The 65,220-nt window shown below is 49.8% G+C and overlaps 8 protein-coding genes across 12 annotated transcripts; 4 read left to right on the top strand and 4 right to left on the bottom strand.

Annotated features, from left to right (window-relative positions):
• Positions 1–676: 676 nt before the first annotated feature.
• LOC111160160 (tetraspanin 31) lies at positions 677–3,586 on the top strand. 2 transcript variants are annotated; one of them, XM_022523039.1, is made up of 6 exons: positions 677–900; positions 1,378–1,545; positions 1,800–1,880; positions 2,223–2,354; positions 2,669–2,782; positions 2,882–3,586. In XM_022523039.1, the coding sequence occupies exons 1-6, from the start codon at positions 838–840 to the stop codon at positions 2,954–2,956; spliced, it is 633 nt and encodes a 210-aa protein (XP_022378747.1). In that variant the 5' UTR covers positions 677–837; the 3' UTR covers positions 2,957–3,586. The 2 variants fall into 2 exon arrangements, with proteins under 2 accessions (XP_022378747.1, XP_022378748.1); XM_022523040.1 differs by lacking the exons at positions 1,378–1,545; positions 1,800–1,880 and having other exon boundaries at positions 722–900.
• A 52-nt stretch (positions 3,587–3,638) lies between these two features.
• Positions 3,639–6,612, bottom strand: LOC111160230 (cyclin dependent kinase 4). The gene is made up of 8 exons (XM_022523140.1): positions 6,379–6,612; positions 5,696–5,932; positions 5,410–5,545; positions 5,126–5,293; positions 4,882–4,991; positions 4,578–4,628; positions 4,307–4,442; positions 3,639–4,055 (listed from the first exon to the last, which is right to left on the bottom strand). Exons 2-8 carry the CDS (start codon positions 5,911–5,913, stop codon positions 3,963–3,965), a joined length of 912 nt encoding a protein of 303 aa, XP_022378848.1. The 5' UTR covers positions 5,914–5,932; positions 6,379–6,612; the 3' UTR covers positions 3,639–3,962.
• A 3,252-nt stretch (positions 6,613–9,864) lies between these two features.
• Positions 9,865–13,866, top strand: LOC111160179 (membrane associated ring-CH-type finger 9). Its single transcript, XM_022523078.1, has 4 exons — positions 9,865–10,257; positions 11,287–11,442; positions 12,326–12,518; positions 12,781–13,866. The coding sequence occupies exons 1-4, from the start codon at positions 9,901–9,903 to the stop codon at positions 13,113–13,115; spliced, it is 1,041 nt and encodes a 346-aa protein (XP_022378786.1). The 5' UTR covers positions 9,865–9,900; the 3' UTR covers positions 13,116–13,866.
• A 2,669-nt stretch (positions 13,867–16,535) lies between these two features.
• On the bottom strand, positions 16,536–21,328 carry LOC111160181 (25-hydroxyvitamin D-1 alpha hydroxylase, mitochondrial). The gene is made up of 9 exons (XM_022523080.1): positions 20,966–21,328; positions 20,128–20,318; positions 19,408–19,610; positions 19,128–19,328; positions 18,869–19,041; positions 18,490–18,662; positions 18,210–18,288; positions 17,739–17,936; positions 16,536–17,421 (listed from the first exon to the last, which is right to left on the bottom strand). Exons 1-9 carry the CDS (start codon positions 21,158–21,160, stop codon positions 17,308–17,310), a joined length of 1,527 nt encoding a protein of 508 aa, XP_022378788.1. The 5' UTR covers positions 21,161–21,328; the 3' UTR covers positions 16,536–17,307.
• A 1,010-nt stretch (positions 21,329–22,338) lies between these two features.
• Positions 22,339–26,027, bottom strand: LOC111160182 (methyltransferase like 1). Of its 4 annotated transcripts, XM_022523082.1 has the most exons (7): positions 25,484–25,497; positions 24,988–25,117; positions 24,600–24,763; positions 23,465–23,649; positions 23,261–23,374; positions 22,988–23,089; positions 22,339–22,826 (listed from the first exon to the last, which is right to left on the bottom strand). In XM_022523082.1, the coding sequence occupies exons 2-7, from the start codon at positions 24,993–24,995 to the stop codon at positions 22,671–22,673; spliced, it is 729 nt and encodes a 242-aa protein (XP_022378790.1). In that variant the 5' UTR covers positions 24,996–25,117; positions 25,484–25,497; the 3' UTR covers positions 22,339–22,670. The 4 variants fall into 4 exon arrangements, with proteins under 4 accessions (XP_022378790.1, XP_022378791.1, XP_022378789.1 ...); XM_022523083.1 differs by lacking the exons at positions 24,988–25,117; positions 25,484–25,497 and adding an exon at positions 25,962–26,027; XM_022523081.1 differs by lacking the exon at positions 24,988–25,117 and having other exon boundaries at positions 25,484–25,780.
• A 98-nt stretch (positions 26,028–26,125) lies between these two features.
• Positions 26,126–32,354, top strand: LOC111160178 (EEF1A lysine methyltransferase 3). Its single transcript, XM_022523076.1, has 3 exons — positions 26,126–26,385; positions 26,509–26,620; positions 31,648–32,354. Exons 1-3 carry the CDS (start codon positions 26,209–26,211, stop codon positions 32,037–32,039), a joined length of 681 nt encoding a protein of 226 aa, XP_022378784.1. The 5' UTR covers positions 26,126–26,208; the 3' UTR covers positions 32,040–32,354.
• A 1,425-nt stretch (positions 32,355–33,779) lies between these two features.
• On the top strand, positions 33,780–45,260 carry LOC111160177 (Ts translation elongation factor, mitochondrial). The gene is made up of 6 exons (XM_022523075.1): positions 33,780–33,881; positions 34,172–34,345; positions 34,969–35,097; positions 36,226–36,348; positions 42,572–42,659; positions 44,685–45,260. The coding sequence occupies exons 1-6, from the start codon at positions 33,825–33,827 to the stop codon at positions 45,089–45,091; spliced, it is 978 nt and encodes a 325-aa protein (XP_022378783.1). The 5' UTR covers positions 33,780–33,824; the 3' UTR covers positions 45,092–45,260.
• A 902-nt stretch (positions 45,261–46,162) lies between these two features.
• Positions 46,163–62,526, bottom strand: LOC111160176 (advillin). Its single transcript, XM_022523074.1, has 19 exons — positions 62,461–62,526; positions 61,051–61,125; positions 60,160–60,356; positions 58,660–58,768; positions 58,460–58,570; positions 57,956–58,158; positions 57,270–57,348; positions 57,065–57,163; positions 56,234–56,387; positions 56,024–56,124; positions 55,380–55,517; positions 55,116–55,274; positions 53,919–54,098; positions 52,146–52,291; positions 51,773–51,917; positions 50,200–50,388; positions 49,506–49,574; positions 47,916–48,032; positions 46,163–46,556 (listed from the first exon to the last, which is right to left on the bottom strand). Exons 1-19 carry the CDS (start codon positions 62,524–62,526, stop codon positions 46,443–46,445), a joined length of 2,451 nt encoding a protein of 816 aa, XP_022378782.1. The 3' UTR covers positions 46,163–46,442.
• Between the last annotated feature and the right edge of the window lie 2,694 nt (positions 62,527–65,220).

Below are 65,220 nucleotides of genomic sequence, written 5' to 3'. Positions count from 1 at the left end.
TTTTTTTTTTTTTGCAAGCCCAGGATCAGGCACGGGCTCTGAAGATAACCGAGCACACTCAGGTCTGCGTTTGTGGCTTTGTCACATACAGGAATGCCCTGGCTCAAGGCAGCTGTTTTTCACACTTAACTTCTAGCATATTCACACCCAGTTAGGAGGGGATATGAAAAACGGATGTGTGTACTAGTGGACACACCTGCAAATGGGTGACGATTTGTTGGACGTTACTGTGCCCAACCCGGGGCCTCCGTGGCCGGGCTAAGAAGCTCGATGTTTTGCTCCTCGGGGTTCCCGAGTGTGATGCAATACCAACAAACAATGGCATCATCATGAGATCACTGCAGGACAAGGGGAAAGGGGCGGGGAAGGGCGCTCCCTCGAGGGGAGGAGCCCTTTCACCCTGCCCTGGAAGCGGCACCTTCTCCTCTTCCACTAGGGATCTCCTGAGCCTCCTCCCTCGGATCAGCCACCTCCCAGCGGCGACCACTGAAAGCTCCGCTTTCAATCCGGGGTTTTGAAGTTTAGGCTCAGGTCCCTATAAGAAATCTATGGAAGCCCTACCCCCAGTTTTAAGTTTCAGCCAATAAAGAATCTTAAGGAGGGGCCAGCAGGCGAGTCAGTGACGCAATGCAGACTGATTGGCATTCAGGCCACCGACGTCCTGGATTAGCCCCGAGTTTCGCCAATCCAGAGGCAGGGGTGGGACGGTGCAGGCGCAGAGGATTGGGTTTGGCTGGACTCGATTTAAAGAGACAGAAGCTGTCGGGATCCAAGAAGGCAGTCCCCAAGACCCTCCCCCAAGGCCTTGGGACCACTTAGGTCCCCAAAGCTGGGGAGATGGTTTGCGGTGGCTTTGCCTGCTCCAAGAATGCGCTGTGCGCTCTCAACGTGGTCTACATGGTGAGGTTTTGGAGGTGGGGAAGGTTCGGGGCGGAAAGAGGAGTGGGGAGAATCTCTAGGGGACTTCCGGTGGGAAGAGGGGTGTACTGGGGGTGCCGGGAAGATTCCCGAGAACTTCCGGCGAAGAGGGAATTCCAGGGGACTTCCGTGGGAAGAGGGGAGACTTCCGGTGACCACAGGGTTTGTCTGGGGGTGGGGGGAATGAACTGAGGGCTGAGGGAATAAAGCCCCATTCCGCCCTCCTCTGAATTTATTTCTCCAGTATAGAAGTGATGCATGAAGCTAAAGGTTCCTTTTTTATGCTCACAGACTCTACTATCCCTGTTGCCCCCACTCCCATCCCAGCCATTCTGACCTCTGGCGGGCGCAAACACCTCCTCTCCTTCACACACTCAGTTCTTTTTTGTCCAAACTCCCTCTATGGCTTTTGGCTGTGCTAGAGTTCTTTAGAGAAGTAACCTACTCTGTTTCTTGTAGCTGGTAGGCTTGTTGCTCATTGGAGTGGCTGCTTGGGGTAAGGGTCTGGGTCTGGTGTCCAGCATCCACATCATCGGAGGAGTCATTGCCGTGGGAGTCTTCCTTCTTCTCATCGCTGTGGCCGGACTGGTGGGTGCTGTCAACCACCACCAAGTACTGCTATTCTTTGTATCCTGACCTTAAGTGGGGCTCTTGGGAGGGCTGAACTGGCTAGGAATGTTCGAGAGGTAGACTTGGAGGATCTTGGGGACATGTCTCCTGGCCCTGCCCTTTACCATACTTCATGAAACAAGAGCTGATGGTTTTGTTTTCAACTAACATGGCTTTGTAAGTTCTATGAACAGATGACATCAGATGGTTATTATAGGTGCAACATAAGGGAATCTAGGACTTTTTTTTTTTTTCCCATAACTTCCTCTCAGTACATGATCATCCTTGGTTTGGTCTTCATCTTCCAGTTTGGAATCTCTTGCTCATGTCTGGCTATTAACCGAAGCAAACAGGTAAGTGCACGCCCTCTCAAGTACTTGTTTTCCCCTCTATCCTCTTAATTGCCCCCCCTTCCCCGCCCCCCATCCAGTTTGGACCTCTTAGTAGGCCCGCTGCTTCCAGACTCTTCAGTTGTTTTCTTCCTCTGGGAAGCCTGGGCAATTTCCCATGAGTATTTTCCAGAAGAACCCAAGGTAGATTCTTACAATTTTCTGTATAATACACCTTTGTTTCTGAGGGATGTTGACTGACTTTGCTGGAATACGGAGATTGAGGCACTTGAACTAAGAGCAAGATGTAAGACCATTCTTAAGGTCAGCAGCATCCAATGACTTCCCTCTGCCTATATTCTCCAGACAGATGTTATCAATGCTTCTTGGTGGGTCATGAGCAACAAGACCCGGGATGAACTGGAAAGAAGTTTTGATTGTTGTGGCTTATTCAACCTTACAACCCTGTATCAACAGGATTACGCTTTCTGCACTGCAGTGAGTTGGTGCAGAGATTGGGGGGTGGGGGGAGGTGCAGGAAAGCTGATTGAGGACAATGCCCAAATGGGCAGATTTAAGAGTTTGAATGTGATTGTCTCTCTTTAGCAGCTCTCTTGCCCTGAGGCCATGTGCTGGTAGCGGGAGGGAGGTATGGATACAAATGTTAAGAGAATTTGTCGAGTGGGATTTCAGTCTGTAGGATACTGATCACAAATAATAAATAATTTCTGGGACCCTTCACCACAGGTGTTGGGACAGGGAAGCCTAGCAACTCTGCATCCTCTAAACACACATACGTGTTTTATCTTCAGATCTGTAAGAGCCAGAGCTCCATGTGCCAGATGTGTGGAGAAAAGTTTCTTAAGCATTCAGATGAAGCCCTGAAAATACTGGGAGGTGTTGGACTCTTCTTTAGCTTTACAGAGGTAACATTCTTCAGTTCTCTCATATATACCCTTTCTCTGTCTGGTTTTGCTCCAGAGATTCGGAATTGCTGATAATCTCTTTTCCTTTGCTTTTTACAGATTCTTGGTGTTTGGCTAGCAATGAGATTTCGGAATCAGAAGGATCCTCGAGCTAACCCCAGTGCCTTTCTATAAGACTCTAGATCCTTTTGACATCTCTCCTGCTCTCTATTCTCCCTAAGCTTTTCTTCCTCCCTTAGGGAAAACCTAGGGTCTGTAGCCCTTTTTGTTTGAGAAAAAGGAAAGATCCTTTGCCACATCCCCCAAAGATGACCGAACAGCCAGGCTGTATGCCTTGACGTGTTTAGCTGGAACAAGATCATAAAGAATAAAGAACAACTTCCTCCCTCTCTCCCTAAGAGAATATGGGAAGCTCCTGGAATGCATGAAATGGGATGGGGGCTGGAGTCATTCCTAGCTCTGTTTCCCCGCTTTTCCCTTCAATATGCCAGACCACCTCAACACATCTTGGCCTGGCTTCAAGGGTAAATCAGGGATGGAACCAGGGGAAAAAACCACCAAGAACTCTTTCTTACAATACACAGGACCCGGTATGGGGAAGTTCAGTGAATATAAAAATAAAAGCCATTTAAACTCCATATTCAAAGAAACAACTTAAGTGCCTTTTCTTCTCTTGCCAGTTGAGGGGCTCTCTGCTTGCCTATATAGGCCCTGTGACCTGGGGAGAATCTCTTAAGATTCTATAGGGAAATTCCATCTTCCAAATGGTTTTTCCAAATCCCCAAATGGCAAAACCCATCAGAGAAAGAAATATTTAAAAAAAAAAAAAAAAAAAAAAAAAAAAAAGACCGTATTTCTTTGTTTTGTTTTGTTTTTCCTGTATAAAAAAGATCCCAATATCAAGATAGGAAAGGGGAGAACAAGGGACATACCCCTTGGTGTATGAAAATAAGGGAAGAGGAGAAGGATAAGCCTCAAAAGGCAGGGAAGGAGGGGAATGTCATTAAGGCAGCCAAATATTCAGTAAAAAGTGGGAGGAGTTGTTTCCATAGCCTCAGAGATGAAGGCCAAGATGGCCTTACTCAACTGGAGTGTTCAAGTGTTCCACTCCACTCAAGTGTTCAAAGGAAGGGAAATGACAGCTTCTCTTCTCACAGTCCTGTCGCAGCCACTCCACTGCTCACTCTGGGTTACCTTCTGGCTTTTGTAGGTAAGAGTGCTGCAGGGCTCGGAAGGCAGAGATTCGCTTGTGTGGGTTAAAAGTCAGCATCTCCTGAGAAGGGGAGGCAAAGATCAAAGACCATGAAGACAAAAAAAAAAAAGATAAGACAGACTTGCTCACTCCCAACAATACCCAGGATAGGCTGTTTTCTACATCCCTCTTTGTGGATGGCCTATTCACAGCAACCGTAAAAACTAGCCCATGAACCAACCAAGTCTTAGTTACCGTGACGATCTGGGTCCTTTTTATACTGCTTCATTCCCACCCCAACCTCACCCTGTGCCCATGCCCAGGCCCAGTACCAGCAGCAGCTGTGCTCCAGACTCCTCCAACTCAGGTACCACGGACTGCACCGGACGGGGCCCTCTGGGGGAAAAGGCTCCTCGGGGTAGAGACACATCTCGGGGCCAGTCGTCCTCTGGAGGCAGCCCGATCAGGCTATAGGTAACAGGAGAGCTCTGGTCAAGAGGGTCCTTCTCCAGCCCACAACTCCAGAGGCAGAGCCAATTGCCACCCAGGGCTCAGCAGAAAAAAGATTCAGAATGGTAAGTTTTCCCCATGCTGGTCACTTACTCAAAGATTTTGCCTAACTGGTCGGCTTCAGAGTTTCCACAGAAGAGAGGCCTAAAGTAAGAAAAACACAGGTAGCAGTCATTCTCAAAGATATGGTAGTGGAGTCATTATTGCTAGTGGCTCAAAACCGAGGGTACAGACAGGCGAGGGATGTGAAGTTCCTAGTCCAGGACATTTCAGAGTTTCTGGTTAGGGACAAAATGGTCAGTGATACTTAAATGTAAGAATAGGCAGGGAATGGATGTGGTTTATGATTACGAGATTTAGGAAACTCAAGAGAATTCAGGATACTTGGGTCCCATACTTGCGACGAAACATCTCTGCGAAGATACAGCCAACGCTCCACATGTCCACGGGTGTTGCATATGTAGACTGCAGAAGAACTTCTGGGGCACGGTACCAGAGTGTAACAACCTTACAGGAATCGGAAAAGTACATTAGGACCCTATGGGTTACGATGAACCACAACGGCTTGACTAAAATCACAAAGCCCATGACTTCTCAACTGCTATGGTCAACCACTCTTCTACCCCCATCTTTCTACTGACCACAGGTGTAAGTGCCATCTGGTAGCTGTAGATTCTGGCCAGGCCAAAGTCAGCCAGCTTCACTGTCCCACCACTGGTCACCAGAATGTTCTCTGGCTTCAGGTCTCGGTGAACAATGCAGTTGGCATGAAGGAAATCTAGGCCTCTTAGAAACTGGCGCATGAGATCCTGGTTTGGAAGGGGAAGGAACAGAGGAACTAGAATCTAGGCACCATACCTGAAATCAAAACAGGTTCTACTACAAAGGTCTCAATGTACCTTCTATGTCTACCCACCCTACTCACCTTGATGGTGTCCACTGGCAAGCCTGGGGGGGGTGCCTTATCCAGATACGTCCTCAGGTCTTGGTCCACGTGCTCAAACACCAGGGTCACTTTGGTCTCCCGGTCAGTTCGGGCGGTGGCACAGACATCCATCAGCCTGGCCAGAACAAATGGTCACTCACTTACTTGATCAATTCTTTTGGACCCCCTATTTTCTCAGGATCCCCACTTCTCTCCTGACCACCACTCCCCACCAAAAGTTGTCTTTTCCCCTTTACTACCCACTTCTAACCCTCCACCGTCTCACCGGACAACGTTGGGATGCTCAAAAGCCTCCAGCCGCCTCAGTAAGGCCACCTCACGAACTGTGCTGATGGGAAGGCCCCCTCCAGCACCTCCTCCATTAGGGACTCTCACGCTCTTGAGGGCCACGAAGTGGCCACTGTGGGGATCACGGGCCTTGTATACCGTTCCATAGGCACCAACACCAATCTCAGCCACTGGCTCATATCGAGGAGTAGCCATTCTCAGAACAGAGAAGACCCTACAATCACAAAGACCCCTGCCACCGAAAATCCCTTCCAGAGTTCAGATGGTATGAACCTACAGCAATAAAGTGACTCCCACAAAAGACATCACAAAGACACCCCACCACCATCTCGTCCCTTCTCCAATCTTCCATGAGGCTAGCCCCTCAGGCAACACAATGACAACACAACCCCTCCAGCCACGTAAAACCCTAAAATAAAAAATTCCTTTTCCTTTGGGACGGACCATCGCGCCCCGCACAGGGTTCCATCTCACACGACACACCCCCCGCATCGAAGACCCGACATCCAGGCCCCAAAATGACACCTCCATATGACCACAAAGACACAAATTACACGCTGCCCCACTTCCCGCCGTTGAGCGACCCTTCCATAACTTGTCCGCGTAGGCAGCCGTGGAGAGCGAAAACGGTCTCCATTCCTGGGAAGGGGATATACTTACCTCACTCCGTGCCGGGAGCTGCGGGGGCGGCCCGTTATCGGGGCCGCGGAGCCAGATCCTGCAGCGCCATACACTCGAGCTCTGGACGGGGCAGCAGGACGCTACGGGCCCGACCATAGACACAGGCCGCAAGCTAGAGCGGCCCCCTTACCCCCACCCTCACCATGTGACCAGCTGCCAGAGAGGCGCGCGGAAACTGGCGGGGCGGGGCGAAAGCCGGACGTTCGGGGCACGTGACAAGCCACTCATGCGCAGAGGGGTACCCAGGAGAGGCTATGACCAGGAAGGGGGCGGGGAGGGGAAGGGGGCGGAGTGGGGAGATGGCAGCCACGTGATCTGTTGCTACCACACGTGACCCCTTGACTTAGCTCTGAGGAGCAGAGGTGTGGTTACGCGGCGGCGCACGTGACTGACTGCCAGACCCTGGCGGGGTTGGGGGGGGCGAGCGGCGGAGGAGACGAGAGAGGGTGGAGTCCAATGCGGTGCCATGGCAACCTGGGCCACCCAGATTCCCAACTCAGGGCTGCAGGCCGAGCCTGAGCGCTGCTACAGCCTCACTACATACTACACGTCTCTCATTCTCTATATGCTGGTCAGGGATCGGAAGGATGGGACGGAGAGCCAGAGGTGGTGCTGTCGCCTCTGTGCTTCACTGCCGTGGGAAAACATTCTCATTTGTGTCTTTGTTTCATTCATTCACTCATTCAACAAATTTTTACTGAATGCTTGCTTCCTGTGTGAATGCGGGTGGTTTTTTTTTTTTTTTTTTTTTTTGGTGTCTCACTCACTAGCCCTTTAAAGTAATGATGAGGCTGTCTGTAAAGATGTAGCCAACAGTGTGTGTGGTCGTATAAGAGAGTAGACAATACCCATTTGAGGGCAAAACTAGGATTAAAGGATTGATGGAGGGTAGATTAATGCAGTAATCCAACAGGAAGAGAGTCAAGGTAATGCCCTCCCCTCTTCTAACTTCCACCCCTTCCTGGTAGTGTTAAAATAACGCTTTCTGGCAGAGAAGGTATCAATGAGCAAGAGACAGGAATATTTAGCCTTTCAGGTTCTTTCCAACACTAAGATGCTACGATATATGTGTATCTGTACATGTGTATATATGTGTATTTTACACATTATATATAGATGGATAGATACGGGAGTGAGCATGTGCAAGAAAGTTACTTCCACCACCACCTCAGACCCTGGCATTGCATGAAAATCATTTGTGCTCTTCTACAAACCCTGTCTGGGGTCGTTCTGCTTCTCTCTTTTCCCCATTGCAAGCTTTCTTAGCCTTGCTCCTGCCCAGAACACAGACTTTTCTAAATAGCTTCTGTTCACAGACACTTAGGTAGACAACAGAGAGGTTTCTCTGACTTTCTTTGTCTTACTGGTTACTGGTTCCAGCTTCCTTTCTGATCTCCTAACACTTTATGGGAAGGAGAATAAGGAAGAAAGGGATCAGTATCTCATTTGCAAGAAATTGTCTAAAATCTGAAACCATTTTATAGCTCTATTTACCACTCTTTCCACCTTTAAAAAAAATATTTTATTTATTTGAGAGAGAGAGAGAGAGAGAGAGATCAATGGGGGAGGGGCAGAGGGAGAAGCATAGTCCCTGGGAGCAGGGAGCCTGGCACAGGACTCTATCCCAGGACTCTGGGATCATGACCCCAACCAAAGACAGACATTTTACTGACTGAGCTACCCAGGTTCCGCTGGCCACTTCTTCCACCTTAACTTCTATTCTCCCTAACCATCTAGTGGAGGATATAACAGCTCAGGCTTGAGATGACTATAAACCACGCTCCAGGGCAAAATGGAATACAGGTCAGTACAGCTTCCCCTTCTTTGCATTCTGATAGTTGTAGCTCTGGGCCTTTGTAGGCAAGCGCAGCTGGGACACTGGAAAGAAAAACCTCAAGGTCTAAACTGGCTAAGGGGCTTCTGACCTGAGGTGAATGTTTTATTGGCTCTTTTACTGGGACTGGTTGGTTTATAAACCTTGTGGCAGGCAAAGTGAGTTTCTCAAACTTCTTTTCTACACCAGCAAGGTCTACTTCAGCTTCACTTTCCACAAATTACTGTCTTTAAAATAAAAGTCATCCTCTATGTTGCCTTAGGTTCTAGCCCCCTTTGCGATTCATTCATCCATCCACCCAATACATTTGAATACTTCATTAAAGCATTACTCTCCTTAATCACTTTTATTGAGGAGACTTAGTTTGGCAGTCTGTCCCCGGTTCCATACCCTCCCTTCTCCTGTTAATTACTCTTTTACTAATTAATTTTTTTCCAGTGCATTTGACCCAAAGGGCTCCTCTGGAATCCCTTTTCCCTCAGCCTTGGAGAGAAAGGATATCAGTGTAAGGCAGAAATAATGTGATGAGGGGGAAGAACTGGTTCTTAGGGTCAAGAAAAAGCAAAACCAAAGAGCTGCTTGCGTGTAGGTGTGTGTGTGGAATTCACTTCAGTGTAGGGTGGTGGGGAAGGAGAGTACCAGGAAAGACACTCTCATCCCTTAAGCACTCTTGTTTCCCTTGCTCACTCACCTCCCTCACACATTACAATTACACTCTTCTGTTTTCATACAATCCAATTGCATTCCTTACACACTCATCTATTTTCCGCCGTCGGTCTTCTGTGTAAAAGTGTTTATTGCTTGAGTCCATCTCTGGCTCACCTTCCTCACACCTCAGACACTTGCATAGCTCTTTCTTTGCACACTCCCATCTTGCACAAGCTTCTCCCTCCCTGATGCACCTGTCTTTGACCACTCACCTTCCATCCTCAGCCGCTCCCACCCCTCCCCCCGACCCCCATTAACACACCTATTCTTTACCCGTGTGCACACCCCCCCTCCTTGGCCACTCCCCTCCCTCCACCCTCCCCCCGGGCTCGCACACTCGCCCCCGCCTCTGGGGACACCTGCTCGTGAGGGGCAGGGCGGGGATGCGCAGCCGCGGCCACTTCTCCTCTCCCGCTCCCCGCCCCGCCCCTCCCTCCATCCCTCACCGGCTCCCCGGCTCCCCGGCTCCCGCCCCGCCCGCCCGCCCGCCCGCCGCTCCGGGGGGGTCTCCGCCGCCGCCGCCGCCGGAAGGAGCCGCCATTTGCCACCGCCGAGCGCACGGGCCGAGCCGAGTCGGAGCCGGGAACCGGAGCGGGACTGGAGCCAGCAGGACCGCGATGGGGGGCGGCCCCGCCGCAGGAGGACTGGGGCGCGTAACCCCGGGGGCCCGGCCCGCTCCAGACCCGGACCCGTGGGGCGCGGCACCTTGAGCCCCCCTCCCCGCCCCCTGCTCCGACCATGGCTGCCCGCCCCGCCGCCCCCGGGCCACCAGCCCTCTCGGCCCCGCAAGCCCCGGAACCCCGGCTGTGGCAGCCGTGAACGGCGCTCTCAGGCCCCGAAGACCCCAGCCGGGCTCGGCCCTCCAGCGCGCGCCCCCTTCCCGGCCCTGTCCTCTCCCTTCCCCCCGCCGCCCGAGAGCCCCCCTTGCACGCCGCCTCCCGCCCCCCGGCGCCCGGACGATGCTCAAGTCTCGGCTCCGCATGTTCCTGAACGAGCTGAAGCTGCTGGTGCTGACGGGCGGGGGGCGGCCCCGGGCCGAGCCGCAGCCCCGGGGGGGCGGGGGAGGTGGCTGCGGCTGGGCGCCCTTCGCCGGCTGCTCGACCCGGGACGGCGACGGCGACGAAGAGGAGTACTACGGGTCGGAGCCGCGGGCTCGGGGCCTGGCCGGCGACAAGGAGCCGCGGGCCGGACCCCCGCCGCCGCCCGCGCCGCCGCCGCCGCCCCCGGGAGCGCTGGACGCCCTGTCCCTCAGCAGCAGCCTGGACAGCGGGCTCCGAACCCCCCAGTGCCGAATCTGCTTCCAGGGCCCGGAGCAGGTCAGGCCTGGGTACCGGGCCGGGCGGGGAGGGGTGGGGACGCGCACCTGGGGCGCTCAGGCCGACCAGGAACAGGGGGCGGGGCCTGAGGAGGCTGGGCGGGACCCAGGACCCAGAGTGGGTACCCGTTGCGTCTGGGGTTGGGGGGTGTTGGCTGGAGAGTCGAGGAGCGCACGTTTGGGGTGGAGGGGGTCGGGTTCCCAGGGAAAGGGTGGGGCTTTCTCCTGGAGGGTTCAAAATCCCTCTCACCTACCAACGTGGAGAGCCTTTTTGCCCAACTTCTCTCACCCCGGGGTCCCTGTAGGCTGAGGGGGCCTATTCATTCTGAGGTGGGCAGAGTGCTTCTGTTCCCCCTTTGAAGGGAGGGGCCCTCCTGACGCCCTTGCCTTACTCAGTATTTCTCTCCATGGGGCACTTTTCTTCACTTCCCATACCGTAACTTTCCATCTCATTCCAAAGAGTACTCTTTGTTTAAATGTTATGGACAAAGTTGTCCCGGGATAGTGCTGGGAGTGTACCTACCTCACGAGAAATATTCCTTGATTAAAGGGGGAAATTCTCCGTTCCCACACCCGGAACCCCCCCCCCCTTTTCTGATACTTGGAAACTGAGGACAATAACCCATCCCAGTCTGCACCACATGTGTGAAATACTTTACAGCGATGGGAAGGAGGAGGAAGGCATGGCTCAGAAGCTCTGACCCTCCTGTCTCTTCAGATCCTAAGGAGTAGCTTTCCATTTGGGAAGCCTTAAAGAGCACCCTCCCCAAATTTGAGGAGAGGAGGAGACCCAGTCACTCCCCAACCCCATTTCTTTTTATCCTTCGTCTGTTTGGTCAGGGAAGTTTACCTTGAGCTCTGAGTTGTTTCTTTTTTGCTGTGGTCTTAGCCTCTTGCCCTGTTTTGGGTGAAAGGCTTGAGGTTTTTTTAAACGTTGGAGAATGACTGGCCAGGAGAGATTTCCCTCTCTCGGAGTGGACAGGAGTGGGGTGGTGACAGCTGACGAGGACCCTCCTCACTCTTTCTCCAGGGGGAGCTCCTGAGCCCCTGCCGCTGCGACGGCTCAGTGCGCTGCACGCACCAGCCCTGCCTCATCCGCTGGATCAGTGAGAGGGGCTCCTGGAGCTGTGAGCTCTGCTACTTCAAGTACCAGGTCCTGGCGATCAGCACCAAGAACCCACTGCAGGTGAGGTGCAAGGAGAGAACTTCCAGACGGGGGCAAGGGCCTTTCAGTAGTCAGAATCAGGGACTCTCCAGGGAGCCTATTTATCCGTTTCATCTTTCCCCTACCCACCCTTACCACAATCTCCTGTCTGCCTGTAAATCCTCCCTTCCTTCATTTATTCACATTTATTGAGTGCCACCTGTATTCCAGGCACTGTTCTAGGCACTGAGACAGGAAAAAAAAAAAAAAGCAGCAGCAGAAGAAGATGGGGATGATGATAGCAAACCTGTAGTGTTTTCTATGTGTTACACTCTTGGTGTATAGTATTATCTTCATAATAATCCTGTTAGTTATGTGCCATTATTATCTCCATTTTAAGATTTTATTTATTTATTTGACAGAGAGAAATCACAAGTAGGCAGAGAGGCAGGCAGAGAGAGAGGAGGAAGCAGGCTCCCCGCTGAGCAGAAAGCCCGACGCGGGGCTCGAACCCAGGACCTGGGATCATGACCTGAGCCGAAGGCAGTGGCTTAACCCACTGAGCCACCCAGGCGCCCCATTATCTCCATTTTAAAGATGAGGACATTGATGCTCAAAGAGATTTGAAAGCTTGCCCAAAGTTACTCAGCCAGTAAGTGATGGAGTTAGAATTTGGAATTCAGACCTAGATGGTCTGGGTTCAGAGCACTTGCCTGATCCTGCCTTTCTAAAATAAGATGGGAAATGGTCTCAAACAAAGGGTAAAGTGCTCCGTACTAGGCCTGATCAGGTCAGAGGAGACGGATTGCCAATCCTGCCTGAAGGGGTGTCAGGAAGGCTCTGCAGCATCTTCCTCTTTAGGGCCACTTATCACCTGGCCCTCCTTCTCTTTCTGTGACTTTTTGGAGCCCTTTCTCCCACACAGTGGCAGGCCATCTCCCTGACGGTCATCGAGAAGGTCCAGATTGCAGCCATAGTTCTGGGCTCTCTCTTCCTCGTTGCCAGCATCTCCTGGCTCATCTGGTCCTCACTCAGCCCTTCAGCCAAGTGGCAACGGCAGGATCTGCTCTTTCAGATCTGCTACGGCATGTATGGCTTCATGGATGTCGTCTGCATAGGTGAGGGCACCTCTCTCCCCCTTACCTGCTCAGTGTTTTCCTTCAACTCACATACTTGACTTTCCCTGCCCATTCCTTCAGCTCCACAGCCACATTTTCTACCATTGGGAGCCTTGAGGGCTATCTTGGTGCCCCTCCCTTCCCTGCTTCTTCCGGCCTTTTACAGACCCCATCTCCTCACTCTGGAGAAATACTTGCTTCAGTACCTCTAGCCTAGGTCTGGGCAGCAGGTGACCCTGGATTTCTTATCCCTTTTGCTCAGGCCTCATCGTCCACGAAGGCTCCTCTGTCTACCGCATCTTCAAGCGCTGGCAGGCAGTGAACCAGCAGTGGAAGGTCCTGAATTACGACAAGACCAAGGACATAGGAGGAGATGCAGGGGGAGGGACGGCAGGGAAGCCGGGCCCCAGGACCTCACGGACGGGCCCCCCCTCTGGGGCCACCAGCCGCCCCCAGGCTGCCCAGCGCATGCGGACGCTCTTGCCTCAGCGCTGTGGTTACACAATCCTGCACCTCCTTGGACAGCTACGGCCACCAGATACCCGTTCCAGTTCCCATTCTGGCCGAGAGGTTGTCATGAGAGTCACCACGGTCTGAAACTGAACTCCAGGAGCAGGGATCTTGAGTCGATGCATTGGCCAGAGATGAGCTGTCATGGCTGCTGGAGGTACCTCCTGGACAAGGTGTTTAGGGCACACTGCCCCCACCACTGAGGATCTCTGGGGGCAACCTCAAGCTGGAGACATTGTCTGGCCTGTGCTACCCACTGGGTAGAGACACCTGGATGACATTCCAACCCCCACCGATAGCTCCTCACACTCATCCTGGGGCAGCCAGTGGGCAGGTGGGGAGAGCATCTTTTCTTCCCTAGAGAACCGTCCTTACCTCAGCTCCTAGGGCCTCCAGCCCCCCAGCTCCACCATGGTGACTTGGTGAAGGGGGACCAATGCCAGAAGAAAGGGGTTGTAGACCCCCTATTCCCCACCCTATGGCCACAGGGCAGCTGGCAATAAGACTAGTATACATTGACCTCCCGTTCCCTGCATGAGGGCGGGGGGGGGGGAACCTCGCCCTGCTCCACCCCCCCATTGCATGGGGGGAGGGCATAAAGAATCATTTATATGCACGTGGAGACTCCTTTCTCATCTGGGGCCTTTCTGGAGGGTTGGGAGGTGTGGGGAGGTTTCTCTGCAGAGGTTGCAAATCCTAAATGCAGCAGTGGGTTCTGAATTGGAGGTGTAACCCCCACTTGCTGGCGAATAATTCACAGTGGCTGCTAGGTGGCAGTGCTCAGAGGTGTCTAAGGGGTGGACCTGCCACCTGCAAGTTGTATGATTTAGGAAAAAAAAAATCTCTCCGCCGTGGCTTTCCTGTCTACCTCATAGGGTTGGAATGAGGATAAATGAGGGACAGGTTGAAAGCCATTGCAAAGAAAATTAGTGATGGCGTAAAAAGATTTCTAGACTAGTTGGTTGTCCATTTGTTTCAAATAGTAGCTGGTTAACAAATTCCAGAATGTGTTTTTCACCTGGAGTTTCACAGAGCCTTGGAAATTTGTGTTGAGTGTCATAATACAAATGGAAATATGGGGGGGAAATAGAAACTGCAAATATGAAGGATGGCGGTTATTTGCAAAAAAAAAAAAAAAATAAGAGCTCCCGCAACACCCTAAACACTGGGAGCTGGGGAAGGATGGAGCTATCCTTCTTGCTCTGGGGATCTTGTGGATTCTATCAGTCCTTCCAAGATAATGTGTTCCACCCAGGGAAGTGGTGTGAAATGAATCTGGACTTTTTTGGAGTGAGACAGAATGTCCCAATGTTATGGATCTCCAGCCTTGGTTTAAGCTTCTTCTATGGCAGTTCAGGGTCACAGATCTGACCGTGTGCCCCAGCTAGTGGTATTCACTGGAAGGTGTTGTGCCTGGAGGCAGCAGTGTAGAGGGCTGTTGTTATAGAGAAAGGGTTTGGGAAGGACTGATTAAAATGTGGGTCAGCCTGAGGCCCGCTTCCTTTCTCCTGAGGCCTTGGGGCTGTGTATTATATGAATTATGGTGTCTTTTAAGTGAACTATTCATCAGCAATTAAAATAATTACTTCATACATTGTTAAGTCAGATCCAGACGCCTTTCCTATTATTGGTCCTTTTCTCAGGAAGGTTCTGTTCTGCCTCCTCCCTGGGGATGTTTTGGGGGAAATGCTTCTCTACTAAAGCTCGCACACCCTAGCCTTGGAAATGGTCTTCCCTGTCCTTCCCTAAAAGGGTCTTGGCTGCTGTCCATGGTGCTGGCACCCAGACTTACCTGGGAATGTTCTCATTGAAACTAGACTCAGGTTTGAGTCACCTGGAAGTATTGAGGTGTATCACTTCTAACCTCTGAAGAGATCAGAAAGAGGGGACAGAGGCCAAGTGCCCCATTTTTTTTCTCGTGAGATATTATTTCTGTAGAGAGACAACCTTCCATATTCTCCACCTGGGAAGACGGAAGTGCCAGACTTTCCTGATTTGCTGTTCACAAAATAGCTGGTGGAGGTCAGAAAGGAGAGGGCAAATCAGAGTGACTGCTAGTACCTGTCCTGGCAAATATGACCGGTAGGTATGCCACAGGTGGGGTTTCTTGTGCCAGGCCCAGACTGTCCCTCATGATGGCCCTCCATGGAAGCTTAGATGTACTGAAGAACACACAAACACAAACACACCCTCTCCAATTCCACTCTGTGTCCTAAAACTGGGCCAAGCGAGATAGGATGTTTCCCTCCCTTTCAGTACCATCAGAGGTCTTGCTTGGTATGGGGGTTGGGACCAGCAATAAGTATGGTCCCTTCTCCTTCCCTTTTTCCAACCTAAAGAGATTCTTGTCATGAAGGGGTGATGGGAACGGCTATCCTCCTCAAGTAAATCAGTCATACTTGCCCAATGAGGAATGTGGGTGTACAGAATTCTCATCACTGATTCCAGGGGGAAAGAGTGTGAGAGGAAATTGGGCTTATTCTCCCTCAAAGTTCAGATCTGCTAAAAGTCAGGGCACTCAGGTTCAACTTAAGCTTAGTCATAGGGGAGTGGGGGTGGACAGAATACAGTAGAAGAGTCGAGAGGTGGGGCAGTGAAGGCACAAAAACCTTGGTCTCTGCATAAGGCCTCGGGTAAGCTGTACCCCTCTGTAGATCTTACAAAGATAGATGTCCTCAGAAGGCCCAGTGGCAAACAGTGTCTGTAGTCAGGGAGCCCTGTCTAGGGCAGGGGGCCAAGCTGGTGGAGGAGGAAGAGGAGGAAGTGTCTCCATCTCCATCCAGCTAATTGGAATGGAGAGGAGCAGGAGGCAGGGGGCAAGTCCTGACATGGGGAGGGTAATCTAGGCTAGAGAGGGGTGGCAGGGAGTGTGCTGAGAGATTTATTTGTATGGAAGATGAGTTCATCTGTATACACTGCAAGGGGAAAACTGTGCCCAGCCTCTGGGGGGGGCCAGAGAATGCTGACTCAGGGAAACAGAGGATCCTTCTGCCCTACCTGCTTCTGCCTCAGTGCCCCAGGGCTTCTGGATGCCTCCACACTCAGCTTTCATCCTGTCTGTCTAGCTTCACTTCTGTGCATGTATCCCTGTCTTTCTCTGAAGGAAATTACCTCAGAGCAACTTTTCCAGAGAGGGCAGATACCCTTTGGTCCTAGCAGTCCAGGTTCCAGAAATACTTCCATCAGAGTCAGTTGCCTCTGGCCATCTCTGCAAATCCCTAGCTCCCCAACCCATTTCTACAGGCTAACCCTTGGCATTACTTTTCACCACCACCCCCTTAATCTCTTACAGGGAGCCAGACTCTGGCTCTTCCCAGTACAGACAGAAACGTGTTGGGTTTGTGAGGCGAACCACTCTCCCAGGTGTCTAGACCTCCCATTGTTATGGAGGTCACTCCCAGGACAAGAGAAATCAAAGCAGGGGATTTGGGTGAGGGTCTTGCCTCCTGGACTTGTAGGAAGTAGAAATGGAAGAGAAGTAAGTCAAAACCAAGAATGGAACATTTGATTCTTTTATTTCAAAACTATGAATATTAAAAAATACCAATATATAAAAGGAAGGCTTAGGCAGGTATAGGCCCAAAGGCGTCTCTGCCCAGGAACTAAGTGGTGATACAAGCCAACCTCTAATGGTGACCAGAGAGTCAAGGAGAGTTTTAAAAACATCATAAACCAGGTGAGGGCTGACTCACCTTGCTAGAGACAAGATGAGGAAAAAGGAGAGTAGACAGTTCCTGGTAAGCTGCTTATCCCTTCTGCCACATGGTCCAGATTCAGTCTGAGAACCTGTATGGCACCACCCAATCAGGGGATATAAAGACAGAATAAGGTCTCATTCTTCCTCTCAAAGAGCTCACATGCAAGAAGAAAAGACCAACCAGGTGCAGACCAGATGCATAACTGAGCTCATGTGGTGGCAAGTGCTTACCCAGCAGCTCCTGAACACTGTGGAAGCCCAAAAAGGCAGTGGTGGAATCCCTCCTCAGGCCACCCAACACTATGAGTTCAGATCTGAGCTGGCCTTTGAAGGATGCGTATGATTGAGACCAGGAGAAAAGCTGAGTAGGCAGAGGAACTCTGGTTTTCTCAGGACCCGAAGGGTCAGGCCAAGGCATATTTCACACCTTGGTCAGGGCTGCTTCAAGCAGTTTGCTAGGGTCCTTCCAACCAGTCTAGTCAAATAGACAGGTCTCAGGGGGAATCCATATCTCTTGGTCTTGTGGCTAATAAATCCCTACAATGAGAGAAAGGGTGATGATGATAGCCTCCTTCCACAGGACTATCTATCTACAAACTGTAGGTTGATGCTTCTCTCAGGTACCAGGACAGTCCGGGTCATGGGTCGGATTGGGGCAGCGCCTGGCTCAGGCTTCACCTCAAAGTGGGTCAAGATCTGGAAAGGGAAGAAGAAGGCTCTCACTTTGGGAGGGGTCTATAATGGTGGGTTTGATTGGTAAAGGGTATTATTAGTGTTAGGTTGGTCAATTCTGAAATGACACCCGTGGTCAGTAGGGAATTTCTTAAGGGATTATGGCAGGGCAAAAAAACAGTCCAAATATCCTTGCTTACTCTAGACTTAAAGCAGAATTGCTAAATTTCAGAGGATTAGGTTTACCAAGTCATACATTTTGCTATGCTTGTCAGAAGACCTCATAGCTTTAGAGGGTCAGGGTCTCTCATGTCTGGGGAAGGTATGTTCAGATCACTCACCTGAGCCAAAGCCATCTGCAGCTCCAGCTCTGCCAGGCGTCTCCCCATGCAGCTGCGCTTGCCGAAGCCAAAGGGAAGAGAGGCAAATGGGTGGGGCGCTGGACCTTCCCCCAGCCATCGAGCTGGACGAAAAGAATTTGGTTCTGGAAACTGGGTAGGGTCCCTTGAAGTGGCATAATGACACAATGTGACCAGCGTCTGATGGGGAAGGAACATAAACTTGTCAGTTTGGGCCCACAGAAGCAGGGAGGGACATGGAAAAGAGGATATATGGATTGGAGAAAAGGCAGGCGCTGGTTGGTGATGAGGTAAGTTTTCTGGGGCTACTTTTGGAATGATTGCTCCACATTCCAGAGAGAGGCATTCAGGCCAAAGGGAAGGTGAAGGGCTTATACGGAGTGTTTGAAAACAAGATGTGGCCTATGATTGTGAGGGATGGCTTAACAAAAGGGGCCCATAGCCTCTACTCACGTTTTTGGGGATAATATAGTCACCCACGCGAATGTCTTTGTCTGGGACACGGGAATTTCCAGGTACCACAGGGTACAGTCTGGATTGCAGAACAAGAGGGAAATAGCAAGGTGACGCTGGGGGCTGTAGCCTTCCTCTTGACTCCAAGCCCTCGACGTCCAAAGCCATTCTTGGTCAGGAGTATGCATTTTCCTTGCACTTCCTCCCCACTCCCATTCACCATCTCCTTCCCCAGCCCTTCCCAACATTTTCTTTAGCTTCTCCTCTCCTGTCCCCTCACCTGAGCACTTCCTTGACTACTGCCTTCAGCAGGGGCAGCTGGGATAGAGCAGTAGCTGAGGGGTGGGAATTGGAGCCAGGGCCCAGGGCCACTGTGATCTCTGAGTGGAGAGCTGTCTGGACTTCTGGGTGCCGGGAGAGTTCATACAGAGCCCAGGAGAGTGTGTTGGATACCTGGGGGCAAAGTTGAGAATCTCAGAGGTGTTGAGAGTAGACAGCCAGTAAAGGGGGCAGAATATGAGGCCGTCTGGAGTTCAGGAAATGTTAAGCCAAGCTGGCCGAAAGGGTCACAGTGGATCCCCTGCAGCGGCAAAGTGGCCCCTGAAACTGGAAAGGCTAAGCTCTGGAAGTGGGGCTCCCAACATGGAGAAGAACCTCACTGTGTCCACTCCAGCCAGCAGCAGCTCCGTCACATTGCCCAGGATGGACGGAGCAGGCAACTCTTCCCGGAACAGGAAGTAGGTCAGGTGTGTCCCAGATCCCAAGTCCTCCTCAGGCTTTCCCTTGCTCCTTAAGGCTACCTCAGCCTCCCGCCTCTCCACGTGCTGCTGGGCTGTGTGGGGGAGAGGGTACAGGGATGCCTCACCATCCATAAACAGCTTTATGTTCCCCTATCCCCACTTCATTTCCGGGCCTTACCAAATGCAAACATCTGGTCCCAGTCTCGGCAGAGGCGGTCCCAGGGTCCGGGGACGAGGCGGTGAAGCCAGCTGGGCATCGCCAGGGTCAGTAGCGTGGACACAAACACCGATCTCACCGCGCGGATGAAGGTCTCTGTGTCCGGAGGCACTTCGGCCTCCAGGCAGCCCAGGCGGGAACCCAGGAGCACCGCCGCTATGCCTGGGCGGGAGGGGGCGCTGTCAGGGCACCCGGAGACCAGGCGGGAGCCTCCCACGCTTGCCCCTGTCTTGGGACTCACCTTCTAGTCCAAACTTGTAAAACTCTCCAGCCACGTCCCGAACCAGGGTGGGCGGCCCAGCACCGCGTCCCCGTTGGTGCCGCAGTCGCCGCACAAGGTCATGGACCACGTCGTCCAGGGTCCCGGCATATCGGGAGGCCGCCTGAGGCCGGAGGAGCAGCGGGGCCAGGAGGCTACGGAGCTTCTGCCATTCTTCGCCTTCCCTGCGGGTGTGCAGAGAGGGGGCGCATCAGGGCGGATGGGGGTGTGTGGAGGCGGCCGACCGGGCTGGCTGCGGTGAAGATGGAGCGTATTCGGCTGGGGTGGCCAGGAAAAGGATTGCAGCTGCTCCCTTGGGGTACAAAACCCATCTCCTGCCTGCGCCTGCTTTCCGTCCCCCTTCCTCGTTACTCATTTCCTGGCCGGGGGGCAGGGAGGGCTGCGTTCCTGGGTAACTTGAGTCACGGAATCTTACATTCCATATAGGTCCTGGTACCTTCGCTCCTTCAACAGATTTCCAGGATTCCGGACTCCAAAGACAAGGAGATGGGTGGGGGACCAAGGCGGGGTTCTACCTGAGCCTGAGCGAAACAGGCTGAGGTGGGAAGCACAATATGCCAGACGGTTGCGGGGGGAAAGGCCAGTCTCCTTCCACACCCTGAGACAGACTGTTCCCAGACCAGCTACAGGAGAGGGACGCAGCAGCCGGGCGTTGGGGCTTTTGGGCCAGGGAATACTCACGCGGTGAGCAGCCCGCAACCGCGCTGCTGGCGGCGACGGTGCTCTGCCCAGGGTGAGAAGCTGCAGCGTTCCGGCTGGGGCCCCTCCTGTCGCAAGAGCTGCTCGACGAGGGCAGGGGCCGCCACGTACACAGTGCGCACGGTCCCGAAGCTGGCCAACCACACGGGCCCGAAGCGCGAAACGCCCTGCACCTGGGAGAATGGGCATGGAGGACACTGGAGACCCCAGCCGGGGCCCTCCAGCTTGGTCCACGTTAACGTCAAGGGTGTTGGCTGGGTTTTGCAAGAGGGAGCTTGTTTCTTCACTGGCTCCCAGCTAGTATATAGCCGTGATGCTGCAAACCCTTCCTCCTTTTCTTTCCCCCACTGCCCATCCCTAGGAAGTTTGAGTGTGATGGGCAAAACGGAGGGGCTCTGCACAAAGCAGATATTCAGGACTTCTCTTAGGTCACCCGGCCTGAGCCCAGGCGAAGAAATCCTTGAAGGCTCCTCACGTGGACTATCTCAGAACGAACCCCTAGTAACTGAAGAGCGCCTGTAGCTTTAAGTCTGACGCGCGGGGAAGGTACTGTGCATTTCCACCTCCCCCCCGCACTTGTTCTAGACCTACCTGGCCCCCACTTCAGTACCGCAAGAAGGCGCTTTTTGAGCGCACTCTTCTGCTGGCTGTGGGGATGGACCCCGCGCAGGTCCAACCACCGCCCGCAGTCCCAACTTTTCTAATTCATGGGCATCTGTTGTCACTGGCCCTCCTCCTACTTTGTGTACTAGTCTGTCTTTTCTGGTGTTGTCAAAGCCCGTTTCCCCAGCATTCCATTCCCATGAACGTCCACCTCTACCTGCAGCTCATGTAGGCGTGACAGACCCCCCTTGCAGAAGAGTTCAGCAAGGAAGACTGGCATGGAGGGGCCTGGAATGTCCGCCAAGCTCCGGGGCGCTGAGTCGGAGCCTCTGGAACCCAGTGAGGTGCCCAGCTTGGGAGCACAGTGGACGCGCTGGAACACTCTGGAGGCCAGCTTGAGGGTCTGGGTCATGGTCTGGTTCAGGGAATCCACGAAGGAGAGGTCTTCTCCCAGGCATCTTGCTTGCTTTCCTGAGCCCCTATTTAACCTTTGGGTGAGATAGTGGCAACGCCCCCTCTTCAAGCTCCTCAGCCAATCCCCTCCTAAGTGGCTGAGCTGAAGATTAGCACCCAGGCACAGTAGGCGGGGCTGGGGTTATCTTGCAGCTCTCTTGGGTCTCTTGTTGCTATGACCCTCTTGGGAAGGGAGGTCTGCCTTGGTTCCCCCTTTCTGGGCTGGTGCCCTGGTCCAGTTGCTTAAAGATATCTTCCTGGTAAAGGCTCTTTGGTGAGGTTTAGGATACTGAGGTACAGAGTCAGTCTCTAGTATTCTTACTTCCCCAGGGAGCCAGGCCCTCTTGGGACCATTGTCAGGAATTCCCCATCCTTCAGCCTTTGGGAAGGGAAGAGGCACAGCTGTAGCTGTCTCCATATTCTTGGTGTACGGGGCTGTGCCTTCTCCGTAGCTAAGCAGAACTTGCTGGCACTCCCACAGCTTTCCCACTTCCTGTACCTGACACTGGGCAGATGGTGGGTAGGTTAATGGGTTAAAATGGCTCTAGGAGCCTTCATCTTTGCTCCTTGGGAAGGGGTTGGTCTTTTAGGTCAACAAACACTGTCTTTCCAGCCACGGGAACCTAGGGCTTCAGGAGCAGAAACAAAGGAACCTTTTACAAATTAGAAAAGTTGAGAGATTTCTCTGGGCTCCTTGATGGAATAAGGGCTATGTGAGTGCTCTGAATCTCCAGCTGACTCAGTCCTCTTTGAGAGGAGGGGGGATTTCTAGTCAGCAGTCCGTTTTTGCTTTTAGCCTCAGAATCCTGCACAGTTTAGTTCTCTGCTCCTCACTCCTCCACCCTGCTGCCACTGGGCTCTGTGCCAGTCAGTTAGCTCTGAAGTTCTGGAATCGAAGGTCAACATGAAAAAGGAGAGGGTCTCCACCACCCCGACCCAGGACTCTCCAGAGACAGCAACAATAAAAACAGCAGATTCCTCAGGTCAAGTTTCAGGCAGGGAGAGGATTGGGGGGTGGGGATGGGAAAAGGCATGTGATACATGCTCTAGCCTTTCCTGAGAAATAGCAGCATGGGCAGGGGCACACGCACACATGTTATCCCCACGACTGCAAAGTAAACACAAGTAGACAGGGAATTTGAGTCTAGCAAGCTGTTTAGATGGATAGTGGAGAACTGCATTCCTCACTTTCGCTGAGAAGGAGAGATCCCAGAAGAAGGGAGTGCTAAGGAAGAGCAAGACCCCACACCCTTCCAAACATCCCTTCTGGTCCAAGGTCTTTTGACCTTCCCAGTTAGCTTCTTTTGCTTTCTGTTGGTGGTAGACAGGCAAGAAGATGAGAGGTCAGTTGTGAATCTCAGGCTTCTGGCTTGGGAAGTTCTCCCAACTTCTTTGAAAAACTGTCCCCTCTTGGCCCTGGCAGTCTCAGCTAGGAAGGTCCTGTGATCAAGCTAAGGCAAGGCAGGCTGTCAGTGGCCAAGAGGGGTGGGACTGGGGGTCACTGGCTGGAGGGTGGGATCCTGTATTCTTCGGAAGATGGCTGGGAAATTCTTGCCTCCGTTGCGTAAGACTTTCTTTCCTTCCTCAGTTGAGGTGCCCAGATGTCCCACAATGGGGTCTTCACTCTGGGAAAAAGAAGGATTCCATAAGTCCTTGCCCACCTTTCAGATGGCCCCTGGCCTGAGACTCTCATCCCATCCTCCCGGCACTGAGCTGGGTTCAAAGAATACAGACCACTCTGGAAAAGGCCTGCATCGTCACAACTCCCCTCAGGGCCCCTACCTACCAGTTCCTCCAGGGGCACGCGCTCAAAAAGGGGGTGCCTTTCAAAGTGGGCGCACATCCAGTCATGTAGCTCCAGCACATCAGTTATGGTGTATACGAGCCCCTGCAGAGGCAAAAATCACCCGAGATGGGGGGGCTGCATGCAGCTGAGCAGGGCGATGATGGGAGTGGTGGCCTGAGTCCTAAATGCTTAATTTATTAATTAAGTGGAATTCTTAGTGGAAGGTCTCTGAATAGGCCACTCACCCCTCCCTCCCTCCCACTCCCAACTCACCCCGACTCTAAGCACGTAGGCATATTCTGCCAGCAGTGTGGGACTGATGATTCGCCACTTGTGCTTCGTCCGCTTGAAATGTGGGTCAGGGAAGAGGAAGAACATCTTTGTCAGCTGTGAGACAGACAGGCATTGACAGGGTTGAGAGCCTGGCTTCAGTGCCATACCTGCCTACCAGCCTTACCCACCGGAGCCCCTCCCCACCTGGCCCTTGCGGAAGAAGTTAGGAAGGTGTTTCATGGCATTGCTACGGAGACAGGCGATGTTCTGGAAGCCACCTCCAGGAGCTGCTCGAAGGGCCCGAATCCGGTCTTGTACATAGTCTGAGACTTTCACCCGGATCTCCAGACCCAGAATCAGTGTGTCCGGGAACAACGGTGACAGTTCCACTGGACACAGAAATAGGAATGGAATCGTCAACCTCATACTTACAGGAAGTACAAAGGGGTCAAGAAAAGAAAGGAACTGCCTATCTGCAACTGCCAAAATCACGAATGGCAAGTGTGGTTGGAGAGATACGTACGTGGCTGGTTCTACGTTGGAGAAGAGGGTTAAGGTTAGGGTTAGGCTTAGATCCAAAGACTATTACCCAGACTGGAAGTGGGAGGGTCTGGGAATACATGTATATTTGCAAGTGCTTCCGAGTTTTCGGTGTTTTCACACATTGTCTCAGTTAATCTTCCTAACACTCTGTGGTAAATTGAGAAGATGAGGATACTGAGGTCAGAAATGCCCAAGGTCACAGAGCTAAGAAAAGGCAGAACTTGAACTTGAAACGAGCTCTTCTGCCCCCAAGTACCATGTTTTTCCTCTCTCTGTCATACTGTTACTTCTATGGGAAGATCTAAAAATAGAGAAGTGGCCTGGCATGCAGGGCTAGGACAATACAGACAATACAGGAGGATCTTGAAAACACGAGAGTAGAGCAGAAACGATGAGTTTTGGTGAAGGAGGGGGGAGGAGAGGGAGAGTGGTGGAATCCCTCAGAAAGACAGTTCAGGATCACTGGCTACAGTGACTAATCTCTGACGCTTGTGCTGACCAGCTCACTGACCCGGCACCTTGCAGGGGAAATGGTTCAAGGAGGGACTGAGGCCAGGGGTGGGGCCAGACAGGACAACCCAAGTTCTAAGAGGCATTTGAGTCAACACCCTCCCTTCTCCAGGACAAAGGCCACAGACCCAGAGTACGGGGAAAGCAGAGGTTCTCCACACTGATGTCACAGCACTGGTGTCTGGTCCGAAGGGGAAAGGCCAACTGTGGCCCCCACCAAACCTGCTGAGGTAGCAGAACCTAGACATTGCCTCTCCATGCCCTAGAGAAAAGGCCAGAGTGTTACCTAACAGGCCACCATAGCCACAGCCTATGTCTGCAAACTCCACTTGGGCCTGAGCTCTCTTTTCTTTCTTATCCTTTGGGTCATCGTGGCTCTTATTTTGAGTCAGTGGAGTGAAGAACTCTGGGTATAGCTCGGACCAGTCCATCTCTTCAGGCTTCACAGGGCTATTGGAGAGAAGACACGAGGTACATGAGAAGGTTGGTCAAGCCATTGCGGAAGTGGTACTACATGTGTGTGGGCAGATGGATAAGGGTGGGAGGTAAATGGGAAGAGCTATTCTCAAAAATTCTGTAACAGTGGGCTCTGTGGTCTCTAGCAGACACAATGGAAACCACCCTTAAACCCCACGGTGAATCATAGGCCCATCATGAGGCTCATGATTGCTGACCTGCCCATCTCCACTTCTAGGAGTTGATGTGACTCTGGTCAGGCAGCTCTCCTTCCTGGGTCCCAAGTTCCCTTCCCCCAGAGATTGGCTGCCCAAGGCACTGGGACCTTACTTACTCTGTTTATATGCTCTGTGGGAAGAGGATGGATTAAGGTGTGGGTGGGATGTGTGTTTACGTTTGTCTTTTTATTAAATCCGATAAACGAAACCGAAAGGTGGAAACAACGTTCCGCCTGCAACACTCCAGTCTAAGTTACTCTTTCCAGACTTACACCACAATGCAGATCGCCACGCCCCCTCCCAGCCCTCCAACTCCGCCCTCTCCTAAATCTCCCGATCCACCTCTAACGCTTACGTCACCCAGCCGAGCCTCCTGGTCCCTCTGTGACCCTGCCGACCGTCCCGGAACAGCCCTTCCGAATTGCTGCGGGATGCTGCAAACATTCCGCCCTCCTTTGCCTCCCCCTGCTCCCGCCCCGCTGCCCTGCTCACTCACTAACGCAGCGTGTGGTCAGCCATGGGGTTGGAGTGAGCACGTTGCCGATAGTAGCGCTTCTGGGGCTGCGGGGCCTCCGCTCCCGCCGCGTCCCCACTCTCAGCTCCCGCCATGATCCCCAGTCCGGGGTTTCTCCACTGAACACACGTGGAGACCAAGGCTCGAGGCGCAGGATAATGACGCAATCAGGCACGTTGCGAGTCAACCCCGCCTCTTAAAGACCCAATAGTATACTCCGCCGACCTGCGCGGCGAGGGTGGGCGGCGGCCTGAGCGGTGGGCGTTCGCGGCGCGGGTCTCCAGCTGGACTGGCAAAGTCAGTCCTGGCACCCTACCCCTTTGGTTAGCCCGCTTCTGCGTGGTCTGGGTTACTTTCCTAGTTGCAGGCACCTGTGCATCCCGCAGGTGAGAGGAGTCCCAGGACTCCCTCTTCCTACAGTAAAATCCTCACTCCTCTCCCCTCTCCCCGGGTCTCAGACCTGTCTGCCCCGTCTGCCCCGCGAAGTCCGACGTGAGCCCCGTCGGGTGTGCGCTGGGGACCGGAGCGGGAGGGGCAGCTTCTCATCCCATCTCCAGGAAGTCAAACTGGAGGGAGGAGGGCAAACTCTGGGAGGCGGGGCTCAGTGCCACGGAGAAGCCCAGGCGACCCGCGGCCCCTCACCCCCAGCCGGTCCCAGATCCAGGATACCAGCGCTGGCCGGGGGGCCCGCGTGCGCTCTCATCCGGATGGCCGACCCCTGCTCAGATCGTGAATCAGAGTCCGAATACGTGTTCCCGCGGGAAGTCGGGCTTTTCGCGGACTCGTACTCGGAGAAAAGCCGGTTCTATTTCTGTGGGCACGTGCTGAGCATCACACAGAACTTCGGTTCCCGCCTCGGGGTGGCGGCGCGCGTGTGGGACGCGGTGAGGTGTGGGCAGCTCTGGGCGAGGGCCCCCGGAAGGTCCGGACCCTGGACTCTCCCTCTGCCATATGGAACCATCCACGCAACAGTCTTTTTCTTTCTCTCTCCCCCTTTTCCCCCGTAGGCTCTGAGTCTGTGCAACTATTTTGAAAGTCAGAATGTGGATTTCCGAGGCAAGAAAGTGATCGAACTGGGCGCAGGGACGGGCATCGTGGGAATCTTGGCCGCGCTGCAGGGTGCGTGAGCTTTGTTATAGGAGTGAGTGGGGGTGGGGACTGGGTAGTGGAGAAATTTGTCACTCCCTGGATTCTTGGGAGGGGAGTGATTTGCGACCCGACCAGTCTCTTTTTAACAAACGGTGTGTGTGTGTGTGTGTGTGTGTGTGTGTGTGTGTGTGTGTGTGTGTGCGTGTGTGCGCGCGCGCGCGCGCATCCTCTTTCTGTGTGCCAGAGAAAACACCCACGGTGGTTGATTTGGGGGCAGGAAATAAAAACCGGGCAGGTCTTAGAAGGAGTAGGACTTTTTTCTACCTTTTTGCTCTTTGTGATTTCATGAATAATACCGTCACTTAAAACCGCCTTTGCTTTGACATGGTGTTTTGTCAAAATGCATCTTTGGGGGCATTCTGTAGGGGGAGCAATCTGCTTGTATTAAACCCGAGGAGGGCTTTATAATTCTAGTATGAATAGGTATTAGGTTTTTTTAGGGTTTTGACTGCTTGGGAGAAATAAGCGTGAATTCTTGAGGGTTAGGGTGTTTTTTGTGGGGGGAGTGAGGGTAGGAATTAGGCACCGCAGACTTTGGGAAGGAAAAGGTAAGGAAAATTTTGCTCCCCCCTTTTTTTTCAAGGATCCAAAACTACAAAGGAAACAGCTCCTCAGTTTATAATCTAATGGGCAGGCAAAACCTCACACCCAAAACACTCATTTAAAACACTTATGATGTCATCTCCCTAGTAATGCAAATGTCTTTGTTCTTGGGAACACAACTAGGTCACATTCAGGAAAGTCTTCCCAGAGACAGGCATTCATTCTTGTGTTCATTCAGTCAATATCTGTTTGGAGCCTTCTATCGTGCCAGGTACTGGGATATAACAGTGAGTGAGACACCTCTCCTGTTCCTGAGGAGCTTATGGTCTAGTGGGGAAGGTGGGGGCAGATGTTATGGTACTGGAATTATGGTGATGTATGCACAGAGCCAGCGGACATGCTGTGGCTATGTGTCCCTTGATCCCTGGGAATTCAAAGAGAAGCACTATGAAGTGAGAAGGTGAACGGTGCGAACACAGCAGGCTCACAAAACCAAGGGAGTGTTAAAAGCAATTTTCCATGAAGGAAGAGCAGAGAAGAGGTATACAGTTATGCTAAAATGGGAGAAAAGCATGTAATATGGATGGGAACACCTGCTTCCACTTGCTCCAAGACTGGGTTCTCCTCCTTTGCCTCCGTCCAGCTGCCAAATAAGAAATCTAGGTGTCATCTTGCCCTTTGCTTTCTCCTGCTCACATCTCGGCAATCAGTCAAACCTGTGGGTCATAGATTCTTAATAGTTCCCCAGTTGTCTGCTCCTCTTCCTACCATCTCCAGTTCAGGCCACTGTTGTTTCTTCCCTGGGTTTTCCCAAGTGTCTTCAAGCTTTTCCATGGGAAGGTAAGCATGCCAAAAGTAGATCTTGTGTTCTTCCTGCACCCAGGCTGTTTCTCCTTCAGGCGTCCCCATCTCAGTGAACCAAAGCATCGTCTACCCAATGGGAAACCTAGATATCACCTTTGACATGTCCCTTTTTCTCACCCCCATAGCCATTACTCAAGTCCTACTGATTTTATCTTCTAAAAATCTCTCAAATCTCACGTTTTCCCATCGACACTGATGGCTCCCCAGTCCATGCCACCTTGGGCACTTGCCTGCCCTGCTACATTTAGGCCAACTCATCTTCCTGCTTTGACTTCTTGCCCCCACCCAGACCTCTGCCCACTCTACCCAGCAGAGTGATCTTTTCAAGATGCACCTGTAATCACCTCTCACTCCCATCTTTCAGTGAGTGCTTGTTCTTTCAAGATCAAACCAAAAACTTTGGCATGGCTTCCAAGGTCCTGCCTCCCTCTCTGGCCTCTTTCTGTGCTTCTCCCTCCCTTGTGCTCCTCATGCTGTCAGTTACCCTTCTTTCAGTGCCTCAAGTCTGTCTTGATGTTCTCATCCGTGGAGCCTTCGTACAGACTCTACTCTATGCCTGGAATCCTTGAACCACCTGGTTTATTCAGATGCATCCTTCAGTGCTCAGCTCAAACATCACTTCCAAGGGAAAGCCTCTTTGGTATCCCCATCTCCAGGCTAGCTTAGGCCTCCTAGTATATACACAACCGTGCTGACTGGTTTCGTTTTGAATTTGTCATTACTAAACTTAAGTCCTTAAGCGCTGCCCAGTTAGTCTGTTACTGGCAGTGCACGTGTTCTTCCATTGTGCACGTATTCTTCTGTTCTCCCAAACATCTGTTTTACCTTCTTTCCCTTCAAACCTCTACTTGCCTCCTCCCCATCTTCACCCTCAGCTGATGGCTTTGTTGCCCATCTCTTCTGATTGCTTCTATTTTGTTATAGAAAATTTTCCACGTTCCTGTCACAATGTCTACTTACCTGTGTGTGTTTTAAGTGCTGCCTTCTCTCCTGTTACCATCGATAAACACACTGTGTTCCTAGCTAAGTCAAGCTCTCCACTTGTCAACAGGACCCCGAACTATCTACTCAAAGACATTGTTCCAGCAAACCTCCTCCCCATCCCCTGTCCCCCCTGCATTACCAGTTTTTTCTTTTCTCTGGAACATTCTATACACACACGCGTGTGCACGCGCACACACACACGTATTACATCTATAAATATGCCATATTTTCTCTTAGAAAAAAACTGTTGGTCCTACATATTCTTTTAGTTACCACCCCATTTTTCTGTTCTGCTTTATAACAAAACTCCTCAAAAGAGTTAATCTTCTTCATCTGTAGTTCCTGTCTTACTTTTCCCTCAATCCATTCCACGTTTCTGCCCTTATTTGCAGCAGTCCAAGGTGGTGAGCTTCATTTCCAACTCCATGTTGGTAAGTACAGGAGTCGATTATGAGCCCACTTGACTTGACTTTGCAGCATTTGACTCTCCCTCCTCCTTGAAATGCTTCCTTTCATTTCCAGGGTACCACACTTATGCTTTCTGCCCACCTCATTTGCACTGGAGTTGTCCTTTGACCCCTTCCCTTTTCTTTTTTTTTTCTTTTTGCTTTTATTTTTTAATATTTAAAGATTTTATTTATTATTTGACAGAGAGGGACACAGTGAGAGAGGGAACACAGGCAGGGGGAGCGGGAGAGGAAGAAGCAGGCTTCCCGTCAAGCAGGGACCCCGATGCAGGGCTCCATCCCAGGACCCTGAGATCACAACCCAAGCCGAAGGCAGACGCTTAACTGACTGAGCCACCCCGCTGCCCCGACCGCTTCCCTTTTCTCTCTGTACTCCCCACTCCCAAGCAATCCCATCACCTCATGGGTTTAAATCCCGTTTCTATGCTCATGACCCTGTAACTCCCATTTCCATCTCCAGATTTGTTTGTGGAACATCCTACCTCCCGACATCTTCATGTGGTTGTCTGGTGGGCACCTAACACATAGACAGGAACTCATGATCTTCCTCTCCAGTCCTGCTCCTCCTATAGCCTTCTTCCTTTTAGTAGATAGCAGTTCGGTCTTCTAGTTAGTCAGCTCAAACATCCCCTCTCTCTAGTATATCGTGTCCAGCCTCTCAGCACATCCTGCTGACTGTACTTTCAGAATCATTCAGGATCTGACCATTTCTCAGATGTGGCTACTGCCCTGGTTCAAACGAGCATCACCTCTCAGCTGGGTTAGCTGCCTCCTAACCGGTCTCTTCACTTCTGAACTTGTCCCCCTGCCATCCTTTCTCATCACAGCAGTCAGAGTGATCCTTTATTCATTTGTTTATTTTAAAGATATTTATTTATTTACTTATGTATTTAAGAGAGCATGGGGAGGGGCAGAGGGAGAGAGAGCATCTCTAGCAGACTCTGCTCCAGCCACTGGCCTTCCTGCTCTTTCTCAGACTTACTGACACACTCCTGCCCCGAGGAGGTCTCGGCACGTATTAGTCCCTTATTTGATACATTTAGCCTGAGAGTTCCACGTGGTTTGCTCCATCATTTCCTTCAGGTCTTTGCCCAAACATAATCTGTTGAGCGAGCCATTTCCCAACCACTCAGTTTAAAATTACATGCCCCGCCCCATCCCTGAAGCAATTCTTATCCCCCTTCTCTGCTTAATGCTTCACTGTAGCATCTGGTGTACAGTGTATTTTCTTTGATTTGTTTTGTTTGTTGTCCATTTTTTGCTGCTAGACCATAATCCCTCTGAGGGGAGGGATTCTTGTCTGATTGGTTCACTGCTGTATTCTCAGCACCTGGCATAGAGGCACAAAATAAATATGAATGAATGAATGAACTTTTCCTGTGTTTGTAACAGTCGTCATGATCAGGGTCTGTTTTGCAGTACCTTGTGTGTCTTTACCTCTCTAACAACACTCAAGGCTGAGGTTTTATCTTGCTCACCACTGTGCTGCCAGAACTTAGTAGGGGCTCAGTACATGTATTTCTGGCATGAATGAAGCTTTCTGAGGTGCTAATCTGATTATCCTCACCCTCTGCTTCTGCCTTTAAAACCTACCCCCCTCAGAATCAAACCTGAGTCTCTTAGCATGTCATCATTATTCTCCAGTCTTGATACTTCTCTCTTTCCTTCCACATCCCCTAAGGTTCAGCCTTCCTTGAACTTGTGATGCTCTCGCCCCCAAGCCTTTGTACTCTCTGTTCTCTGCCTGGAAAGCTCCACCTAACTAACTCCTGCTTGTCCTTTGAGGCTTGCTGAGGCCATGTCTTCTGGGAAGCTTTCCAGACCCATGAAGTTTGGTGTGAGTCAGTATGGGCTGGATGCATACATAGCCCTTCTCCAGCTCGGTCCTGCCCAGGCTTCTGGTGACGCCCAGTGGTTGTATGTTGGACAGAGAGGTTGAAGATCAGCTCAAAGACAACGTTGATGTTGTAGAACATAAAGCAATGAGGACAGCAGCAGGTGAGATGGAGGTTAGGGTAACTAAAAGCCACTAAAAGACACTGTTCTCTAGGCCCTGCGGTCTCTGGGCCTTCTGGGTAGGAGCCGAGACCCCTTGGTTGGTCTGTCTGACTTGCATTTCTCCTCCTTCCTCTCTCTCAGGGGGGAATGTTACCATCACTGACCTGCCCCTGGCCCTAGAGCAGATCCAGGCCAATGTCCAGGCCAATGTGCCGGCTGGAGGTCAGGCCCAGGTCCGAGCCTTGTCCTGGGGGATTGACCAGCATGTTTTCCCTGGAGACTATGACCTGGTGCTGGGGGCTGATATCGTGTACCTGGAGCCCACCTTCCCACTGCTGCTGGGCACCCTCCAACACCTATGCGGGCCCCATGGCACCATCTATCTGGCCTCCAAGATGAGAGAGGAGCACGGGACAGAGAGCTTCTTTCAGCACCTCCTGCCCCAGCACTTCCAACTGGAGCTGGCCCAGCGGGATGAGGATGAGAATGTCAACATCTATAGAGCCAGGCACAGGGAACCAAGACCTGCTTGACAACACCCTTCTGCTCCTCTGAACCCCTTGTCCTAAGAAAAGAACTGCCGTATCTCCAAAGCCATAAACACGAGGAAGAGAAGTATGGGTTTCCTTTGCCTCCTCTTTCCTCCTTCCCTCTTGGGCTGGTGCAGGGAGGTGCCTGCTTGCTAGGAATCTTAGAGCCCTGATAGCGCTGGGTTAGAGCACAAAGGAAGTTCCCAGTTCCTGTTCCCAGAGGATGAAATGAAGATTTTTAGGTATAGGGGAGACAAATGGGAGGTGAGAACAGTGGTTGCAGATAGACTGTCCTTGAACCCTTCCAGTCCTGCTGTGGTGTATTTTTTTTTTTTTTTTTAATGCAGAATGGACTTTTTTCCCTGCCAGATTTGAATGGAATTCTTTTTTAAAGGGAAAGAAGATCATCTCTGCATCCAAAGAATTCAGGCTTTTGCTGGGGGACTAGGAAGGAATGAACCTCAGACCACCCACTTCTTGCTTCTGGAGACAGAGTCTGGTGGGATCATGGCCCTAACTGGGTCAAATCCTGCCTGCCCTGAAGCTGGGGACATAGGCAGCAAGCTGTCCTTTGGACTATGGCTTCTTCATCCTTTTTGGAGCTGGAACTGGGATCACTAAGTACTAGGTTCTTCTCATCTATCTGAGTTTTCTTCAGGTTTCCAAGCCCTGTTGGTCCTTCCTTGCTAATGTGTTTTGTCTTCCCCTCTTTTTTCTTCCCACTGAGCTACCTCTGCTTGGGGCTCCCTTTTACTCCTTGGGCCACATATCACCTCCTCTGGATTCCTGGCCTCCATTCCCTCCCTTTCAAGCCACTTATCAAACTCTGTTGATCTTCCCACATCAGCTCTGATGAGCTTTGGATGCCTACAGCAAGAGTACACACTCCTTGGCTTGGTACTCAGTCCATCCTGTGTGATCCCAAATTACTCTTCTTTTTCATTTTCAACTGGTTTCCTATGTGTATTGCAACCTCTGGACAAATTCCAAATGTCTACTCTTTGTTCCCTATTTCCACACCTAAATTCCTTGTTTTCTTCATTCTTTTTGGTGATTGTCTGCCTGGAAGGGCTATGTCTACTTGTCAAAATCTTTATTACTCTTCGCCTCTTTCCTGAAAAAAACTTTTACAGAGCCTCCTGTTTGGGTGTGATTTCTTTCTCCCTGGAGACCCTTTCACTGTTTGTTCATCTTATGGGACTTACATGATCTTACGTGGTCACTTGCCTGTTCCCTATTTTCTCACCATTAGATTATCTTGGAGGGTAGGGCTGTGCTTTACTCTTCTCTAATTCCCTGAAGTCTAGCACAGCTCCCAGCATACAGTAGATGCCCAATAAAGACTTTGCTCACTCAACAAATATTTACAGGATTTGTTGAAAGGACTCCACTCTTACCTCCCCAGGTGCCCTTGGCCAAATTTCTGAACCCACCCACCTACCTCACAAGTTTGTCGTGAGTCCTAAATGGATAACTATGAAAGATGAACGGAAATAAAGAAACATAAAATGTTGCCACATGTCTTGAATTGCTATTTTGCGACAACTTTGTCCCATGGTTTCTGTTAGTTTATCTACGGTGGGAGTGGGGAGGTGAGGGGGGATAAATCCTTTGTGCAATAGTCTACAAAAGCAAGGTAGAAGCGGCGAATGTGCCCACCCCGGCCAGCAGGTGGCGCAGTCCTCGCTCGGCGCGTTGCGGTGAAGAGATTTGGCCCTGCCGCCGCGCCGTAGGCTAGTGGCCTCACCGGTGCGCCGGGCGGCGGCAGTGTACTCTGGGGTCAGAGAGATGTCGCTGCTGCGGTCGTTGAGCCTCTACCTGGTCGCGCGGACCGGGAGCTGCTCGGTGAGGGGTCTGGGTCCTCCCACCGTCCCGCCTTCCTTGCAGATCTCCCGAGCGCTCGGAACGCAGTGTTTCCTTCCGTTCCTCGTTCGACTCCATCCTTCCCCCGCCCCCCAGCCCCCGACCTCATTTTCTCTGTGGGGTCCAGTTCCCAGTTGGCTGCCTTCCCCCACCCCCGGAGGAGGTGTCTCCTAAGGTGGCCTCCTAAGGTGGCATTTCCACCGACGTGCTGTCCACCCGCCCGAGTTCCTGGCTGCTTCCTGCTTCTCATCCCTTTCTTCTTACCTCTGCAGGCGGGACCCCTTCGGCTTCAGTCGCTTCAGCCGTGGCACACATTTCACACGGTGCCCTGGCTCTCTTCTGCGGCCTCCAACAAGGAGCTTCTCATGAAGCTGCGGCGAAAAACAGGCTACTCCTTTGTAAACTGCAAGAAAGCTCTGGAGACTTGTGGCGGGGATCTCAAACAGGTGTGGGGGAGGAGGGCGAGGGGAGCGGGGCGGGGTACTAGGGCCCGAACTCAGTCTCTCAGGGAGGTGCTGCTGGGGAGCAGTGAATCAGACCTGCTACCCAGGGACCCATAACTGCGGAACTTTGGGTAGGATTCGGACTTAAATGACAACCTCACCCTTTGACCGTGTTTTGACTCCGGAAGCCGTTAACTCAGGATCCCATGGTTAGCAAACGCTATTCCAAGCACACGGCTATGCTGTTTCCCTGCTGCTTGGAGCCCAAAGGGCTCGTGTGGGCTTTGGGAATGAGACCCATCAGGACTCAAACTCTGGTGCCCTCACACTAACCCTGTGATCTAGGACACCTTACTCTTTCAGAGTGGAATTGTTCTTGTCTGTATAATAGAAATACTACTGTCTGCTTCATGGGGTTGTTGTGAAGATGAAATTTATCCAAAGCACCAGGCACATTGCCTGGTATTTGGCATTCAGTGGTAGGCTGCCAGAAAACGATAGATGCTTTAGTTTCCATTATAGGACTGAAGAGACGCAGAAAGAATTAGGGAACCTGAACATATTTTAGAGCTCCGTTCAGTTCTAAATTCTATGACTTTGTCATCTGCTGTATTTTTAATTTATAGGCAGAGAGCTGGCTCCACAAACAGGCCCAGAAGGAAGGCTGGAGCAGAGCTGCCAAACTCCATGGCAGGAAGACCAAAGAAGGTCTGATTGGGCTACTTCAGGAAGGAAACACAGCTGTGTTAGTAGAGGTGAGTTGTCAGAATTCCAGATAACCAGGAACAGCTGTCCCTTGGGTGGAAAGAAGAGGTGTTTGAGAACCGCAAAAGGTTGTTGACATTAAACTGGTGAGACCACGGTTAGGAATTCACTGAAGTATAGAAATGCACAGGTATGTTGACGAATAAAGGTCTAGAAGTCAAAAAGATTACAGATATCCCCCACTTTTCGAAAGTTTGAGTTACGCACTTTACATTTACAAAAGACCTACATTCGTACCTGTTTTGTTTTTGGTTAACCAAAAGAAATTCAAAGAGCACTTTCACTTTTATGGAAAAAAAAAGGCAGAAAGTGAAAATAGCATTCCCTGTTGGTTTTGCCTTGAGTTGCTTTAGAGTCAGGGGCACCCTAACGGCAAGAGTTGTGCCCCCAAACTCCTCCCTGCCCAGACTACACTCAGCATCAAGCTGCCATACCTTTGAACTTTGTGAGCCTCTGTGTTTTAGGTCGATTTATTTTGTGCACCCACGTCCATCTAAATGAATGGTAACTGATTTTTTGCTTTATGCCATTTTGGCCGACAAAAGGTTTCATAGGAATATTCTGCTTTGAGATGGTGGAGCAAACCTGTGCTTCTACATGTGAGTCTCGTATGGCCTTATGACTTGCCACTGATTGTTTCCTGGAACACAGTTTCAAGCTAGGAATTGTATTAGTTGATGGAGAGCATGTGGCTGTTTTAGAGGAGGCTTAGGGGCTTCAACTGGTGAAGAGTCAGATGTGGGTTAGTTTAGAGTGAGAAAAGGAGACAAGCATGCTGATAGCAAAAGTGGCTTGGTGTTGGAGGAGCCTGGAGAATTAGGTGTTCATGGCCTGCAGCCACAGGCAAGTGGTGAACTTGTCCTTTGGGGGACATTATGGAGCCATCTTTTGAAAGTGCGGGTCATTGCCAACTCATTGGCGGAGCAAGAATCACTTCATTCAGTTTCTGGCCTCAAGCTAGGAGAGGAACTGCAGCCTTAAAATTCTAGGGTCTTTTATTTCTGTTTTGTTGAATCTGCAGCTTGTTCTGCGGTACCTTGGTTTACTCTCCAATTTTATGGCACTTTTGCAAACTCTCCGTAAACAGCCTATAAACAACATCAATTTGTTCCCACCAGGTAAACTGTGAGACAGATTTTGTTTCCAGAAATTTGAAATTTCAACAGTTGGTCCAGCAAGTTGCCCTGGGAACCCTGTTGCATTGTCAGAACCTAAAGGATCAACTTTCCACGTACAGTAAAGTGAGTTTTGGGATTATCTGTCAATATGCTGGATTTACACACACACCCCTTTCTTTTTTTTCTATTTTTATTTTTAAAGATTTTATTTATTTGACAGTGCAAGCACACAAGCAGGGGAAGCAGCAGTCAGAGGAAGAGGAAGAAGCAGGCACCCCTTGGAGCAGGGAGCCTGGTAAGGGGCCTGATCCCAGGACTCTGGGATCATGACCTGAGCCGAAGGCAGAGGCATAACTATTGAGCCACCCAGGCACCCCGACACACTGCTTTCTTAGGGTCTTTGCTGTTCCCTGTTTTTCAGACATCCTCATGGCTCACTCCCTTACTTCATGTCCTTGCTTAAATGTTATCTCTTTGGAGAGAAACATCTTTCCTGTTGTTCTAGCCCCTTATTTTGCTTCATTGAAAAAGTTTTGTTATAATACTAAGTATTTATTATATTTTTACTTATTTATATATTGATCATCTTCCCCAATAGAATGTGTGAGTTTCATGAGGCAGAGAATTTGTCTTTTCACTACTGTGTCTTTGGTGAAAGAGGAGTGGGCCCAGCATTTGGGTGGGGCTCATTAAATGTTGAATGAATGAATGAATGCCAGTGGTGTAGAGTCCTTCAAATCAGGTGAAGCTTTTTTTCTTTAAAGATTTTTTTTTTTTTTAATCATTTGATACAGAGAGATACAGAGAGAGCACGAGCAGGGAGAGAGGCAGAGGGAGACAGAGAAACAGACTCCTTGCTGATTAAGGAGCCTGATGTGGGGCTCGATCCCAGGACCCTGGGATCATGACCTGAGCCAAAGGCAGATGCTTAACTCTCTGAGTCACCCAGGTGCCCCACTTTTCTTTTCTTTCTTTCTTTCCTTTTTTTTTTTTTTAAAAAGACCTACCTATTCTAGAGAGAGTGAGAGTGGGAGCCTGAATTGGTTAGGGAGGGATGAGGGAGCCGAAGAAAATCCCAAGCAGACTCCCTGCCAAGGGTGGAGCCCTATGGAGGGCTCCAGGCTCCCCTGGGGTGGGGAATGGGGGTACGGCTGGGTGCAGGGCTCGATCCCACAGTAAGACCTGAGCTGAAATCAAGAGCCAGAAACTTAACTGACTGAGCCACCCAGGCACCCTAATCAAGTGAATGTTTCTTTGTATTCAGAAATCTAGAATAGCCTGAGGAAAGGATTTCTTCTTCTTCTTCTTTTTTTTCTTTCTTTCTCTTTCTCTCTTTTTCTCTTTCTTTTTTAAGGAAAGGATTTGTAAATACAGATATTGGAGAAGGCACAGTTTAGGAAAACAAGCATATTCTTGTCCATAGGAGAATCAGGATGGAATTATATTAGTCTGCCTTTGGTTCATCCTTAAGGTCAAGACAAAAACGAACCAACTACTCATTTTTTTATGTGTGTTTTTACTACCTTTTTTCTCCTTTGTATCCTTCTCTTGAGAGCTTGTGGTAAATGTTCAAAGATGAGCTACTTAAACTAGAAGTTCTAATCTTCTATTTTCTTTCTTTTTTAAGTAAACTCTGCTCCCAAGGGGGGCTTGAACTCATCACCCCAAGATTAAGAGTCGCATGCTCTACCAACTGAGCCTGCCAGGCACACCCAGTTCTTTTTTTTTTTTTTTTTAATTTTAAATTTAAATTTAATTTTTTTTATTATGTTCAATTAGTCAACATATAGATACCTAGAAGTTCTAATCTTGACTGCCTGTAAGTCTATAACCCTGAGCCATTCACTTATTTTGTCCCTGTTTCATTATCTGTAACAAGAAATATTGGTTCATTTTAGCTTCATTTATTTTTTTCCCTTTTGGCCTTTAATTTTTTTTTAACTTTTATTTTGAAAAAAATTCCAACTTACAGAAAAGTTGCCAGTGTTCTGGAATAAGCTACATTGTACTTTTATCTAGATTCACCATTTGTTAACATTTTGGCACATTTGTTGTATTACTTTTTATATACTTATTGTTATCATCGCTCTTTCATTTTATTTTATTTATTTTTTTTAACATTTTATTTATTTATTTGACAGAGAGAGATCACAAGTAGGCAGAGAGAGAGGAGGAAGCAGGCTGTCCACGGAGCAGAGAGCCTGATGTGGAGCTCGATCCCAGGACCCTGGGATCATGACCTGAACCGAAGGCAGAGGCTTTAACCCACTGAGCCACCCAGGCGCCCCCGCTTTCATTTTATTTTAGTTTTAAGTAACCTCTGCACCCCAACGTGAGGCTGGAGCTCACAACCCCAAGATCAAGAGTTGCAGGCTCAAGGGGCTCCTGGGTGGCTCAGTCGTTAAGCGTCTGCCTTCAGCTCAGGTCATGATCCTAGGGTTCTGGGATCGAGCCCCATGTCGGGCTCCTTACTCAGTGGGAAGCCTGCTTCTCCCTCTCCCACTCCCCATGCTTGTGTTCCATCTCTCACTGTGTCTCTTTCTATCAAATTAAAAAAAAAAAAAAAAAAAAAAAAAAAGAGTTGCATGCTCAACCAACTGAGCTAGCCAGGTGTCCCATCACTATTTAAAGAAATTCTTTGCAAGTATGTTGCAGACAACAAGACCATTATTCCCTTGAATAGGTTATTTCCTAAAAATGACATTCTCCTATGTAACCACAGTACAATAATCACAATAAAGAATTTTAACATTGACACAATATTTTTATTTATATAATATAGGACATATATTCATATTTTGCCAGCTAGCACTTTTTCTTCTGATCCAGGATCCAGTCTGGTCTCATGAGTTGTAATTAGTTGTCATGTTTGTTTAGTGTCCTTTCTTTGTTTCACAGCCTTTCTTTGTCTTTCATTACAATGACCTTTTTTTTAAAGATTTTATTTTTAAATAATCTCCACACCCAAGGTGGGACTTGAACGTACAGCCCCAAGATCAAGAGTTACATGCTCTCCTGACTGAGCCAGTCAGGAGCCCCACACTGACATTTTTTTTTTTCCAGTAAGCTCCTTTTCAATTTTTTTTTAAGATTTTATTTATTTATTTGACAGACAGAGATCACAAGTAGGCAGAGAAGCAGGCAGAGAGAGAGGAAGGGAAGCAGACTCCCTGCTGAGCAGAGAGCCTGATGCGGGGCTCGATCCCAGAACCCTGGGATCATGACCTGAGCCGAAGGCAGAGGCTTTAACCCACTGAGCCACTCAGGCGCCCCCCCACACTGACATTTTTGAAGAGTAGAGGACAGTATTGTAGAAAGTCCTTTAATTTGGGTTTGTCTGGTGTTTCATCATAGTTAGAGTTTGGGTTTTTAGCATGAATATTAAATAAATTATCCTGTATATTTCCCAGGATGGTGAATCAGGAGGTATGTGATGACCATTGGTCTCATTACTAATGATGTTAATTTTAATTTTTTTATTATTTTTTAAGATTTTATTTATTTGAGAGGGAGAGTGAGAGCACACAAGGAGGGGGAGGGACAGAGGAAGAGGGAGAAGCAGGCTCCCCACTGAGCAGGGAGCCCAATGTGGGGCTTGATTCCAGGACCCCATGATCGCGACCTGAGCCATAGGCAGACACTTGACCCTCTGAGCCACCCAGGCAACACCGATGGTACTAAGGTTTTAAGATTTTATTTATTTATTTATTTTAGAGGGAGAGTGAGAGTGAGCTTGTGCTGGAGCGAGCAGGGGAGGGGCAGAGGGAGAAGGAGAGAGGGAATCTCAAGCAGACTCTGCACTGAGCTAGTAGCCTGACCTGGGACTTGATCCCACAACCCTGTAATCATGACCTGAGCAGAAATCAAGAGTTGGATACTAGGGGCGTCTGGGTGACTCAGGCGATAAACGTCTGCCTTTGGCTTGGGTCATGATTCCAGGGTCCTGGGATCGAGGCCCGCATCGGGCTCCCTGCTCAGCGGGAAGCCTTCTTCTCCCTCTCCCAATCCCCCTGCTTGTGTTCCCTCTCTCTGTCAAATAAATAAATAAATAAATAAATAATTCTTAAAAAAAAAAAAAAAAAAAAGAGTTGGATGCTCAACCAACTGAGTGACCCCTTTGTCCCTGATGATGTTAATTTTGGTCTCTTCTTGGTCAGGGTAGTATCTTCCAGGTTTCTCCACTGTGAAGTTACTCTATTTCTCTTTGTAATTTACCAGTAGTCTGTATGGGAGATTCTTTGAGACTGTGTAAGTGTCCAGTTCATCAAAAAACTTTTACCTGAAAGTATTAGCATCCATCCATGACTCTGTCAGGTTCAGTTATGACTTAATTATCAGTTATGACTGATAATTACATAATGGTTACTTTTCTATCTCTTACAATTTCTTTTACATGTGTTTGTTTTATTAGTTGGCATTCTACTGCTGCTCTGCTCCTTCAGCAGACAGATGCAGGAAGTGTGTGTGTGTTCCAGTTCTAATCCTGCATCCCAGGTTTTTCCTTTCCTTCCCCTATTCTATTTTTGTATCTTCCTTCTTGCACTGTTAGTACACTGGCTCTTAGCAACTTCAGTGTTTACTTATTTTCTCATCATTCCAATACACACTAAATCGTTTTAGTGACTATACCTGACTGCTGCAAATAACAAGCCTATTAAGGAGTTCAAGATTCCTTGGATGTTGTTTCTGTCTTTACATTGGAGTTACATGGTCAAAGGACTGTATTCAAAGTTACTTGGATTAGTTTTTCCCCCCTTCTGTGAAGTTACATTATTCATTTGAAATACAGTTAGAGTCTTATGTTTCTGTGTAGTTAATTTTGGTTTTACCCCCAAATTCTTGTTAATCTAATTTTGTTTTTAAATATGTAAAACATTGGGGCACCTGGGTGGCTCAGTGGGTTAAAGCCTCTGCCTTCGGCTCAGGTCATGATCCCAGGATTCCGGGATCGAGCCCCGCATTGGGCTCTCTACTCAGCAGGGAGCCTGCTTCCCTTCCTCTCTCTCTGCCCGCTTCTCTGCCTACTTGTGATCTCTGTCTGTCAAATAAGTTAAAAAAAAAATGTAAAACATTAACAAGATTCTGAAAGTTAAAGCTGTAACATACATGCACACACGCATACATACAAAGAAGTCTCACTCCTCCTTCTCTCCTTTCTACCTTATTCTTGTCCACTCCAGTAGATAACTAGTTTCATTGGTTTTGGGTATCCTTTAAGTCTTTTTTTTTTTTTTTTTTTTTGCAAAAATAGCATATTTATATAAATCTTTCTTACACAAATGATGGCATAATATATACATACTCTTGGGGCATCTGGTGGCTCAGTGGGTTAAAGCCTCTGCTTTCAGTTCAGGTCATGATCCCAGGGTCCTGGGATCGAGCCCTGTGTCGGGCTCTCTGCTCAGCAGGGAGCCTGGTTCCCTTCCTCTCTCTCTGCCTGCCTCTCTGCCTACTTGTGATTTCTGTCTGTCAAATAAATAAATAAAATCTTAAAAAAATATATACATATATATACACACACACACATACTCTTTTTTTTTTTTTTTTAAAGGATTTATTATTTGAGAGAGAGAGTGTGCACGCACGGGGAAAGTGGCAAAGGGAGAAAGAGAGAATCTCCAGCAGACTCCTCACTGAGTGTGGAGCCTGATGCAGTTGCCCCTAGATATGTACTCTTTTAATTTGCTTTTTTTCACTTAATAATATAACCTGGAAATACTTTGTAGCAGCTCGTGCAGATCTTTTCTTTTTCCCAGCTGCATAGTTTTTCCATTATGTGGCTGTGCCACGGTTTATCCAACCAGTCTTTTAGCTTTAACATTTTATGATTGTTTGAAAATACTGTTCCTGATTTCTTGGAAACTACAGTCGAAGAAGTTAGGCCAGAGGATGGGATTGAGATAGAATTGGGGGTGGTACAGTGATAGAATATAATAGAGATAAAAATAGACTCTTAATAAATTTGTAACATCTTTGGCTTAATGAAAACATTCATTTAAGGGGCACCTGGGTGGCTCCATGGGTTAAGTGTCTGACTCTTGGTTTCAGCTCAGGTCATGATGTCAGGTTCCTGGGATCAAGCCCTGCGTTGAGCTCTGCACTCAGCAGGAAGTCTGCTTGAGAGTCTCTTCCTCTCCCTCTGCCCCTCCCTTGTGCAGGCTTGCTCGCTAATGCTTTTTCTCTCTCAAATAAATAAATCTGAAAAAAAAAAAAAAAGCCCCAAAACATTCATTTATACTTAGGTGTCTTAAATCATTTTTTGAGAAACACACTATTTTTGCCTAGTCTCTTTGTAATTTAAGTGGGACAGAACAGATTTGTTCTTTTTGTGTGTGTGTGCACTTAGGGCTTCTTGAATTCCTCTGAGCTTTCTGAACTTCCAGCTGGGCCTGAGAGAGAAGGCTGTCTCAAGGATCAGCTAGCCTTAGCAATTGGTGAGTATTTGTAAGGATTGTGGGAACTGGAAATCATGAACTGGACCTCCTGGTATCTTTGATATTCCTCCACACCTGATCAGGAATTGCAAGCTCATGTGCCCACAAGGGTCAGGAAATATGAATGTGAGAAGTGGGTTGTGTTGTGCGTTAGACATTAGCAGTAGGCTCCCTGAGACTTTCACACTGGTGAAGGAAACTGCCACCAGGCTCTAGCCAGTTGTTACCTTGGGGTCCCAGCATGGTCAGAATTTTTAAATTCCTTCAAAAGAATTTAGCTTTCTGTGTAAAAAGTTCAGTTTTTAGATGTTTGCAGCTAATTAAAATGATTTTCCTCACTCTGCAGGCTGACCAAAGCGTGTCTTTAGGCAGGGATGGCTTTTGACTTCTTCCAGTTGACTACCTCTCTATACACTGTGGGAGACACACTACATCAGAAGTCATCTCACCTTCTTTATAAAGGGATCCAGGAATATTTGGGGGCATCATGTGTAGGAATTTGAGCTCTTTTTTAGAAAAAATCTGATCCTGAATTTGTGAAGGTTTATTCTTTCAGAACCACTGGGCACAGGAACCATAGCTGGATCATTGTGCCAGAACGAGTGGGAATTTTGCTTTCTTCCTACGTGTCCTTGATGGAAGGAGGGAAGTAGGGCTGGGTTAGAGCTTGCTGGGAATTTACTGCTCATCCATCGTTTCCAGTCAAGGCATCAATTCTGTTTTTATCAGGTTATCTTGAAATATGTATGATGTTTTAGTGAGTCATGGCTGAGAAGCCAGGCAGACAGCTGCGAATGGGACTTATTAAGAAATTCTGGAAGAACTGGGTGTTTCAGCCTTGTCAATTTCTGAGAATTAACTACTGTTCAAATGCTTTGAATTGTTTTAAGATTTCTTCCCTTATTAAGACTTTTAGATATAATTATGGCTAATGCAGGGATATTTACCTAGACCTTTTGGGGTCTCCTAACCTCTTTCCTACCCTTTGGCTTATTTGGACTTATGTTAGAGAGGATAGCATCCTGAGGAGACAGGGAAACCTGGAATTATATTTGATTCTTAAAAACAATGCTGGGGGCAACTGGGTGGCTCAGTGGGTTAAGTTCCTTCCACTCAGGTCATGATTCCAGGGTGCTGGGGTCGAGCCCTACATCGGGCTCCCTGCTCAGTGGGGAGCCTACTTCTCCCTCTGCCCCTCCCCCTGTTCTTGCTCCCTGTCCCTCTCAAATAAATCTTAAAAAAAAAAAACAAAACTGAGAATTTTTATTTTTGCTGAGAGGAAGTTGAAACTATCTGATGGTATGGGGTTTGGGTTTTCTGGGGCTTTTAGTTGTGGACTTTTTCCTGCTATCATGGATGACGAAGAGTTGTGTCAGTTATGGTGATTTTCGGGAGGGATGGTAATTTCAGGGGAAGAAAACACCTAATTGCTTTGGAGTGAGATGCGGGCTTTGCTTCCAGCTCTGGCACGTAGTAGCTGTGTGAGCTTGGGCGGTAGCTCGAACTTTCTAAGCCTACATCAAACATAGTAATGATAGCTGGCATGTGCGTGCCGCTCTGTGCTAGGTCATGTAATTAAGTGCATTTACATATGTTACTTTATGTCTCCTAAGAACCCTGCTTTCAAGTTATTTTAAGTGATGTCATCTCTGTGTTGTGGAGGAGGAAACAAAGGCTTGATAAATTCATAAATGGGGTTATGTCACTTGCATAAGGTTACATAGTTGGTAAGGGGCGGAACTGAGACCCAAATCCAGGGTCTGTGGGACACCATAGCCTGTTTTTAAGTACCAGTGTGGCACGTTGTTGGTGTTCCATAAGGGTGTTCTTTATTTCTCCCACCCCTACGCACTCCTCCCACATACCTTTTCTTCTTTAAATGGCAAATGGTATCTCTCCATGTTCATAGTGTAAATGTGGGGAGAGAGGTCTATCTCCCAGACTCGGCCACTTCTATGCATATTTTGGTAACTGCCACGGGTGTCATGTTCTAGAAGTGTGTTACTTGTTTTTTCTTTTTTATAGGGAAACTGGGAGAAAACATGACTCTTAAACGAGCCGCATGGGTGAAGGTGCCAGCTGGGTTCTACGTTGGCTCTTACGTCCATGGAGCAATGCACAGCCCGTCGCTCCACAACCTGGTGCTGGGGAAGTATGGGGCCTTGGTCATCTGCGAGACATCTGAGTGCAGAGCAGGCCTGGAGGACCTGGGCCGCCGCCTGGGGCAGCATGTGGTGGGCATGGCCCCTCTCTCTGTTGGCTCTTTGGATGATGAGCCTGGCGGGGAGGCAGAAACCAAGATGCTGTCCCAGCCATACTTGCTGGATCCCTCCATCACGCTGGGACAGTATGTGCAGCCTCAAGGGGTGTCTGTCGTGGACTTCGTGCGGTTTGAATGTGGAGAAGGCGAAGAGGCAGCAGAAGCTGAATAGGTTCCAAAGACTTGGCTGGAGGAAAGGTTTCTCCTCAGCTTTGGACATCATTACGAAAAGAAGTTATTTCCTAAGCCTCTTCAAACCCAGAAGTTGTTTTTCATTGGTGTTTATAAAGAAATGACAGACTCGATGAGTAAAGCTTTAAATAAAATTGCTATATAATTAAGAAGAGTAGAATCTTTTCCTTGTTTGTGTAGTGCTGGGTTTAGCTTTTTTTGTGCCTGACTTGTGCCAGGTTGTGGAAAACAGCAGGGGGAACTTACTGAAGGGGCCGCCAGTATCTGGAAGGACAGATGTAAGCCGTTGGGCTGCTGCTTCCTTCAGCCAAGACCTATCATGGTAACCCTAAAATGTCGAACCCCGTTGATCTTAGTGCTTCTGTGACCCTGCACACTTTGTGATGTCCTGGACGGTGCTTCTCTCCTGGTGTGTTCCCCAGTACGTTACTTCTGCCACATGGATTCCTTGGGAGTTGTTGACTCAAACTTTGAGCTGTCTGGAAAATGTGGTTCATGTGTTGCTCTCTATGGTGTGCTTTGAAGGCTCTCCGCTGTGGTGTGCACACTGGTTCTGGCCTCGTTACTGAAATTAATAACACATGGCCCTATTTCTCTTTTGGATAATGGGGTAGAGATGGGTGGGGACTGAGGTTTCCTGGACAGCTGTAAGGCAGATTTTGGCATTCTTGTGCCAGAAACAGGACTTCACAGTGGTCCAGTTACCCCAGAGAACTCACTCAGCAGTGCCTCTTGCCTACCCCAGTACGGAGACGTTTCTCCCTGCATCACAAAATAATTACCATAACAGGCAAACCCCAAATACTGAACTACATTTGCACATACAGATATTTTTATTTGAAAAGTTAAAAATCTCTGGTACATACAGATCTGAGCATTTGGATTTCGCCCTTGGGGTAGATAGTAGAAATACCTTCAGTGATTGGTGGGTTAAATAGATTTTGCAAACACCGATCTTACAATTTAAAACAACCTTATGTCCTTGGCCCATTATTAAAAACTTTAAACTTAGCTGTTTTCTTTTTTCGTGGTTTTTTTTTTTTTCTTTTTTCTTTTCTGACTTCTCTGGATTCTTGCAGTTGTGGTACTTTCTGCTGAGACTTTAGCTGGAAGGCCACAAAAATCAAAAAGTGGGTAGTTAACATTTTAGGTCTATAACAACTACGGAAGCAGGGGTGAGAAAGATGGAGAACATGCTGCGATGTGCAGACCTTACTGGATCTAAATTAAGTAGTTGGCTATTAGGCAGAAATTGGTAGATGAGTTCTTTCCTGTTACTGGCTCTTTCTGCTCTCTTCTGTGGTCTTACAATAGGCATAGAGCTTCTTGCCTTAGAAAAGCCCCTTTTCTTTCTTCATTTGGAGTTGCTTCCAGCCAGGCAGAGCAGCAAATTGCCCTCTTGTGATGCCAAACACAGAAATAAAATCCTGTTCAGAGAGGTAATTCTAGGAGAGAAAACAGTCTCTAGTTAGGAAGACATGGCACCCATCAATGACAACAGGGTGGGGGAAGGTGGAGCCAGGAGAGCATCTTTGAAGGGGGAAGAAGGAATTTTTCAGAAAGGGTGTAATGCACTTAAATTATTCACTGGAGGGTTCTTGGGTTGTGGAGTCCCATTTTGGCCTGAGTAGAAGCTGACCAGATTTGCTGCTCTCGTATCCCACCTGGTACCAGTTTTTTGCCAAAAGAACAAGACTTGGGTTATATATGATGAATCCTAGACATCAGGTTTTGGCTGAATGGAGAACTAAATTGAGAGTTGGTTTTCCTTGCCTCGTGCCCTTATCTACCATTTTTTATTCAGACATTTTTGAATGCATGATCACGTGGATCTTGTTCAGAGCATAAAATTCTCCTAACATTTATTTATTGAAGCTTACTGAATAGTTGCTATCTGAGTAAAATTATTAAGATATGGCTTCTGTTTTCAAGAAAGTTGTAGTCCAGATCCTTAAGAGTTGGTTAGCTAAGACACTGTACAAAACCCAGAGATCCTTCCCAAATCAATTCCTTCAAGGGGGAAAATTAGTGCATTCATTCAGTATCAAAGTGCTAATTCATTTAACCAAAACTTCAAGAATGCATACTAGATGCCAGGCACTGTTTGAGGTGCTGAAAAGCAGAGAACGTGGAGGTCAACAAGATAGAGAAGGTCCTTGCTCTTAAGCAGTGTTAGGGTGGTCAGGGAGGGCTGTCTGGAGGGAGGCAGCTTCGGAGCCAGGACCTGACCTCTGATGATCTGTGAGAAGAAGGATCTCAGGCGGTGTAAAGGCTCAAAGGCTGGGATGGAGTGTGTTTAAGACAGAAAGGGAGCCCCTGGCTAGAGGGTGGTGAGTAGAGGCCAGTGGTCTATGAGATGACATCAGAGAGGTGGGTGTGGGCCAGATTGTGTAGAGCCACGGAGGCTACAGAAAGGATTCTAGATTCTTTTGTTTGCAGTGGGAAGCCTTTGGAGGTGTTTTGAACAGAACAGTTTTGTCTGCTTTAAAAGCCTATTGGCTGTTATGCGGGGAGAGAACTGATGGTTGGGACAGGGGTGGAAGCTGGTTGGGGGACTATTGCAGTAGTCTGTGATGGCTGGACAGCAGAGAGACGGGGAGGAATGGACAGAGGCTAGCTGATGGACTGATATGGGAGGTGAGGAAAAAAGGAGTCCTGAGTTTTTGTCTCGAGCCACTGGGTAGCTCAGATGTCTGTTGAGGGGCCAGCAATGTGCCAGAGCTGTTCTAGGCCACGTGCCGAGACGGGTGCTTCCCTCGTGGAGAGCTCCACTCCCAGTAGACACAATTCCTTTAGCCACTCACCTCCTTTTTGGCCGGGTTCACATCCTCAGGCAGCTCCTGATTTTGATTTTTCAACAGGACTTCTAGAGGGTAATATTTTAGCTCAGAATTCAGGGAGAGGGTTGCATTCCTCATGTCCTAGGTAAGATAAGAACGTAGGCAGGATGAAAGACTGTTCAGGGTCTGTGCAGTTCAAGTTCTGTGTGCATAATTTTTAACATTCCGGCTGATACCACTGCCCCCTTTGTGATCATCTTTTAGAGCAATGATTCCCTAAAGCTGGCTGCCTGTCAGAATCATCTGGGATCTAAAATATTCAGATTTGGGGGTCAGATCTTGGGAAATGCTGATTCAGTAAGTCTAGGGTAAATCCTGTATAAGCAGTTGGGCTTAACACTGTGCTTAAATCTCATTTCAGTACTGTGATCACAGACCTTCTTTTGGCCCGGTGTTTAGGCTCTCCATTTCCAGCCTTTAAATGACTTCAAATAGAAGACATCCTGTTGTTAAATGCATTTTAAAGATACTACCTGGCCATTAGCTTTGGAATCCGAAGTTTGTAGAGCACAAAGGATGGAGCCCACTACAATGTGTTCATCCTAAGGCTAAAGAACTGTTGGCTTCCTGGCCAGAGGCTGCCCTTCTTTTCACCATTGGAGTAGGGGCAATGGCCTGAGTTTTTGTGGACTTCACAGTCAGAAACTGGTAAGCACATCATTTGGCTTAGAAGCTTCTTCTTCTTTTTTTTTTTAAGAGATCACAAGCAGGCAGAGAGGTAGGCAAGAGTGAGGGGGAAGCAAGCTCCCCATCGAGCAGAGAACCCAACTTGGGGCTCGATCCCAGGACCCTGAGATCATGACCTGAGCCAAAGGTAGAGGCTTTAACCCACTGAGCCACCCTGTCACCCCTAGAAGCTTCTTATTTATGAAAAATACTACTAGTCAGTTTAGTCTGTCCTGAATGATGGAACTGAATAGTAAAATTAGTTTTTGTAGTTTTGGTTTGTTTGTTTTTTTAGCTTAAACAACAAACATTCATTTCTCATAGTTCTGGAGGCTTAGAAGCCCAAGATTAAGGTGTCTGCTTCCTGGCTTGTGGGTGGCATTTTTCCAATGTGTCGTCAAATGGCAGAGAGCAAGACAGCAAGTGCTCATAGCGCTCCCTTTAAGGGCATTAATTCCGCCCTAAAGGCCCCACCTCCTCATACCATCACATTAGGGGCTAGGGGCTCAACATACGAATTTTGGAAGACAAAATCATTCAGTCCATAATACTAGGTGATTCCTAGGTTATAATTATTTATATTTATGTTTAAATATATATATATGATATATAATTATTTATATTTATGCTTATATATGTATATGATAGATATATATTTTTAAGCAACAAGTCTATTCTAAATTCTGGAAGGCAGTAAAACGAGGAACTTGGCTTTGAGGCCTGCTTTGCTATTGATTAAAACGACCTCAAATCCAAATAGTCCGCTAGAGTGATACTAAGGAGGACACGATAGGGTTTCGCCTGTGCTGTGTCTGTAGCGTTTACGGTTTCTCCCTGGCTCCAGCTGCCTGTGTGACTTGCTTCTGTCCAAGAGCAAATGCAACTCACAGCAGTGATTCTCGTGATAGCAGCGGCATCTCCCAGCTCTTCTTTTAACTGTTCATAGGATTTTCCTGCCTGAAACAAAAGAGACAAGACAGGACGAGGTGCTGCTTTCAGGGGGAGGGACATCTCGGGCCTCGTCTACCCTTGAGGAAAGCAAAGTAGCTGGGGAATCAGAAGACATTGCAGGGCTAAGCAGAAAAGAAAATACCCCTTTCTGGGTCCACGCCAGGTCAGAAGATCCTTCAACCTGATCTGCATTTTTTGCTGGTGTTCCCTAATCCTCCATACAAGACCGAAGAAGACAGAGCAGTTGACTAGGAGTCAGAAAACCTGGCTTCTTCCTAATTGTGACTTTGGACAAATCCCCTTTCCTCTAAGCGTCCACCTTTTTAACATGGGAAGCAACGTTTGCCCCAGCTGTCAGGGTGGTTGTAAAGCTCAGAAAGGAGATGTGTGTGGATAAACTCTCTCAACCTTTGGTTACTTCCATCCACGGCTTAGTCCTGAGACAAGCTGGGAATTCTCTAACTGGACCTAGTGCCATGGTGGGCGGAGAAGAGAAGGGAGTGGAGGAGGGTCGGGGAAATGTGGTCCTGGATTTATTCAGCCTTTGAGGCGGTACCCCGCCTTCCCACTGAGCTATTCGTGCTGAGCTCCTGGGCAGTAGGGAAGTCTCCCCCATTCTCTCTGTTCTTACGCTCCAAATATTAGGGTCCCAGGCCAAGAACCAGCCTGTGAAGATGGGAGGCTCAAAACCCTGTTTGATGATCAGGATCGGTGTGTCGGCGTCCCGGCCGCTGGGGTGAGTACGCAGGTATTCCTGGGCCGTGGCAAGGGCTTTCTCCTTCTCTGCGGCATTGGCCTCAGCCCCAATCCACAGGAACACCTGTTGTGGTAGAGGGAGTGTCTTAATGGGCTTTTAGCAAGGACTAAGTACTAAGTGCCCTTCCTTTCCCTGCTCAGCGAACCACAGCCTCAGAGAACTTTCCCAGCCTCGTTTGTTCAGCAGAGAAAGGTTTTTCCCAGAATCAGCTTGGTGTTCATGATGTTAATTAAGCATGTATCTCCTAAATCTGCATGTCCAGTCATGAGCTCTCACTGAACTTCAGCTTCCTGAACTCAGCTTCTTGCAAGATATCACCCCCTTGCTGCCGCTGTCTCTAGGAAGCTCAAACAGAACCCCCAAATGTAGCTCTTCTTTTCTAGACTTGTGTCTGTGTCTCCATTCTTGGTCAATGCCATTCACCCAGTCACCGAGGGCAGTAACACGGGAGCCATCCTCGATGCCCCTGTACTCAGCGAGTCACCAAGGCCAGCTGTTTCCCTCCTACACATTTGTCATATGTGTCACCATTCCCTCCATCCTGACCCCACGGCCCCTGTGCAGCCCGAAGTGGCCCTTATTCCTCTTATTCGACTGTTATGGTGCTCTTCTGACTGGCCTCCCAGTACATATTCTTCTGTCGCTTCCCCCCTGTCCCTCCTCTCCCACACTTTGCAGGGTGATCTGTCGAAAGCACAGGGACTGTGTCATTCACCTGCTTTCCACGATAAAATTCAAACTCGACATGGTAGGTAAGGCTCATACCTACTTCTTAGCTTCATCTCGAACTCTTTTACTCTGTCTTATGGTCTGATGATATTGTCGGTAGTTCCCTGTATACTAGACTATTCCATGCCTTGCTTTTTACTTGTGCGATTTCCTTTGCCCAGGATGCTCTCTCTACCTGATTAATGCCCACTCGTCCTTTGAGATTCAGCCTGGAAGCCGTCTCCTCTAGGAACTTTTCTCTGAACCCCTAAACTATGTTGAGTGCCCCTAATTTGTGCTCCCATGGCACCATACCTCCATCATAGCAAAATGAGATTTTTCTGTCCAGCTCCTCCAACAGCCTGTCGACTCTGAGAGCAGGGCCCCTTCACCTTGGTGACCCTACCCCCACCACGGTTACTGGAGCACGGAGGAAGTGCTGAGTATGTTTGCTGAGCTGAGCTGAGGAAAATAGGGTGTTAGGGAGTGGTTGCCTTGGAGATCTCCCCTTTAGGGCCCTATATTCCCTAAGAGGCCCATCACTGAGTATGGAGCCTGTCGCTGTCTCTTCTAAGAAAAAGAAGTGCATGATGATAAGATGGACTGATTTCCCCAGGGTGGTCAGTTTCAAACAACACTCTGTTCTCCCCATCCCTGGCAAGAAGTGGGCTCTTCCTTCGGTTACCACTGACAGATGTTTGGTTTGTCACTTGTTCCAAGCTCTCTGGCTGTGTCTTACCTGGTCCCAGGTATCCAGGAGCATCACATCACCTGGGTTCAGGTCATCCTGGGTGAAGTCTGTGATCTCCGTGACAACGAACCGCCCAGTCTTATTGGAACATTCAAAGAGACGAGGCTGCACGTCCAGTATTTCCTGTTGTAGTCTGCAATACAGTCTGTTTAGAGGAACTGAGCTACTGAGAAATCATGTGTTTCTTTAAAATTTAAATTCTAGTTAGTTGACATATACTTCATTATTGGTTTCAGGGGTAGCGTTCAGTGGTTCATCCAGAAATCAGGGTTTTCAAACTCTAAGGCATTCTAGAGTTTGTGCAGCTCACAAACCCGGGCGGCAGGGGGAGCCCGTAGGAGGTGACACCGCGTTCCCATACCTTTTGTCGTTAGCATAGGCAGTTTTCCCTCCCAGCAGGTCCCAGAACTCAGGCGGCTCCTGGCCCTCGGCCACAGTGTCTTCGGTGCCCTCGCAGAGAAGGCTGGCCAGCTCCTTGGCCATCGCCCGCTCATCTCCACTAGACCCCTGAGAGGGGGATGAGGGGAGCACACATGTTAGTCGCACACAGACACATTGATGTTGGGGAGGGGGGACCTTGAGTGTACTTGGATCAGCTACCAGGCCAGTGGCTCAGGATAGGGAGCTAGGTTTGGTCTAGTGCTGGGAAAGGAGCGATAGGGAGAGGAGAACAGCATGGTGGCAAAGAACAGGACTGGACTCTGAAACCCACAGTGGATGTTGGTCAGAGGCCCCTTTGTTTCACCTTCGGTTGGAATCTCAGCACCTCCTTTTGACTTTTTTTTTTTAAGAGAAAAAATTTAAATTTATTATTTAAATTACATTAAAAAAAATTCACTCTTGTTGGTGTATAGTTCTACGACTCTTGACCAACACAGAGAATCATGTTACCGCCATCAAAATGCAGCTAGAGAACATTGCCTCAGCCCTGCCAAAATTCCCTCAGGCTACTCCCCCTTTGTCTTCAGACCCTCCCCAAATCCTTAACCTCTGGCAACCACCAATCTGTTCTCCATCACTGCAGTCTGCGTTTTCTGGAATGCTATAATTGGAATCATACACTAGATAGCCTCTGAGTTTGGCTTCCTTCACTTAGCAGAGGACATTTGAGATTCACCCTTGTGAGGATCAACAGCTCTTTTCTTTGTGTTGTTGAGTAGTAGCCTACCATAGGAATATACCACTGTTTTTTTCATTCTTCATTTGGATTGCTTCCAATTTTGGGTCATGATGAATAAAGGTGCCATGTATATATGTGTGAAGGTAGATTTTTCTTTCTTTTTTTTTTTTTTTTTTTTTTTAAAGATTTTATTTATTTATTTGACAGAGAGAGATCACAAGCAGGCAGAGAGGCAGGCATAGAGAGAGGAGGAAGCAGGCTCCCTGCCGAGCAGAGAGCCTGATGTGGGACTCGATCCCAGGACCCTGAGATCATGACCTGAGCCGAAGGCAGCGGCTTAACCCACTGAGCCACCCAGGCGCCCCAGATTTTTCTTTCTCATGGGTAAATAAATGCTTAGGCATGGGATTGCTGAATCATAGGTGTGTGTTTTATAAGAAACCGTCAAATCGTTTTCCAAAGGCTGGATCTGCATTCCTACCAGCAATGCCCCGAGTCCCGGCCTCCTCACCTGCACTTGATATTGTCAATTTTTTTTTTAGACATTCTGCTAGGCATATGACAGCATCTCTGTGGTTTTCACTAGCATTGCCCTGACGACTATGGTGCGGAGAATTTTCCCTGTCCAGTTCTCTTTTGTAAGACAATTTTGGTAAACCTATTTGTAAAACAAATCTGGCGTTTAGTGTAGATGCACTCTGAGTGGACAAAATCACATTTTTAGTGTTTGTGTTCGATGTTAATGCCTGTCCTATTACAATCCAGTGAACTGGTGTGGAAGATTGACTTCTCCAGCCTCCCTCTGTGTAGAAGTTTACGGAGCATCTCCTGAGCATGAGCTATGCTGTCAGTGAGTTTCTAATCCTGGGGAATGCTGGCAGATCCTTTAAGAAAAGACTCATCTTGAGGACTGCTCCAGCCTACCCCTTAGTTCCTTCACCCTTGCTGACAGGGAGGTAGGCATAGGGCTGGTCTCCAGTGGGCTGATGTGTCCCCTAGGCCCGGCCGTCTTACCTTGCCATACCACAGGTAGTGCTCTGCCTGGGTCCGCAGCAGAAAGACATCATTGGAGTTTAGGGAGGAGGTAAAGGCTGGAACCTCTACCGCTTTGGTGTTAGATTTGTCATTTCCTTGAATCTGGAAGAGCCTTACTGGTGGATCAGGCTCAGCATTTCCTTTTCTGGAAGTCCCACCCTAGAGAGAAAGAGAAAAGCCAAATCTAGTTCTAAGGGGCACCATGTGTACAGAGCACTGGGCTAGACATTGTAGAGATTATGGATGAATTTAACCCTGCCTTTGACCTTGGGGAGCTCCCATGCCAACAGGGAGAGGTCAGGTGAGCTGGAATTATGGTACCAATAATATTAACTCTCATTCTGAGACTTTTATTATATACTAGACTCTGTGGCGGGTGCCTTACCTGTATCATTTTGTGGAACCTCATAATAACTGTGAAATAGGTATTTATTTTTAAGGATTTATTTATTTATTTGAGAGAGAGAGTAAGAGAGATAGTGCATGTGCTCCTGATCATGAGGAGGGGCAAAGGGAAAGAGAGAGAGAGAATCCCAAGCAGATTCCCTGCTGAGTGTGGAGCCTGATGTGGGGCTCAATCTCCCAGGACCAAGATCATGATCTGAGCTGAAATCGAGAGTCAGACCCCTTAACTGACTGAGCCACCCAGGCACCCCTGAAGTAAGTGTTTTTTATCCTATGGTACAGATGGGAAAACTGAGGCTTTGCAACCTGGTAAATAAATGAGAAGACTCGGACTTAACCACAGGCTGTGTGATACCAAGCATATGACATTACACATTACTGGTATTGCTTCCGCGAGGGGCTCCATGGAAGAAGTGGGACTTGAATTTGAAGGGGCACATCCGGGGGCGGGGCTGGACGGGGCTGTGGCACATGTGAGGTCTAATGGGGAGATCCCCTTTACTAGGGTGGGGAGTGTGGGTTAGGGCTCTGAGAGTAACACACCTGCATGGGTGATACAGGTCAGATTGTGAAAGACTTGAACGTTAGCTAGGCAGAGTTTGGACTTGAAGCCCCGGGCAGCTGGGATTCCTGGGAATGTCTCAGAGAGGTTAACCTTCTTGTCTGTGTCTATCCCTGGCCCTGGTCTCCGTCACTCCTCTCCTATACGGAGACTGACTGACTCATCTGAGTATTCCTGCTCCTGGTGTCACTTTATCTGAGGGGTCTCACCTCAAAGATAACCAGCTTCCCTTTGAAGATGGCCATGAAGTGGCGGGGCTCCTTCCCCATGGCAACTCGGACCTGCACAGGTGCCCCGTCGAACTGCTGATCCACTTCCACTGCCTGGTATGCCGAGGCTGTCAGCTCGTCCTTTGAGGCGTGGCGGCCCTGCAGGGGTGAGAGGGGAGTAGTGGGTCCCGGCAATGCCTTGCCCCTGCCTGGTGCCCGGAGGAAGTATGGGGATCCCAAGTTCAAAGCCTGCATCAGGCCTACCTGCCAGATATACAGGATGTAGTGTGGCTTCCCTTGAACCTCGTACGTGTAGAGAACCAGATAGCAGTCTCCCCCATAAAAAAAGCCGTACCACTGATGCTCCACGGGGACCAGCTCCAGGTTTTCAATCCTCCAGACCTGGACACAGAAGAAGACGCAATTTCCCAGAGATGGGGTCCCTATTTGAAGAGATGGCCGCCTGAAGGGAACGGGGCCATGCTTCATGAAGAATCCAGGCGGGTGAGGCCCTAACATCCACCCACAGCACAGCTTCCCCTCTGGTTCTTCTTTCCCAGTTGTGAGGGCTTTTCCCGTTTGCAGTTTGCATAATTTGAATCCTGAGGAGAACTGGGTCATTCTGGCTCAGGTGCATCCCCGCCATGGCTCTGGGGTAATTTGATTGTTTCTGCCAGTGGAGTCATTGATAGCCTGCGGTGGGGGTGGGGGAGTAGCAGCCTCTCACTTCCCTGAGGGGTTGTCGGAAAGCGTGGCAGACTGCAGCCACCCCTGAGAGAGGACACCTGAGTTCCCAGAGGTGAAACCGAAAGCAAAGCGGAGCACAGTCACCGGCTCCTCTGGCCTCTCCAGCAACATGGCTAGGAGGGCCACAGCGGCCTGCCCTGAGTAGCGCATCCCTGATTTACCTCAACTTTCCCATTGCCGTCGTCCACCATTCTTTCCTGGGCTGCGATCTTGGGCTTGCTGTGCAGCAAAGTCACATCAAATTTATCCTGGAAAACTTTCGCTGCAGAGGAGGGGTTGGGAGAAGCCAAGTGAGTGAAGAGCATCTGTGTCTGCCTTTCTAGAGAGTCCCTGCTGTGGGAAGGCCACCAGGGGAGCAGTCTCAGTCTCACCAATTTTACCGACACCAAAAGTTTTCCCCAGGCCCACGGTCTGGTCCTTCCCTGACCACTTCTGGAACAGCTGCTTGAACATGGCCGACTCAGCACCGTCGTTGATGGTCTCCACGTTGGTGCTGCCAGGGTAGCCCTTCATCTGGATGAAGTGCTGAAGACACCCCCCACACCCCGAAAGGCAGGTCAGTCAGGGAAGGCACTGGGTTCTTTGCTTATCTGGTGACTCGCCCCTTGGAAGCCAGCTGGTGGGACTGCCCCTTTGTGGGAGCCGGAGTCAGATGCTAACTCACTCATGTCTAGGCACCAAATTACCTGCCTCAGGGAAAGGACTGAGGGGAACATTTGCCTATCTCCGGCTTGGTCTGTCATGATTATTATTATTATTTTTTTTTGCAAGATCCTCTATACTGTGTTCCTGCCGCCCTCATGCACTCCACTGATTCTGTGCCACATTCATTTGTTCATTTATTGTTGTGTAAGTGCATCCTGCTGGGTTCACCTGCGTAGGTCCGGACAGCATCCTGGGCCCCTTGAGGACAGGGCTGTTGCCCATGAGGTGATATCCCCTTCGACAGCAGCAACCATGTCTACTGAGCAGGTGCAGGCGCTGGGTACCACTCTAAGAGCCTTACAAACGTTACTGACCCCTCAGAACAACCCGGGAATTGTCTCTCAAACCTGGATTTATCCCCAGGCTGTGGGTCTGACTGAAGTCCGTGTATGTAATGGTGAGGTTGTAAGCCCAAGTGCCTCGTCTGGCTCTCTGGACACATCTGACGTGGTCCTGACAGAATTCTGTGGACAATACCGCACAGCTGTAGCTCCTACCAGGGCTTTAGACATGGCTGTCTGTTTCTCGGTCTTCGTGGCTCTTCTTCCCTTCCACACATAGATCTTGGTTCCACTTTGGTCTAAGATGTAGCAGTCCTGAAGCAGGCAGGGATAGAGGTGGTTACAGCCAGTCAGGACCATAAGGAAGATCTCTGAAGCCAGGTCTGGCCGCAGAAGCTGCACCCACCCACACTCTACTCACGTCATGGTTCAGTAAGTCCTGGACCAGTGGCCTTGTCGCTACCTCTGTGACCGCCAGCTGCCCAGTGGAGTCCGAGACACTGGAAAAGGGGAAAAATTAGCCTGTACCCTCTTAGAAAAGAAAAAAAAAAGCGTCTTGCAGTCAATTTGGTATTTTGTTGGCTTCGTTTCAGTAGTTTCTGGGTGAAGTTTGACCTCTTATGACAGGCGTGGCTTGAATGCAGACAGAAGTGTGATGGATTCTGTTCTTGGGAGGACACTTGGGTGCATCTCTCTCTCGAACATGATCTCCTCTACATCCCTGGGCATGGATAGACCCAAGTAAAGGAAGAGTGTCCTCAAGATACCAGGAAGGGTTGCTGACAAGAACAGGAGATAGCTGCCTCCTTGAGTAGGGAACACTGAGCTCCTTCTGAAAGCTGCATTTGAAAAGGATTAAAGGAAAACCAGATGCCTGGGGATACCTGGGTAGCTCAGTCTGCTTTCGGCTCTGCTTGGGTCAGGATCTCAGGGTTCTGGGATCGAGCCATCTCCCTGCGTGTGTGTGTGTGCGCGTGTGCATGCACGCGCGCTCTCTCAAATAAATACATAAAATCCTAAGATAAAGCCAGATGCCTGTACCCAAAGTGAGGAGCCAAAGCACCCGCTACCCCAGCTTCCAGCCAGCAGCCAGGTTTAGTTACTCACTGATACAACATGATGTTTGATTTCTGCTGCTGATCTATGATCTCATCAGGCACGGCAGGCTTGATAACAGAGCGCCGGCCGAGGGTGTCCTGAAGGACCTTCATCAGCTCCGGACTGGCTGCCTCCTTGTCTCCCTCGATCACACCTATCTCAGCACGGCCCCCTCGTTCCCTGTCCCGGATATCCTTTGCCAGAAGCATAGCCTGTCAAACAAATAAGGCCAAGGAAGCACTCAGTCCCGCTGGGCACCTCCTGGCACTTGCTGGCTTTGGGGGGAAGTGACTTGGGTCCCAGACACAGGAGTTATTCTGTGGCTTAAGACCCCGGGGTGAGTCACAGACTTAGGCACTTGGCCTGTCTCTGAAACAGATTCTGCTCCAAGGCAGGGGTCTGTCTTCTCATGGGAGTCAGCAAGGAAGGATGACGGAAAAGCCAACTGAGAGAGTGCACGCCCCATGAGTGGGCCTGAGCGGGAGAAGGTGCCGATACTGGGAAGAACCGCACCTTGAGTCGCTCTCCACTGTTGCTCTCTGGGCCATTCCACTGGATGATGACCTTTCCAAGGTCCAGCAAGAAGACATCGCCTTGGTTAAAACTGTCCCAGCTCATTTCCACCTGCGGACAAGGAGACATCGCTCAGGAGGAATTCTGAAGTACCTGGTGGGGAGGCTCCGGGCCTACGACCGACAGTGGGCAGGGCTTACCTCTGTGGCTCTGATGTTTCTTTTCCCCTTCACATGTAAGAGCCGCTTCACATCATAGGTGTTAGTCTCCACATGCTTCATCCCGGAGGACACACCCCCCTTCTTGTAGCTGAGGGGATATCCAGATAACCCCCAGTTACTTAGGTGCTAGGGACTGGGGAGACTGGTTAGATAGACGCAGCCTCTGCCCTTGGGGCAGCAGTACACAAGCAAGGGAAACAGAGAAGGTGGTAACTGCCACCCCAGAAGGAGACTCCGTGACAGCCTTTTTGACAGAGTGGTCTGGGCAGTCCTCTCCAGAGGACTGACATTCAAGCTGATGTATTAGGAGGACTAGTGTTCCAGGACTATGCGGTGAGGACCCCATAGCATGAGCTTTGTTGGTTCTAGCAACTGTCTGAATCTCAGCATGGGACAAGGAGAGGGGCACAAGGAAGCAGTCATGACACTATGGCCTTAAGACAAACCCGCTCGGGGAGTCCGACCTCCTGGCCCCCAACTTTCCCCCAACCCTGCCTCCATCCCAAATGTCCTGCACCTGCAGGACGAGCCGAAATCCAGTGGGACATTGGTCTGTGGGCTCTCTGGTGACTCATGGGGCATGCTGTGCCCAGCAGGTCCTCAGTCAGTAAGACTGCCAACCGGCAAGAAGCGCCTTGGACCAGCCTCAGATCTCTCCAGCTCCTTGGAATTCCTTTTTGTTTTCAATCTCACGTGCAAAGTTTGGCGTTAAACCCCTCAGTTCGTGGAACATTATCACTGTCCTTTCCAAGACCCCTCTCCTGTTTTCATTATTTATGCATTCCCTCTTCTCTGCGTATGCTCCGCCATTCCTCTCCCCACCACAGGCACCCCCTCCAACCATAGAACAACTGCCTTTTTATTTTCATTCGGGTAAATGTTTCCTGTTGTTTTGTGGGTGTGTATTTTTTTAAAACAGAAGTTGGCACTGTTATATATTTCAGGCCCGTTTCTTACTTTGGTCACCAAGTACCATGTTTTTAAGGGCTGTCCACTACTCAGCGGGGCATCTGCTCCACGGCCTCCCATTGCTGCCCGGACCCATGCAGTACTTTTCCCCATCCTGTCTCCCCGTGAGGAGCCCTTATGGTGCCTACGGCTTCACACAACCAGTCCTGACACCGCTGTGAACATTGTGGCTCATGAGCCCTTGTGGAGCTGGGTGCATGAGAGGTCCCCTGAGTTATACACCCCGGAGGGGGACTGGCCTTAGTGACAGCAGACTGCCCTACAGTGTGCCGTGCTCATCCTCCACCCTCCCACCCCCGCTGCCCTGAGGGGTACTCAGGCTCCTCTTTCCCCACAGCCTTGCCGCTCCTGGCCTCCGCCCTGCCCTCTAGTCTGCCCTGCTCTGATCTAGGTGGAAGCGATAGCTTTGTTTCGATCTGTGTTTCTCTTTTCTTCATATACCGATTAGCCTTTTTTGTTTCCTCTTTAGTAAACTGCCATTTATGTCCGGGCTCTGGTGGAACTACTCACATGATGCCCTGCTTGAAGTAGCCATGGAAGGTGTCAGACTCATGGTCCTGGACCTCTCGGTGCTGCACGGGGCTGCCTCCCAGGTAGTCATCCAGCTGCGTGGTGTAGATGGCTGCGCAGGCCTGCTCGTCCTGGGAGGAGTCCTTCCCGATCCAGAAGTGGATGTCCTGGGACAGGAGGCTGCCCACCCTCCGTGTCTGGGGTGTCCAGAGAGATGAGGTCAGGGGCCAGCTCACCCAGCGCCTGCTCTGCCGCTGGCCCCCGGGTGTGGGAAGAACACAGCCATGGTGGCTCGTGGCCCACCGCAGGCAGGCTCTGGGTCTCTCTCCCTCTCTGCAGCACCCCTGTCCAGACCTGGTATGTGGCTCAAGCACGGGCAGGGCCCAGATGTCCTCCCGCATTTGGCGAGAGTTGACAGCATACTGTTCTCCGACTACATGGAGACCCATGGGGATCTTTTCCAAGCTAAGCCACAGACAGGCCTTGCTGGCCCTTCACGCCCTGCACTGCCGTGCTGACACAGAGCCGAGCTGTCCCTCTGCCTGGCTCTGTCGGCACCTTTCCTGGGTGATACTGTTCCCTCTACTAGCATGAGCACTTGGAGGCGTGGCCTTGGATTTACCTGGCCTGCCTCCGTACCATGTTACCCTGGGGGCTGGGCCCCAGGAGGGAGAGGTGCTGCTTGCCGAGTCCTCCCTGAGGTATAGACCAAGGGCCCCATGCCCTAAGAATGGCCTTTGGTAGTCAAACTGGGGGCTTGTTCTGTACGACACCAAGGGAGAGTCAAGAGCGATACCAGGAAACGGATTAGCACCAGCAACAGGCCTCGGTGGAACCCAGGAATGGCTCTCAGGGGAGAAGCTCATGGGAACCAGAGGTGGGGGGGCTCACCGATAGGATGACGTAGCAGTCCCCCTCATAGAAGTTGCCGTGGGCACTCAGGGGTACTAGCGCCAGCTCCAGTTTCTGGAAGGACAAGGGCTGCGTACAGTCCACTGCCCACCCCCAAGCCTCCCTGTCCATCATTTGGCACAGGTGGCTGGGGAGAAGTAGGGAAGATGTCCCTGCTGATCCTATGGGGCATGGTGGCCAGCCACAGGATTAGCGGGCCCACCCCTCTAGCTTCTGCTGAGCTCTGCCTGCGTGGCCCCCGGGGCTGAATCTGGGTCCCTGTCTTCACCCTACCCCCCTCCCCACCACCTGCTTGCTCTCACTATACTGGGAGGAGCCTTGTGAGCCCCTCCAGCCCTTTGCAGGGAGAAGAGCTGTGTCAAATCCCACTCTGAGCAGCTGCACCAGTGTCTCCAACACAGTTCTCCAACCCTGACCTCCCAGAGCTGGGCAAGGGTTATGGCTGTGAATGGAACGTGGGGGTTCTGGGGGGCTAGGAGAGGTGAGTGCCAGTGGTGTGTGGGGCTCCACACCCAGCATTCCGCATTGGAGTCTGGGGGTGAGGACTTGATGTGTCCCTTGCACATATGGCTTGTCTCAGGAGAGTCATTCACATGGCCTCAGGGATATTCATCACTCTCTCCAAGTGACAGACACCTGTAGTCATACTTGCGTATGTATATTCTACACGTGTGTTAAAGGTAACAATGTTAAATATACCATAAGTAACTTTTAGTTCCTATTTTGAAATAAACAGGGAGCCTTAAGGGCTCTGGGTTTTAGGCAGCCACCCCTCCCTGGCCTCAGAGCAGGGAGGAGGGATGCTGGGAGGGGTGTTTCTTACATCCGACAGGTGGAGTTGCCCAGGCTAGGGCTGTTCCCAGATAGATTGCTGGAACTCGAGGTCAGCCGGAGGAGCTCAAGCCCAGGTGGGGGAAGTGATGAGCGGCACTCTGATCTACGCAGGAACCTCCGTGCCCCCCCTCTCCCTGCCCCACTAACACTTGGCAGGAGCCACGGTACCCTGTGAAAGACAGGTTCCCTTTTTTTGACAGAAACAGCCAGGAGTCTTCGGTCTCCTGGGTGAGCCCAGGCCCCACCCATTTCTCTAGGGCATTTACTGAAGTGCAGACTCACTAAGCAGATGGCAGAATAAAGGGCAAGCTTTATTTTGCTTGGAGCCCTGCTTTCCAGGGCTAAAAGCATTTCCTCCACCTGTCACCACCTGCTTCAAGCACCCAGGAGGGGTCAAGGATAGGAAAAGTTGACTCTGATGTTGCCCCGTTGCTGTTTCCAAAGGCAGGAGACTGAGGGAGTACCAGGGCTGTCGTTTAGCAGACTGGGGTGACCAGAGACCACCCCCACCCAGATCCTGTGTGAGCAGGAAAGTGTGCCTGCAGCCCAGCTCACCTCTATTCTCCAGGTGATGATCCCAGGCTCGTTGCCCACAGCCCTGAAGGCGCTGCTCAGAGACATGGCGCGCGTCTTTCCAGGACTGCAACATCACGGGGCGGGGGGGAGGGGGGGGGAGGATGATGCCTCTTGCAGCAGGCGTCCCTCCAGCTTTTCCCCTAAGTCATTTCCTAGTCTCTTGTCAGTCATCCTGCCACGTCTTTGTGGGACACCCTGCACCGTTTCACGGCAGTGGGGGAAATGACTTGTCCAAGTTCCCACGGTAAGCCTGGCTGCACTGGGGGGCTCCCCTCCCAGAAAGAAGGTCGGCTTCCCCCTTACCACTTCCCTTGTCAAGAGCTCTGGTAAAAGCCATGGTTATCTACTGTGCGAGTTCACTTTATGTTATGTCATTTAATTCTTGTAAACTGAGTAGATTTTCAGCTTACATCATAGGCTAGTTGAGGTTTAGAGAGGTTAAATAATTTGCCTGATGTCACACACTAGAGTAAAATCTGTATCTGGCCCTAAAACCTGCGCTTTTATTCACTTTGAAGTTGTGTAACCCTTCCTAAACTTGTCTGTCTGCAGTAGCACGCGGGAAGAAAAGCTTGTATCAGGGTATCTCCAAGCGGGGCTGCCTTCTCTCATTCGTCCAGTCCAGCTCTGCCCAGGGTCGTCACTTACCAGGTCTGCTGTCAACTCTTTGATTTCCTCTTTAGGCTTTTACTTTCCAGACTTTCTCTTTTAAGGAAACTGTCCTAAAAGTCAAACAGCCCATCTTGCTTTTGTCCTCTGACAAATACATTCCCTGTGCCTCGCAGAAGAGGGAAAATAACATGGCTGAGTGGGGTGTGGGACCGAGTTTGGGGCGCCCCCTGGGTCCCCTCCCACACAGACCTGCAGGAGCTGGTGGTGGCCATGGCCGCCTACAAGGCAGGGTGGGGAGAGGGAGGAAGTGGAGAGAAGTGCGGGAGGATGGGGCACCATCTGTGTTCAAGCCGTGTCTAGGATTAGCAAGGACTTCTACACATTCATGCTCGTGGAACGGCTTTGTATCATCAAAATGCCTGCCTGGTTCTTGCTCTCAAGAAGCTTGCATTCTGGTAATACCTATAACTGATGAAGGCTCTCAAGAGGCATAGGAAAAAAGATGTGCTTAGTGGATTTACATAAAGTAAATAAGCAAACACAAAACCCAAAACACGACCCACCCAGAAAGGGCTGCACCAAGTTTTGCTATCCAGAGGCATAATGCGCTTTTAAGAGAAGCCTGTCTGGCCATTGATCCTTGAGCCCTGGTGGATGAAGTCGGGTCTGGAGAGTTTGTGCCATCATCTAGCATGGACTTTGGCAAAACACAAAAAACCAGACTCCCTTTGTGTTCCACCATAACAAGGCTAAAGCAGGGCAGTGACTCTGAGCAGCCAATGTTTGAGGATTTAATTTGATAACTTGTGCTGCCCCACCCTCCCCCGTGCAGCTCCCAACTGCCAGGAAATATTTGTTCAGGTTTTCCTCAGACCCTAGATTTCATTCATTAAAGGCAAATGCTGTGACCCAACTAGGGGAAGGGGACAAGGGCCAATGAATTCATTTCTTGAAAATCGAGAAGTTTCAACCTGGGAAAAAACCCAACCGGCTGGCATTAATGAGGGCTGTGACTCTCCGAGGCCAAAAGCAGTCCCATTTCCCTGCAGGGGCTTAAGTGATGGATCGGAAAGGAGCTCACTGGGCCAAAGCGCCCCCCCCCCACCCCAAGGAGAGGACACGCTCCAAGGCGGCACTTCCTGCCTCAGTGGAACACCGGAAAATGTGACTCCATTTGTGACACTGAAGTCCCCCAAGCTGTTTCTCTCTCCCTCTTCCCCAAGTCCTTATTTAATTCCCCAGCACTCCAGAAACCCTTGGGGTGGTGTGGGGTGGGGTTCTGAAATCCAAGGCTAAAAGCCAGTGGCCCTCAATTCTTATACACAGCTCTGGGAATGGACCCCAAGCAGAGGAAGCTGGTTCTATCTTAGCCCACACCATCTTTCTGAGCTAGGTGAATGGGGCCGTCTCCTTATTTCCCAGCTTTTGAAAAAGTGCCCTATCTGCTCAGTGGTTTCTAAAAAGGGCCTTAAATGCTCAGCAGGAAGTTTGCAAAACTAGTTACAAACTCCTGGTTTAACCCTTAAAAAGTATCATCCAAGAAGACAAAGGCACAGAAATTTCAATCTCCTCTTCCTTTCTTCCTCCTTCAGTAGAATTGCTCTACTAATGCACACCCATCCACTAAGCCCACCGTACCTTGCCTTCGCTCCCGCAGGGCCTTCCGAGTTGTTTTCCAGCGAGCAGCAGCAGCTACCAGAGAACCACCCCAAGTGGGGAGGCGCCAGGTCCCGCTGCCTTAGCTTAGTAATGGCTTCGCAGTCATGGGGGTTATATTTGCTTGTGTTTGCATCTTAACCTCATTTTCCCAGTCCTGGCCAATCACAGCCAACCTAGCCCTGGGCTTGACTTATTCAAACCAGAGGGGAAGCTTTATCTGCTCCTATTCAAAACAGCAGAAACAAGAAGAGCGAACCTTTAAAGGCTTCTTTTCTCTTTTGACTCCAGCTCCACGCCCTGATCTAATTGATTTTTTTTTTTTAAAGTGCATAGCCCATCAATAATGCAGGAAAGAGGGTGGGAGGATATGAAATTTGCCATATTATAGATATGGATGCATTATGCTGATGACAGGAGGTAGGGGCCGGAGCTGCCCCTGAGTGCCTGGGATGTCTAGGCCAGCAAGTG

This window comes from Enhydra lutris, unplaced genomic scaffold, assembly GCF_002288905.1.
Source record: "Enhydra lutris kenyoni isolate GAN:26980312 unplaced genomic scaffold, ASM228890v2 scaffoldscaffold74, whole genome shotgun sequence".
Lineage (NCBI taxonomy): Eukaryota > Metazoa > Chordata > Mammalia > Carnivora > Mustelidae > Enhydra > Enhydra lutris.
This window is presented reverse-complemented; position numbering and strand designations above follow the sequence as displayed.

Coding starts and splice junctions, on each gene's coding strand:
- LOC111160160 (XM_022523039.1), top strand. CDS start 838: ATGGTTTGCGGTGGCTTTGCCTGCTCCAAGAATGCGCTGTGCGCTCTC. Junction 1,881..2,222: donor CTATTAACCGAAGCAAACAG/GTAAGTGCACGC, acceptor TATATTCTCCAG/ACAGATGTTATCAATGCTTC. Junction 2,355..2,668: donor ATTACGCTTTCTGCACTGCA/GTGAGTTGGTGC, acceptor TTTTATCTTCAG/ATCTGTAAGAGCCAGAGCTC.
- LOC111160230 (XM_022523140.1), bottom strand. CDS start 5,913: ATGGCTACTCCTCGATATGAGCCAGTGGCTGAGATTGGTGTTGGTGCC. Junction 4,629..4,881: donor GCAGAGATGTTTCGTCGCAA/GTATGGGACCCA, acceptor TTCTTACTTTAG/GCCTCTCTTCTGTGGAAACT. Junction 4,056..4,306: donor CTGGAGCACAGCTGCTGCTG/GTACTGGGCCTG, acceptor TCCCCTTCTCAG/GAGATGCTGACTTTTAACCC.
- LOC111160179 (XM_022523078.1), top strand. CDS start 9,901: ATGCTCAAGTCTCGGCTCCGCATGTTCCTGAACGAGCTGAAGCTGCTG. Junction 10,258..11,286: donor GCTTCCAGGGCCCGGAGCAG/GTCAGGCCTGGG, acceptor CTCTTTCTCCAG/GGGGAGCTCCTGAGCCCCTG. Junction 11,443..12,325: donor GCACCAAGAACCCACTGCAG/GTGAGGTGCAAG, acceptor TCTCCCACACAG/TGGCAGGCCATCTCCCTGAC.
- LOC111160181 (XM_022523080.1), bottom strand. CDS start 21,160: ATGACCCAGACCCTCAAGCTGGCCTCCAGAGTGTTCCAGCGCGTCCAC. Junction 19,042..19,127: donor GGACCAGATGTTTGCATTTG/GTAAGGCCCGGA, acceptor TCCCCCACACAG/CCCAGCAGCACGTGGAGAGG. Junction 18,289..18,489: donor GTAGTCAAGGAAGTGCTCAG/GTGAGGGGACAG, acceptor TCTGCAATCCAG/ACTGTACCCTGTGGTACCTG.
- LOC111160182 (XM_022523081.1), bottom strand. CDS start 25,596: ATGGCGGGAGCTGAGAGTGGGGACGCGGCGGGAGCGGAGGCCCCGCAG. Junction 23,650..24,599: donor TGGCTATGGTGGCCTGTTAG/GTAACACTCTGG, acceptor TTCTGTGTCCAG/TGGAACTGTCACCGTTGTTC. Junction 22,827..22,987: donor GCGTGCCCCTGGAGGAACTG/GTAGGTAGGGGC, acceptor TCTTTTTCCCAG/AGTGAAGACCCCATTGTGGG.
- LOC111160178 (XM_022523076.1), top strand. CDS start 26,209: ATGGCCGACCCCTGCTCAGATCGTGAATCAGAGTCCGAATACGTGTTC. Junction 26,386..26,508: donor CGGCGCGCGTGTGGGACGCG/GTGAGGTGTGGG, acceptor TTTCCCCCGTAG/GCTCTGAGTCTGTGCAACTA. Junction 26,621..31,647: donor AATCTTGGCCGCGCTGCAGG/GTGCGTGAGCTT, acceptor CCTCTCTCTCAG/GGGGGAATGTTACCATCACT.
- LOC111160177 (XM_022523075.1), top strand. CDS start 33,825: ATGTCGCTGCTGCGGTCGTTGAGCCTCTACCTGGTCGCGCGGACCGGG. Junction 35,098..36,225: donor ACACAGCTGTGTTAGTAGAG/GTGAGTTGTCAG, acceptor TGTTCCCACCAG/GTAAACTGTGAGACAGATTT. Junction 42,660..44,684: donor TCAGCTAGCCTTAGCAATTG/GTGAGTATTTGT, acceptor TCTTTTTTATAG/GGAAACTGGGAGAAAACATG.
- LOC111160176 (XM_022523074.1), bottom strand. CDS start 62,526: ATGTCTCTGAGCAGCGCCTTCAGGGCTGTGGGCAACGAGCCTGGGATC. Junction 57,349..57,955: donor TCAAACATCATGTTGTATCA/GTGAGTAACTAA, acceptor CCCCTTTTCCAG/TGTCTCGGACTCCACTGGGC. Junction 48,033..49,505: donor CTATCACGAGAATCACTGCT/GTGAGTTGCATT, acceptor TATCTTACCTAG/GACATGAGGAATGCAACCCT.